The sequence below is a fragment of the Coffea eugenioides genome, chromosome 4, assembly GCF_003713205.1.
Source record: "Coffea eugenioides isolate CCC68of chromosome 4, Ceug_1.0, whole genome shotgun sequence".
Taxonomy (NCBI): domain Eukaryota; kingdom Viridiplantae; phylum Streptophyta; class Magnoliopsida; order Gentianales; family Rubiaceae; genus Coffea; species Coffea eugenioides.
Window position 1 is genome coordinate 23,424,692 of NC_040038.1, and position 66,062 is coordinate 23,490,753.

At 37.5% G+C, this 66,062-nt stretch overlaps 1 protein-coding gene across 3 annotated transcripts; it reads right to left on the reverse strand.

The window, feature by feature from the left end:
- Nucleotides 1-24,891: 24,891 nt before the first annotated feature.
- On the reverse strand, nt 24,892-37,275 carry LOC113768043. 3 transcript variants are annotated; one of them, XR_003468050.1, is made up of 8 exons: nt 37,035-37,275; nt 34,781-36,081; nt 32,478-32,681; nt 29,724-30,540; nt 28,164-29,611; nt 27,116-28,050; nt 26,126-26,249; nt 24,892-26,026 (listed from the first exon to the last, which is right to left on the reverse strand). XR_003468050.1 is itself a non-coding variant. In XM_027312270.1 (7 exons), exons 2-7 carry the CDS (start codon nt 35,991-35,993, stop codon nt 26,220-26,222), a joined length of 4,647 nt encoding a protein of 1,548 aa, XP_027168071.1. In that variant the 5' UTR covers nt 35,994-36,081; nt 37,035-37,275; the 3' UTR covers nt 24,892-26,219. The 3 variants fall into 3 exon arrangements, 1 of the variants encoding a protein (XP_027168071.1); XR_003468049.1 differs by having other exon boundaries at nt 24,892-26,047; XM_027312270.1 differs by having other exon boundaries at nt 24,892-26,249.
- Between the last annotated feature and the right edge of the window lie 28,787 nt (nt 37,276-66,062).

The window sequence follows — 66,062 nt, forward strand, 5'->3', positions numbered from 1 at the left end:
TTGTCAGAAGAACATGGTTTGTCCAAAGCTCACCTATGATGGTTTCAAAGTGTTCTATGGATTTTAAGGCCAACAAAGAAATATCGATTGCACCTGTTTGGGTGGTTTTCACCAAAGTGCCTATACTTTTTTTTTGGGTAAAAATCAGCTGAATAAGCTTGCTTTTATGCTGGGGAACTTACTTAAAATTGATGTAGCTAAAAGAGACATAAGACATCCTTTGGTTGCAAGGCTATTAATTAAGGTTGATGTTACGTAGCCTCCGGTGAAAAGGATTTGGACTGGAGATAATGAGTATGGCTTTTGGCAGAAAGTAGAATTCAAGAATTGGCCAGCTTTTTGTTCTTTTTGCAAAAGGTTTGGACATGAGGAAAGCAATTGCTTTAAGAAGAATCCATTTTTAAAACCTCAAAAGTAGGTACAGTCTCTTGAACAAGCTCCTATGGGGGATAAACAGGCTAAGGTATATGTTCCAAAAGCCCAAGTTGACAAAGTAAGGCTATGGTGGCGGAGGAGGGTAACGATGTGAGGGTTATGTCACAAGCAAGAAATCCTAGCATAGTAATTCGTCATCCTGAGGTTAGTGTTGATCAATTCCATCACAATGAGTTTGGTCATATCGTTATGTCGAGCAAAAATCCTAATGTACCTTTGCTACATCATTGGGTGCGAGTGCTTTAGTAGAGGTCCAGGGTGTAAAAATAGCTTCGAAGGATCTAGATTCTGCTAAGTTGGTTTTGGAAGAGAATTTAGTAGAGGGGATTCTCATGGATATTGATTTGGAGAGTGATGTTGGTGGAGTGGGGGTGAAGCCAAGTTCAAATGATAGGATAGCCGAACATGGTCGCATGGATTTGGTTGTGGTGTCGAAACAACAGCTACAAGTCTTTAATTCTTTTGGTATTCTTGCAGGGATTGAAGAGGATGAAGTTTTGCCAAAATCTAGGATTTGAAGAAGGGCTAGTTCGCTTAGTCTAATCTAGGATTTGAAGAAGGGCTGATTTGCTTAGTCTGTCGCGAGGTGGTGAAGATCAACATTTGTTGTATCAGGTTTTACATAAGGTGAAAGGTCAATTGTTAAGTAGAATGGAACAATCTGGTCAGATTGATAAGGAATTCATTTTTTTCTATTGTGATTGATGAAGTAGATATGCATGGTCAGAGAAACCATGCAGGCCTCCAAAGTCAAGTAAGAAACGCATGCAAGATGTTGAATCTCAAGTTCATTATGATCTTCATTCTTATGTTAAGTATAATTAATTTTCTTGTTTGGAATATATGGGGTGCATCTAGAATGGATTCACTTAGGTATTTTAAAAAAAATGGTCCATGGTTATAACGTTAAAATTCCTGTGTTATTGGAACCTATGTCAGATGATGTACAATTAGGCTTTGTTCAGCATTTTTTAAAGTTTCAGTCGGCTTCTTTGTTTGTTAAAGGAAGGATTTGGATTCTTTGGGATCTTGCTCTAAATATTTCATTTAATACACTAGCAAACCAATTGATATATATGGAAATTAGAGTCTCTTCTGGGTTGCAATTTTCTTTCTCGGGTATCTATGCTAGATGTACTAGAGTTGCTAGGAGACCGCTTTGGAATGCTTTAGAAAGCTTGGCAGGTTTAAGGCAAGGACCGTGGATGATTGCCGAAGACTTTAACGTCATTTCTAAAGCCTCAGAGATATTAGGAGTGTCATCACTAAATGTTTGAAACATGGAGGAATTTAACCTAGTAATGTTTAATTGTGGTTTAGCCTCAATGGATTTTGAGGGGCCTATATACACTTGGACAAATGGGATAGTTTGGCAACAATTGGATAGGGTGCTGATTAATCAGGATGTCAGGTGGCATCTTCATTTAGGTATTGAAATCTATGGTTGTGGGCATCCGAAATTCTCAAAGGTAGTTAAAAAAACATGGGAAGACTCTATTCAAGTGCATAGTATGCAAGATTTTTTCAAGAAATTAATCTATGTTCGAAGAAAGCTGCGGATGTGGAATAAAGAGGTCTTTGGACATATTACTCTAGGATGAACGAGTTGGAAGAGGTTATGAGTGACAAGGAGAAGGAATATGATACAAATAAGGATATGTCATCTAAAATAGCATATCATAAAGCCAAGGCAGCATATATGAACCAATTAGCTATTAGGAGAAAAGATGAAACCTGGAGGTTTTGTATTGATTATAGACAGTTAAATGAAATCACCATTAAGGACAAATTTCCCATCCCTATCATTGATGATCTCGTGGACGAGCTCCATGGTTCCAAAGTATTTTCCAAAATTGATCTCAGATCTGGTTATCACCAGATCAGAATGCATCCCCATGATATACCCAAAACAACCTTTCGAACTCACACTGGATTGTATGAATTCCTTGTTATGCCATTTGGGCTTACTAATGCCCCGGCAACCTTTCAAGCACTCATGAATTCAATTTTTAGCCCTTTCCTCAGAAAATTCGTATTAGTCTTCTTTGATGATATTTTAGTATATAGCCCAGATTTGACTACCCATCTTATTCACCTTAAACAAGTTCTGGATACTCTCAGATATCATAAACTTTATGCCAAACTCTCCAAATGCACTTTTGGTCAGCCACAGGTTGAGTACTTGGGACACATCGTCACCAAGGATGGAGTAGTAACTGATCCTGCAAAGGTAGAGAGCATGGTATCCTGGCCACGACCTGATTCTGTCAAAGCATTAAGGGGTTTTCTTGGGTTGACCGGGTATTATCGAAGGTTTGTTAAGGGCTATGGGTTGATAGCTAAACCTTTGACTGATTTGTTAAAGAAAGATTCCTTTGAGTGGGGTACCGAAGCTGAGAATGGTTTCCGCTAGTTGAAACGTGCCATGAGTTCTACCCCTGTATTAGCATTACCAAACTTTACTAAACCTTTCATCCTAGAGACTGATGCCAGCCAAAAAGCTCTAGGAGCTGTGTTGATGCAACAAGGAAGACCAATAGCATATATGAGTCAAGTACTAGCAAATAAAAATCTTGGGATGTCAATATATGAGAAGGAGTTACTGTCCCTAATTGTTGCAGTGACCAAGTGGAGGCATTATTTGATGGGAGCACATTTTATCATTAAGACGGACCATGAAAGTCTCAAATATCTGCTAGACCAGAGAATCACTACTCCTTTACAACAAAAATGGCTCTCTAAACTGATGGGAATGGATTATGAGATTCCATACAGGAGGGGAAGGGACAATATTGTTGCTGATGCCTTGTCAAGAAGGGGTGAAAATGAGCAAATTGAATTGAATGCAATATCAGTAGTGAGGCCTGCATGGCTCCAGGAAGTTACTCAGAGCTACAATGGAGATGCTAAAGCTAAGGAACTGTTGCTAAATCTGTCCACTAATGGAGTCTCTTCGACAGATTATACTTATGAGCATGGTATCATCAAGTTCAAGGGTAGAATTTTTGTGGGGAATGCTACTGATCTGAGGAGGAAGCTGATGGAATGCATGCATGATTCTCCAGTTGGTGGTCATTCCGGTAATAGTGGCATGTATCATAGAATGAAGCTGTATTTTTACTGGCCAGGAATGAAAAGAGATGTGGAACAAATGGTGCAGGCCTGTGATACTTGTAAAAGGAGTAAAACAGAGTCAGGAAAATATCCGGGACTACTACAACCCTTACTAATACCTGAACAAGCGTGGCAGCATATTTCCCTGGATTTTATAGAAGGACTTCCCAAATCTAAGGGGCATGATACCATTCTGGTGGTCATTGACAGATTCACCAAATATGGACATTTCATATCCCTTACTAGCAATTACACAGCTCAAGATGTAGCTCAGCTGTTCTTTGATCATGTTTACAGACTACATGGCCTACCTCTTAGCATAGTCTCAGATAGAGACAAGGTTTTTACCAGTGCTTTTTGGCAGGATTTATTCTCAAAAGTGGGTACCGAGTTATGCTTATCATCTGCTTACCATCCACAATCTGATGGACAGACAGAAAGATTGAATAGGTGCTTAGAGACCTATCTCAGATGCATGACCTTCCAGCAGCCCACCAAATGGAGACAATGGTTGACTGCAGCTGAGTGGTGGTATAACACCAATTACCACTCGGCTTTACAGATGACTCCTTTCATGGCTCTTTATGGTTATCCTCCCCCTCAAATTAGCTTGTTGCCATCTGCAGAAAACCCCTCAATTGCTGCAAATTGGGTGAAGGGATGACAAGATTGGGATAGACTGTTGAAGGAAAATCTGGAGGTAACTCTGAATAGGATGAAGCAGAATGCAGATAAGCATAGGGTGGAGAGAAGTTTTGAAGTAGGAGATGAGGTGTACTTGAAGCTTCAACCATACAGACAAAGCTCTATAGCACTTAGAAGAAATCTAAAGCTTTCATTCAAATACTATGGGCCTTTTAAAATTTTACAGAAGATTGGACCGGCAGCTTACAAACTGGAGTTACTAGCAGATGCTCTCATTCATCCGGTATTCCATGTATCTATGTTGAAAAGGACTGCTAAGGGTGTATCCGTGAGTGGTAGTTTGCCTCAAGTTACGGATGATGGCACTGCGAAGGTGGCCCCTCAAGCCATCTTGGATAGAAGAATGATAAAGAGGGGAAATTCTGCAGTCACTCAAGTACTGGTGCATTGGGTGAACATGTCTCCTGCAGAAGCAACGTGGGAAGATTGGACGGTGCTCAAGGGACAATTCCCAGATTTTAATCCTAGGGACTAGGATTCTTAAGGGGGGGCAATGTTATGCCTTGTATAATAAATCCATTAGTGCTATGTTTTGGCGGTAGTCTCATATTATAGCCACGTGCTAGAGATAGTTGGAGAAGTTACAGCTCAACCGACTAGAGTAGCAAGTAGTTATTCTGTTAGAGGAAGGGACTAGAAGCTTGATAAATAAGCTACTCCCGTGTACTACGGATTCAGTCTGGAAGATGAAATCAATAAGCCTTTCTCATTCTCCCTAATTTCTGACTTTTCTCTCTTCCCTAAACCCCAAATCAATTCTTTTCTTCATTCTGGAATCGGGTCATAACAGAACAAGTTGGATTGGTGTTGACTATACTTCATTTTCAATGTCAATTTTTTCCTTTTGTTTATCTTGATGGACTGATTACCGGAGAACGGCCTTCCTCAATCCTTTTTGATGAAATTCTTGCAAAGGTGCACGCGAGAGTCTTTCATTAGAGTACGAAGTTATTGTCCATGGGAGGTAAACTAATTCTTATAAGACATGTTTTGAATTCAATGCCAATGTATCTTTTACAAGTTCTAAAGCCTCCTAAGGCTATTCTTATTGCTTTGGGGTGTATGATGACTCGCAAAATTTACTTATTTAATCTCATATTTCTAACTTATTTAATTATTTATTTGGCCTTTTACCTCGAATATTATTTTCTAAGCTCTTGAGACCTAATTACATGGAAATATAGTTTCATTATATTTTTAAAGTGACTTGTTTCAAAAATTAATTTCCGGAAGCTCGTTTAGTGAAAATAGTGAACACGTCTTTGGAAATCTTGACCGATTGAGAGTACAATAAGTTTGGAATATTGGAGACATGTACAATGGACCTAAATTAGGTATTTTAATGGTTAAATACTCAAGTGATAGTTATTAGTACTATCGTTATAAGAATTTCTCGGAGGTTTCGCGTTATCGCGCTTAAATTGGAGATACGCGTTTTCACACGCGCGATTTAAATTGAGGAACGTTAGACCCTTATTTTGGGACAATTGAGAGTGAATAATATTTATATGAATATAAGTGCATTAGAGGTTTAGTGCACTAGTGAAACAAACGCGAGAGGAATCGAGCACGAAACGAGCGCGTGCGCGCGGGAAAAAGAGTTGACCTTTGAATCAATGAGAGCCACACATTTTAGTTTCACATGGGTGCATCACACTAGATCAAAACCCTTCAATTCATCATCTAAAGTGCCGTGCAACTCCTTCTTTTCTACTCCAAGAACAGCCGGCCAAGGAAACAAAAGAAACAACTCAAAGCTCTTCAAATTCCATCTTCATTTCTTCAACAAAACACCACCAAACTCCACCAAAATTTAACTACAACTTGCAAACAACTTGGAGATTCACTTAAGCTAGGAAGAAAGCTTCATTTCCACGGTTTTCTTGGGGCTCAAAGTGAACAAAAATTTCTGATCTTGATCATCTAAGGGGGTAATGATGATCAACCCCTTGAATCTTAGTTTATGGAAGTAGTATTGCACTTATAAGCTTGTATATTTACATGGGTAGCTTTATTTATGTTGGATTTTGGTGTGTGGGCTCTATGAACTCCCACAATGACTTGAGGACTGATTTCATGAGTTTTGATGTTATTAATGTTGGTTTAGTACTTAAATTAGTGGAAATAAGTTGTATTGATGAAAGGAAACTCAAAGGAGGTGAAGAGCAAAAATATTCCAATTCTGCCCTTATGAATTTCGTGCACTTTAGTGCAAATTTTTTAGGTTCTAATGACTTTTTTATGATGTATACATGTTATATGAGTTGTGTAGAAAGTTTCATTGAAAAATAACATGATTTGGTTGGTCAAATGAGTTGATTTCCAAAGTTAGCAAAACTGGAAAATGAATCCCGTATTGCCCAGGCAGTCATTTTGTATCGGCCATAACACTTTGCTCTGATGTTGAAATCAAGTGCCGTTTGTGGCACTGGAAACTAGACATTCCCAGCTTTCCATTGGAATAAAATACACGACCTAGTTCCACTCGAGTGAGCCACACCATTCGTTTGAAAATCACTGCCCTGTTTCGTTGCTCTCCAGGAGACAGGACAGAAATTACTTCTTGATGCTCAAAAACGAGCTGTTTGTGGATGGAATTTGAAAATGGTTTCTTCTAAGAAAATTCAGCTTTATGAGATATCTTTCCAACGCCATCAACCACGTCCAATTCCAAGTTGAATTGAGTGAGTTGTGGCCAAAGTTGAACAGATTTGTAACTAACAATGATTTGGGACTTGTTTTCCGAAGCTTCTTCGTATAAATCACCTATCAAATGCACCTTGGACATATTTTAGACATTTATTACTGGAATGGGCCATGTTTGAAATGTGCCCTGGCCAAACGTTTGAAAAACGGCAAAACGGAAGTTCAAAGGCAACTTAGCCTTGGAATTTCTTGTGGTTTCATTAACCGACTTCCCGTGCATATTTTTCTATGAAAAGTGGTAGAGGAATAACCCTTATATGGTCGTATATACATACCAAATTTTGTACTATTCCGAGGTCGTTTTGATGTTCAATCAAACTTCCAAAGTTCATGATTTAAGTTTGAAAACCCTTGTTTAACAAGGAAATTTTGGTAACTTTGGGTCACCATATTTTGGTGCTCGAAACTCCGTTTCTCATTCCGCTTGTTTTTTTTATACTCTTGGATTGCAACACTAATTGATTTCCAAATTTCAAAGGTTAGTTCAAAACAAGTGAATTTTTCCGAATTTCCAAAGTTGGCCAAAAACCAACTTAAATCTGTCTTGGTAGTTCAAGTTACCAACTTTGAGCCAAAATTTGAGTGTCTTCCACTTACATTCGTGGAAAAGTGTCTTCTAAGAACTTTTAGTACTTTCAAAGAGGTTTCCAATGGTACCAAGTTTTTCAATTTTTGACATGTAGAATGTGAGATACGATTTTTCAAAGTATCGTATCAAACCTGAAAATTTTCCGAATTTCCAAGGGAAGGGAGTTTCCAAATACTCCTTATTCTTTCGATATTACTCGAACATTTTATACTTGATTTCCAAAATGAAAACTTGATTGCTCATGTACTTTAAGAAACTCCTCTTGAATCTCGATTTACGAGTAATTGAGGTTCATTTTCATAAAATTTCCTTAGATTGCTCTAGCATACAATCTTCCTTGATAATTAGAGATTTGTAGTGATTTTGAGTGGTAGTTGATTATTGTTTGCTCAGGCACTCGAGGGAATCTTCAAGAGGATCTCGGAGCGGACACCTAAAACGCTTGTTTGAGAACTACTCGCTTGTTTTGACTAGGTGAGTGTTCCATATAGGGATACGTAATTGAATAAGTCTAGGACATGCTTATTTCATGATTATTATGTGTTAAATATTTACCATACTCATGCCTATTTAAGGAATGTATACTTGCATTGCATATCTACATGAATTGGTTAAATGATTAACCATATTAAATGACCATATGAACTCGATACATGCTTAACTTGCTAGATTGCTTGCTTAGCCTACTCGATTTTGAAAAATGGAGTCGAGTGTGTACTTTATCGCACTCGTTCTCTTTTGAGATGAATAACTCATGCTTGGAAATGCTCAAATAACATGACTTGGTATGCTATGGTTGCATACGTCGTTGGAGTGAATCTCCTCGACTCTCACATGGTAAAAATGGGATAACGGCCAATGATGGCCTATTAATATAACAAATGCCTGTCAATTAACCGTCACTACTCAACCGTTACCCGTCAACCATGAACCGTTTATCAAATCACATGACTACCTGATTACTTGATTATCTGTTTACTCGATTTCCAATTTACATGAATATGTGATATCCGTGAATTACATGCTCCCATGAAATCAACTCGTATTGCTTACGTGCTTACGTGCTAAGTATCCACTTGATCACTTGATTATCATGAATCGCACGTTATATGAAGCTGTCCATCATTGTTAGGCGAGTGTGTGCTTTACCTCACTCGACCTACTCAAATGATGAATTTTACCTTTTGCCGAATTACTTGATTACTTGTGCATGTTGTAAGCTCTAAGCTGAACTGGGCCCTGTGTAACGACCCCATTTTCCCCAAAGGCGAACCAGAGGGGTCAACGGGCCGTCTGCCCAGCTCTCGCCGGGACTCAGTCGATCACTACAGTCCTCAAACAAATACAGGATAAAATCTCAAATATATATCAAATATTCTAATATTTACATATCAAAAGCGAAGCGTCCACGCTTCCACTGCGCCACTCTGATCCTTGATCACAATTATTATACAGGAGGAAGTCCAAATCTTGACTATTACACATCCAATCAATTCTAAACGTTCAATACAATCCCATTATGAATGATTACACAAAAGGAAATACAAATTCAATCCATCAATTGAGATAATCCATGAATAAACACTACAAGCCCTTCCTTCGCCTTGAGCCCTGTGGAGGGGAATAAAACATTTTGGGGTGAGCTAGAAGCTCAGCGAGTAACCAATAAAATCAGTTATCAAATCAGGTTCACAATCATTCATTTCAATAATGCCATGCTTCAATAATCAATGCACTTTCATTTCTCTCGTGAGCCAGTGAAATCATGGTACTTAGACGGCCAACGCTCCACACAATCATTTATCATTGAACATTTAACATTAAACAGTGAGAATGAGCCCATTGGTGCTCTACAGGAACATTAAACGGTGGAGGAGACGTCGGGGTCCAGCACACGAATTCCAAGTACTCATTTGAGCCAAAACATGTCAAGAACTTATATGCCGGCACACAGGATATGCAATCAAAGAAACGATGCAAGAAACATTTTAAAGTACCGTTGGAAAGAGTTTAAGGTCACTCACCTCCATGGCTCACAATCCTTGTCCAATATAAACAATTTCATCATTCAAGTCCAAGCCTTTTAACTTAAACTCAAAGTCACCAACGCTATTCAAAATCGGACAGCATTTCCCCTTAATTCCTTTATTTTTCCAACCTACAAACAAACCCAATCACATGCAATTAACCACATTTGCTCATACAATTCGAAAACGATAAAACATATCCAATTAGGGCCTCAATTCCCCTCAATTGAGCCAATTAGAAGCTCATAAGCCAACCTTGGAAAAATTCCCCAATTGAAACCCTAAAACCAGAAATTTATACCATAAGCGTAAATTTCCCACAACCAATCACAATTAACGCACAATCACTTCATTTAACACCATTTCAAGCCATCATTTCAAGCCAACTAAGCATAATCATTTAAACTCAGAAAAATACCCAATAAATCAGAAATTCATCAATATTTCCTTAAACCCATAAAATACTCCATAATATAACACACATGGCCACCACAAATCATTAATTCACCAATACTAGAACAAAAGGAACTTGTATATCCAACTTACCTCAAATTCAAGAGAGTAATCAAACCAAAGCTTCCCCTTCAAAACCAATCCATCAAAAGCTTTAATCCACCATAGCAAACCCTTGTGTGAAATATTGTCCAAAACCATTGGTTAAAACTCAAGATTGAGTAAGAAATCAAAGCTAGAAAATTGAAGAGTTTTTTCTTTCTCTCAAGGCCTCGGTTGAGCAGGAACAAAAAATGGAAGAAAAGACAACAAAAACCAGATATTTATGAAGGAAACAGCCGGTCAAACCTTCTGACCGGCTGTGACACGTCACAATCCGGCCGGAATCTGGCCGGATTTCCGGCCGGATTCTTGGCCGGATTCAAGGCCGAGGCTGATCAAAATTTTTTCAAAACTGCAAGGCAATCCGGCCAGCTATCCGGCCAGAAACTGGCCGGATTCTCGGCCGGATTTGACCCCTGCATTTTTTTCCGAAAATTTTCTTTTTCCTTTCCGAGTTGAAAACCTTTGCTACTCCGCTCGAACAACAACGCTATGTATCAAATAAAAACCCTCCGTCATACAGCCCCACTTTCCCCTAAGGCGAACCAAAGAGGTTAGCGGACTGCCTGCCCAGCTCTCGCCAGGACTAACGGTGCAGTATAGAGCGATCTTTCACGTTCCGGAACTTATAACGCGCGCAAATAAGGCAAAAGGGCAAAATAACCCAAAATAAAAGAAACAAAATTCGGAGTCGGCCATGAATAGTAACCGACTCGTCCGAACCCAACCAAACATCGGATTACATAAACCACATAACATTTAGCCTTTACAAACCAAAATGACATTTAAAAGTGATACAAAAGTCGCTACATATATGGTTTGCCAAAACAAAAGTGAAAACGGCCCTAATGATACATTTAGGGTCCCATTTTATATACAATACAAAAGAGTCATTCATCTAGTTCATTCGGCAACCATTTATCAAAATTCATTCCAAAAGAGTCATATTCCTATAAGGAAAACAAAAGGAACGGGGTGAGCTAATTGCCCAGTGAGAATACAACTCAAGCAACCAAGTTCATGGATACCTCAAGCTTAACAGTCCAATTTACCAAAATAAATAAAGCCACACATTAATAATGAGGATAAAAGGATACGGGTGGCTCTCAAGAGCCCTTTTCCTCGTTTGAATTCTTGATCGGTCTCATTGACTCTCCGTCAATGTTTGAAAAGTAACCAACTGTAGACTCCTCTTCTCTCCCATTCCTTCCACCAAACATCCCCCTACCGGGCCCGCACTCCAAACACTTGCACTGTGGTATTACTCGAGTATACCGGAATCAAGAGTCTCTCATACTACAAGATTCCTTATAACTTTACCCAAGGCTCATTAATTGTCACGACCAAACCCTTGTCGGCTCGATTCAATCAACTACCAATGGGGTTGAGCTCAATGATAACATTTGTAGTCGTTGGATACTTGTCCAATCGATACCAAGTCATGTATGTCATTTCATATAACAGTTCATTTAACTTTCCAATAACTTTTCACTAACATGTGAAACAATAAGTGAGAGTGATAAAGTACACTCTCACATCAATCCATTAACATACAACATCTCAAGTTCAATATCAAAGCCATATAATAGCACATAAGTGAGTAGTACACTCACCATTCAATTAAGTGCTATTTCATGCACTTCCGTCAGGAGAATGTCGTGAGCTATCGTCACGCCCTAGAACATGTAAACAAATACCATAAGACTCGATAACGAGTCATAAAGTCAAACCAATTATCGCCCAATAGGGTTTCATGCATGGAAATTCAAGGGTTCAATACTTAACCTTTACTCAAGTCGAGAATATAGTTTTCTAAATCTCGAGTAAAAATGCGGGCAGCATGCCCTTTGTGTTTACCAAATTTTCCAGCCATAAGGCTTCATTATTTTTCTTCAATCACAACCCAACAACACACATATAAGCATTTCATGTCAAGAGCCGTTCCATAGCTCACAATATCATAAAACAAGAAACCATACCGAGTCATAAACAACACCAATTCACAACCCCAATAGGGTTTTATAAACATATACAAGCATGAAAGCAAACCAGAAATTAAGAAAGGCTTTAATGCTGGCCTTGATAAGAAAACCGGTTTTGACGTCATAATGCGGTAATGGCACAACTCTCACTACAATTATCGGTTGGGGGTGTAAGACCCACCGTTTCGAAGCTATGAAACAGAGCTACAACAATGTAGAAGGTCACTCAATCCAGATCCTAGCACAACTAGGTCAAAAGTGCCAAATACCAAACCAGAATTACCAAAACAGATTTGCAAAACACACAAAACTGTAATACGTCAATCTCAGCCTACACAGGTCCAAATGCCGAAATTCCAAAGGCATAAGTTAGCTAAGACATCCAGCTACATTTCATCAGAAGACACCAACTCCAAAATCCAAACCAATTCCAGTCAAAATGGCCAATTACTATCGCAGTTTTCGCATTCTGACCAAAGCAGAACAGCTACAGTAATTTCGTCATATCTCACTCTACACTAATCCAAATGACCTGAAATTTTGCAGGAACTTCAAACTCATCAATACCTACAACTTTCATGTTTTGAGAAAAGTCTAATTCGGCCTCTAACCCAGTGATCTAAAACCGGACAGAATTGGGATTTTAAGAACCCTAACTTTTCAAATTTCCAACCAAATCCAAAATTGATTGCATTTGCCTATCCAATACTCCTCATAGAGTCATTATCAACCATTACCATTCATCATACTTGGCCACATAGACAAAATCATATGCAAACAGAAAAATCATAATTAAATAGAAAACTTCACCATAATCAACCCAAATTAAGATATAACTCACCAAATAACATATCCAACCCTTACAATTCACAATATAACCATTAGCAATGCAAGAGAGAACTTTCTTAATCATCTTACCTCACAACTCAAGAAGACTAGCAATTCCAAGCTTCCCCTTTAAAAATTACTCCACCCAAAAGCTTTAACCTTCCAAGAAGCTTACTTGTACGGAGTGGTTTCAAAATCTATCGGTGGAATTTCAAGATTGAAGCAAAAATTAAAGATGAAGATTGAAGAGTTTTTTTTTTCTCTCTTAGCTCTCAAAGCTCACGGCTGAACAAGAAGAGAAAATGAAGATATTTTGGCCAACCAAAGAGATAAGAAGGAAAGAAACAGCCGGTCAAAGCTGCTGACCGGCTGTGCCACGTCAGAATCCGGCCGGAAGCTGGCCGGATTTCCGGCCGGATTCTTGGCCGGATTCAAGGCCGAGGCTGATCAAAATTTTTTCAAAACTGCAAGGCAATCCGGCCAGCTATCCGGCCAGAAACTGGCCGGATTCTCGGCCGGATTTGACCCCTGCATTTTTTTCCGAAAATTTTCTTTTTCCTTTCCGAGTGGAAAACCTTTGCTACTCCGCTCGAACAACAACGCTATGTATCAAATAAAAACCCTCCGTCATACGGGGCGTCACACCCTGCTCATGGTTACTAACCTACTCGAGATAGGACTGGGCTCGGTCGGGTAGGTTGGAACCTTGGGACACCGTTTCGGTTTACTTGAGTATTACCACTGGAGGGATAAGGTGATGACCAGTCAAACCGAGGGGATCCGGAAGTCATAAGGTGCAGATGACCGACAGAGTTTCACTGGAACACCGTATCCTACAGTATATGTTTACCTTGTATCATGATAATTGTTTCATGCTAAAATGCCAACATGAAATCCTGAGCTATGCCTGTGATATGCTTCATACCTGTTACCTGTCCAATGTACTCATATCATGATACCTGTTTCATGTTAATGCTCCATACCTGTAACATGCTTAATTACTCGCACCTGTAATAAGCTCCAATCACTCGTGAACTATACATGCCAATGTCTTGAACCATGATGACTGTCTCATGATAAATGTCTCATACCATGATAAATGTCTCAAATTACCCGTACAATGATTATAACCTCATGATAACATGCCATTATGTAACCTTGAACCATGCATATGATATGCCCAACTTACTTGATTTATTTGGACTGTTAGAGTGTCTTGGAACCTCACTGGGCTGTGTAGCTCATCCCACATTGTGATTTTCATTTACAGGGTTCGAGACCAAGGGTGCTCGTGAGTAGTACTAGATTGTTTTCTTTTGAAGACTTTAAATTATATTATAACGGATGGCTAGTGTACCCTTTTTCGTTGGGTTGTATTTAAGCTTGAAAGCTACATAATTGTAAGTGTGAGATATTTGAAGTACTTTAATTATGTATTGAAGTTACTTAAAGTATTTCGAGCTTTTGAATGATGGATTGTAGTGAGTCCTGGCGAGAGCTGGGCAGGCGACCCGCGGATACCCTTTGGTTCCCCTTAGGGAGAAGTGGGGCGTCACAGTTGGTATCAGAGCTTAGGCTTCAGATCTTTGTAGTGTATCCTAGGCTTAAATGTTTAGGATGTCGGACTGTGGGACTGGTTTGAAAGTTAAATTATTGCTTGTAGCGATGAAATTTAGAGCCACTTCACGTGGTCTCTACAAAGGAGTAAGATGGGGCCAAGTGGTGTTATGGTCCTTACTATGTGATTGAGTAAAGGCTTAAGTGCCCTTCTAGAAATGTAAGCTGTGAATCATGAATGTTATAGGTTGTAAAATCTTTATCTTGATATTTGGAGGGAATTTGATATGTATGTTGGGTAGGAATCTCGAATGTGGTGATTTACTCTTTGGACCGGCCGGCTCGAGTTGTGAATTACCTTATTTCGGATTCTTGTACCCGAGTACTTGAGGGTGGAAATCAACCATAAGGACTTTATATCTCCATTTGTGGGGAATAGGAATGAATTGATATTTCATGAGAATGGTTACAGGAAACCGGTAATTGTTTGGTTAAGATGGTACAATAATTAAGAGTGGAAGATGGAAAAAATCGTAACCCAAAAGATCCTTGTGTTGGGATTGAAATCGAGCATCTTAGGGAACGAGAATCGTCTAGTTTCAATTAATCTAGTGAATCTCTACTTGTGATCTTTCATAGTGAGACAATGGGAGTAGAACTTAAGAGTTTGCGCCTTGGAGATGAATGTACTTGTGATAATCACTTGTTTATTTTTGTTATTGACTTTGACTTGGCATGAACTTTACTTGGCCATAACTTGTTTTATGATTTAATGAACTCTAGTTTGTGTTTACTTGCATAGTGATAATGATATTTGTATATGTGATTTCTTTTCCTTCAAAGGTTGTTACTGGCATATGTGTGTAGTTCGACTATGGCTTAGTGTGAGATTTATACATATGTGTATAGATTAGCTGTGAACATGGAAACTAGAGGACAACAAAAGGGACGTCAACCTAGACAATCCCGAAATGAAAGAGTAGCTAATGGGTCCGATATTGATCAAAACGTTGAGCCAAGTGTTGGGAGAGAAAATGACCAAATGGGACAAGTTTTAACTCGCATGACGGATATCCTAGAGCTCTTAGTAGCTCAACAAGGTCAAAGTGTTGGTCAAGAAAACCAACGTGAAAACCAAGAAATAGGGGAGGATCGAGCTTTAGAGCGGTTTCAGAAATTCTCCCCGCCCAAGTTTGCTGGAGGACCTGATCCAAAGGTGGCTGAGAATTGGTTATAGAATATAAGAAATATATTCGATGCCTTGGATTACACAGAGGAGAGACAAGTCACCTTTGTTGTATTTCAACTTGAAGGAGCAGCCCGAGCATGGTGGAATGTTATAAGAAACAAGTGGGAAAGAGATCAAACCCTAAGGACTTGGATAAACTTTGTACGTGAATTTAATGAGAAATTTCTTCCTCCACTTGTCTAAGAAAGAAGAGAAGATGATTTTATAAAGCTTCGTCAAGGAACTTTGAGCGTAGCTGAGTATGAAACACGCTTTACGAAGTTATCTACATATGCCCCAGAATTGGTGGCTACTGAACGGAAGAGAATAAGACGGTTTATCCAAGCATTAGATTTGGAAATCCAAGATGCCCTTGCCGCAGCACAGGTTGAAACATTTAGTGACGCTCTCGAAAAAGAGCAAAGGGTAGAAAGCACAAAATCTGAACTAAGAGCTTTTCAAGCAAGAAAAAGAGATGCATCTGACAGTACACTAGGAAAAAATGGACCACCACCCAAAGTTAGAAAAGAAGTGGATGGAGTAGGACTGTTATTTCCTGCACCACTCATGATAAAGGAACCAAAAGGAACTATGTCGCGAGGGACTTCAGTAGGACAGACACGATCAAAGAAAACCTCGCAAGCAAGTCAGGTCACAACACCTCGTCCGACTTGTAGATATTGTGAAAGGACGAATCACACTAAAGAAAACTGTTGGCTAAAGGGACGAAGGTGTATGGGGTGTGGGAGTACCAACCATAAAGTTCATGACTGTCCAAGGAGATATCCACGAGAAACTACTGCTCAACAAGGAAATGGAACAGTCCCTCGACAAGTCAATGGAAGGAGAAACCGATCAGTGGCATCTGAAAGAACGCATGACATGAACACACCACACGGTTCAGAGTTGTCTGAGATTACAGAAGGTATGAATTTCGAGGACGAAATTCTTTTAAGGAGGGGAGTTGTGAGGACTCGCAAATTTACTTATTTAATCTCCTATTTCTAACTTATTTAATTATTTATTTGGCCTTTTACCCCGAATATTATTTTCTAAGCTCTTGAGACCTAATTACATGGAAATATAGTTTCATTATATTTTTAAAGTGACTTGCTTCAAAAATTAATTTCCGGAAGCTCGTTTAGTGAAAATAGTGAACATGTCTTTGGAAATCTTGACCGATTGAGAGTACAATAAGTTTGGAATATTGGAGACATGTACAATGGACCTAAATTAGGTATTTTAATGTTTAAATACTCAAGTGATAGTTATTAGTACTATGAATTTCTCGGAAGTTTCGCGTTATCGCGCTTAATTTGGAGATACGCGTTTTCACACGCGCGATTTAAATTGAGGAACGTTAGACCCTTATTTTGGGACAATTGAGAGTGAATAATATTTATATGAATATAAGTGCATTAGAGGTTTAGTGCACTAGTGAAACAAACGCGAGAGGAATCGAGCACGAAACGAGCGCGTGCGCGCGGGAAAAAGAGTTGACCTTTGAATCAATGAGAGCCACACATTTTAGTTTCACATGGGTGCATCACACTAGATCAAAACCCTTCAATTCATCATCTAAAGTGCCGTGCAACTCCTTCTTTTCTACTCCAAGAACAGCCGGCCAAGGAAACAAAAGAAACAACTCAAAGCTCTTCAAATTCCATCTTCATTTCTTCAACAAAACACCACCAAACTCCACCAAAATTTAACTACAACTTGCAAACAACTTGGAGATTCACTTAAGCTAGGAAGAAAGCTTCATTTCCACGGTTTTCTTGGGGCTCAAAGTGAACAAAAATTTCTGATCTTGATCATCTAAGGGGGTAATGATGATCAACCCCTTGAATCTTAGTTTATGGAAGTAGTATTGCACTTATAAGCTTGTATATTTACATGGGTAGCTTTATTTATGTTGGATTTTGGTGTGTGGGCTCTATGAACTCCCACAATGACTTGAGGACTGATTTCATGAGTTTTGATGTTATTAATGTTGGTTTAGTACTTAAATTAGTGGAAATAAGTTGTATTGATGAAAGGAAACTCAAAGGAGGTGAAGAGCAAAAATATTCCAATTCTGCCCTTATGAATTTCGTGCACTTTAGTGCAAATTTTTTAGGTTCTAATGACTTTTTTATGATGTATACATGTTATATGAGTTGTGTAGAAAGTTTCATTGAAAAATAACATGATTTGGTTGGTCAAATGAGTTGATTTCCAAAGTTAGCAAAACTGGAAAATGAATCCCGTATTGCCCAGGCAGTCATTTTGTATCGGCCATAACACTTTGCTCTGATGTTGAAATCAAGTGCCGTTTGTGGCACTGGAAACTAGACATTCCCAGCTTTCCATTGGAATAAAATACACGACCTAGTTCCACTCGAGTGAGCCACACCATTCGTTTGAAAATCACTGCCCTGTTTCGTTGCTCTCCAGGAGACAGGACAGAAATTACTTCTTGATGCTCAAAAACGAGCTGTTTGTGGATGGAATTTGAAAATGGTTTCTTCTAAGAAAATTCAGCTTTATGAGATATCTTTCCAACGCCATCAACCACGTCCAATTCCAAGTTGAATTGAGTGAGTTGTGGCCAAAGTTGAACAGATTTGTAACTAACAATGATTTGGGACTTGTTTTCCGAAGCTTCTTCGTATAAATCACCTATCAAATGCACCTTGGACATATTTTAGACATTTATTACTGGAATGGGCCATGTTTGAAATGTGCCCTGGCCAAACGTTTGAAAAACGGCAAAACGGAAGTTCAAAGGCAACTTAGCCTTGGAATTTCTTGTGGTTTCATTAACCGACTTCCCGTGCATATTTTTCTATGAAAAGTGGTAGAGGAATAACCCTTATATGGTCGTATATACATACCAAATTTTGTACTATTCCGAGGTCGTTTTGATGTTCAATCAAACTTCCAAAGTTCATGATTTAAGTTTGAAAACCCTTGTTTAACAAGGAAATTTTGGTAACTTTGGGTCACCATTTAAATTTCAAAGGTTAGTTCAAAACAAGTGAATTTTTCCGAATTTCCAAAGTTGGCCAAAAACCAACTTAAATCTGTCTTGGTAGTTCAAGTTACCAACTTTGAGCCAAAATTTGAGTGTCTTCCACTTACATTCGTGGAAAAGTGTCTTCTAAGAACTTTTAGTACTTTCAAAGAGGTTTCCAATGGTACCAAGTTTTTCAATTTTTGACATGTAGAATGTGAGATACGATTTTTCAAAGTATCGTATCAAACCTGAAAATTTTCCGAATTTCCAAGGGAAGGGAGTTTCCAAATACTCCTTATTCTTTCGATATTACTCGAACATTTTATACTTGATTTCCAAAATGAAAACTTGATTGCTCATGTACTTTAAGAAACTCCTCTTGAATCTCGATTTACGAGTAATTGAGGTTCATTTTCATAAAATTTCCTTAGATTGCTCTAGCATACAATCTTCCTTGATAATTAGAGATTTGTAGTGATTTTGAGTGGTAGTTGATTATTGTTTGCTCAGGCACTCGAGGGAATCTTCAAGAGGATCTCGGAGCGGACACCTAAAACGCTTGTTTGAGAACTACTCGCTTGTTTTGACTAGGTGAGTGTTCCATATAGGGATACGTAATTGAATAAGTCTAGGACATGCTTATTTCATGATTATTATGTGTTAAATATTTACCATACTCATGCCTATTTAAGGAATGTATACTTGCATTGCATATCTACATGAATTGGTTAAATGATTAACCATATTAAATGACCATATGAACTCGATACATGCTTAACTTGCTAGATTGCTTGCTTAGCCTACTCGATTTTGAAAAATGGAGTCGAGTGTGTACTTTATCGCACTCGTTCTCTTTTGAGATGAATAACTCATGCTTGGAAATGCTCAAATAACATGACTTGGTATGCTATGGTTGCATACGTCGTTGGAGTGAATTTCCTCGACTGTCACATGGTAAAAATGGGATAACGGCCAATGATGGCCTATTAATATGACAAATGCCTGTCAATTAACCGTCACTACTCAACTGTTATCCGTCAACCGTGAACCGTTTATCAAATCACATGACTACCTGATTACTTGATTATCTGTTTACTCGATTTCCAATTTACATGAATATGTGATATCCGTGAATTACATGCTCCCATGAAAGCAACTTGTATTGCTTACGTGCTTACGTGCTAAGTATCCACTTGATCACTTGATTATCATGAATCGCATGTTATATGAAGCTGTCCATCATTGTTAGGCGAGTGTGTACTTTACCTCACTCGACCTACTCAAATGATGAATTTTACCTTTTGCTGAATTACTTGATTACTTGTGCATGTTGTAAGCTCTAAGCTGAACTGGGCCCTGCTCATGGTTACTAACCTACTCAAGATAGGACTGGGCTTGGTCGGGTAGGTTGGAACCTTGGGACACCGTTTCGGTATACTCGAGTATTACCACTGGAGGGATAAGGTGATGGCCAGTCAAACCGAGGGGATCCGGAAGTCATAAGGTGCAGATGACCGACAGAGTTCCACTGGAACACCGTATCCTACAGTATATGTTTACCTTGTATCATGGTAATTGTTTCATGCTAAAATGCCAACATGAAATCCTGAGCTATGCCTGTGATATACTCCATACCTGTTACCTGTCCAATGTACTCATATCATGATACCTGTTTCATGTTAATGCTCCGTACCTGTAACATGCTTAATTACTCTCACCTGTAATAAGCTCTAATCACTCGTGAACTATACATGCCAATGTCTTGAACCATGATGACTGTCTCATGATAAATGTCTCATACCATGATAAATGTCTCAAATTACCCGTACAATGATTATCACCCCATGATAACATGCCATTGTGTAACCTTGAACCATGCATATGATATGCCCAACTTACTTGATTTATTTGAACTGTTAGAGTGTCTTGGAACCTCACTGGGCTGTGTAGCTCATCCCACGTTGTGGTTTTCATTTACAGGGTTCGAGACCAAGGGTGCTCGTGAGTAGTACTAGATTGTTTTCTTTTGAAGACTTTAAGTTATATTATAACGGATGGCTATTGTACCCTTTTCCGTTGGGTTGTATTTAAGCTTGAAAGCTACATAATTGTAAGTGTGAGATATTTGAAGTACTTTAATTATGTATTGAAGTTACTTAAAGTATTTCGAGCTTTTGAATGATGGATTGTAGTGAGTCCTGGCGAGAGCTGGGCAGGCGTCCCGCGGATACCCTTTGGTTCGCCTTAGGGAGAAGTGGGGGTGTCACAGGGTGGATTTTTAATTCTTTCCTTTGGGATAAAACACAAGAGGCTAAAAGGATACATTGGACAGCCTGGAAGAGGGATTGTTTTCCTACTAATGAGGGTGTTTTGGGGGTTAGATCATTGGGTGATGTGGTTAAAACCTTTTCTTGCAAGCTATGGTGGCTTTTGCATCAATGGTGTTCTATATTGTCGGATTTCATGTTTTTGAAATATATTGGAGATCAACACCCATTATTAGTTGAAACATACAAGCCTATGGGTACATGAGAAAGGTTGCTAGATGCTCAGGGGTAGTAGAGGCTCAGATTCGATGGAGTTTACGGGCTAGTATGGTGAATTTGTGGTTTGATATTTGATGTGGGGATGTTCCTTTAATTCAGGTGGTCCCGATGGATATGGAAACGCCCCATCTTTTGGTAGCAGAGTTTTATGGGCAGGAAGGATAATATGTTGACAGGTTGAAGCAATGGTTGCCAGATCAAGTGGTTTTTCATATTTTGTTGATAGCTTTTGATCCTCAAGTTAAGGATGAGATCATATGGGTTCCTTCGACAATGGGGAACTTTTCTTTGCATTCAACATGGGAGTTGATTGGACAAGGGAAAAGTAGTTCTTTGATAAATGAAGTTGTGTGGAATAATGCTATCCCTCTAAAAATTTCTGTTTTCACATGGAAGCTTTTACGCAACAATTTGTAGAAGGGGCTTACCTTTGGTGTCTAGATGTTCATGTTGTCTGGAAGAGGAGGAAACGCTGACATATCTTTTTGTTAGTGGTCTGATTGCAATGGAGGTTTGGAGTTACTTTGCTAATATGTTTGGCATTCTTTCATTGCCTTTTGAGGGCTTATCGATGCTATGGATGGCATGTATTTGTCTCTTGGTCGTATTCTAGTAAATCATATTAGATGTATAATTCCTTTAGTAGTGTGCTGGTTTCTTTGGAAAGGAAGGAATAAATCTAGGTTTGAAGGGATCAAATTTTTGGCTCAACAGGTGATTTTTGAGGTGGAACGGTTTTTGCACGAGTTAGGGCAAGCTAGATAGTTTTCTAAGGCGCAGTTTTATGGAGATTTGGATTGCTATTGGGCACAGTTTATCTCAGTTGTGCCTCATGAGGTGCAGATTTTTTCTGTTTCTTGGAAAAAGCCTCCTAGAATGCAATATAAATTAAACACAGATGCTAGTGTGGTGAATGGTATGGCATGTAGAGATGGGGTGCTACATGGTTCGGATGGTAGACTTATTTTTGCATTTTATAAGGAGTTTGGGGAGTTTGATGTCTTGCAGGTAGAGAGTTAGCTTTACTGGAAGGACTACAAATGTGTGCTGAAAGACATATTCAAGGGATCAAGGTGGAGATAGATTTTGCTGTGTTGGTATCGCTGATTAAGTCTGGAGGAATTGGAGAATGGTTGTTTTGTGATGTGTTGCGAAGGATTAGAGGATTTTTGGTTGCATTATCAATCTCTATTGAGCATGTATTTCGTGAAGCAAACATAGTTGTGAATAGGTTGGCGGTTCTGAGTGGTCATTCTAGTAAGGTTTTTGAGTCATATCAGTAGTTGCCTAGAGAGGTTGGAGCATGTTTAGCTCTAGATGCTAGGGAGTTCCCATCAGTTAGATATGTTATGTTTAGTTATTTGATTTTTGAAAATTGTAAGGCATATCTTAAAGTCATTGTAATTTTTTATTTTATGGAATAAATAAGGGAGTGCCGCCCCTCCCCGAGTTTCAGTTTTTGGCCAAAAAAAATCAAAACAATTAAAAATTGTTATGAAGAGAAATTCCATCTATGAAATTAGCCATCTTGGTCGCCCCTGATTTTATAAGGAATGAAATTAGCCCCCTGATTATTGTGATTTGGTCAAAGAATTTTGAACATGTATTACGTGACATGATGAGACCAAAAAAGGAGAGAAAATAAATACACACTTTAATTGAAATTAAACCAAAGGTAGTCAATTGAGTTTGCAATTTCTCTTAAGTGAAAGTGAAGAACCATATTATGATTATGGAAAATAGGTAAAAAGGGATCTATCAAATCTATCACTAATCTTGAGATTAATGAAGGAAGGCATTAAAGTAAGTGCACGGTTAAGTACAATTGGGAAGAAAGAAAGCTGATTTTCTATGCAACTCTGAAAAATGATTTATAGTACAACAAGAAAAGAGACATTAATTGATCATATAAAGGAGTTGTTTAAATGTAAGAGTTGAGTGAGGTACTAATTAAACATAATTAATCAATATCCAAGAACTAAAAGTTCTTCATTAATCTGTAAGACTTGATCCTATAGTCATAAATAAGACAACACATAAAAGCAGTAAAAATCCATATGGTTAAGCATATGATCTGTAGTGAAAATCTTCTGTCTTAACTCATACAGTAGATATTCTATCTTGACTCATCAAAGCAGAAGTGGGGAAATAAAAAATGAAAAAAAAATCACAACTTCCTCAAACAAGAGCTATGCCACGTGTTAAAAAATTGAGATGTTACAATAAACTCCCATGTCTTAGATAGAAAACCCAATGGCTTAAAAAAGAACGACATAAGGATTAGACTTGTTTGATTTGGCATGAACAAAGGAACAAAAAAAAAATATGCAAGGGAGTAAGAAATATTACCGTCATTCCACTTGTCAAGTTATTAGGAAGTCATGTGGCAAGAAAGAAGACAAAGAACTAAACCTCTCTTTCTTGTTAGGGTATTCGTAGTGGTTTACACTCTTTAAAATATAATTTACATGCCAGGTCAGCATTCTACTATTTCCACTTTTATTACACTTTCATTCACAATGGATTACACTCAATACAGTTTAATAACATAATCCCACAATCAAATCAAATATTTATTTTTATAATGCACATCTCTAATCTCTCATAAATAAATAAGATTAATTTTTTAAAATAATCACATTTTTTGAAAAATAAATTATTAACTTTCATTAATTTTTTACCTTTTAGATTTTTTATTTTCTAAAATATTATTAATTTATGATTTTCAATAATATATATTTTTCTGTCCCTCAAAAATATTAATATTTTTAGTAATTATTTTTGGTGGAATACCAAAAAATGAAAATTTGGGGTAATTTTGAAAATTTTGTTGGTTTTGATTTTGGGAAGATGATGAATTTTCTATGTTTGAAGCATTAAACATATTCCTAAAACTATTAAAATTTTCATCCATAATGAGAAAATAAGAACACTTTGAGGAATTGTTTAAGTGGTTGAAAGAAATGAGTCATAGAGTATGAGAAATGAAGAAATATGAGGGTGAGAAATGAAAAGAAAGTATCCCTTATTTATAGAAAAAATTTAGGACTTCAAGCAAATTTTTTTTAATAAAAAGGAAAAAAAGTGAGCAACGATCATCAAACAATGGTCTAATTGATTTGATAAAAAAAATAGAAAAAGCCCACAACTGGACCCAATCAACAAAGCATTACATGCATCATTAATATGATACGTGTAATGCTCATTAAACTTCTCCAATGGAGCAGCGTTGAATGGAGTGTAATACACATTCCACTCAATGCCGTTGGAGCCACCCTTATATAAAATGTGTGTATATATAATAACAACTGTAAACATTTTCTCAAGTATAGCCCAAACGTGAAGTACCCAAACACACCTTAAGTTTTTTGAACAAGACGTATGCACCATGCGTTACATAGTCCGAAATGTTGAACAAACGAAAGTCATCACTGAATTCATTTATCTTTTTTTTAATAAATAAGATTGAGGGAATCTGATCCTCAGTCATACAATGAGATCTTGATTCACACTACATTCCTCCAAGCTTCCTCCTCCCCACTAGCATCCACCAAAAAAAATAAAAAATAAAAATGTGTACCCTAACTCCAGCCATCCAAGAAAAGCATGCACAGAAACACAGGGAGAGAATAGAGAATCTCTAATATGTAATAAAGCATACACAGGACAGTTAGACCTTCTACAAACTCATAAACTCGAAAGAAAAGAAAAACAGAGACACCTGTAAGAAAAGAAAACTAATTGGGCTCTAGGAGTATAATTTATTGCAAAATCTTGCCCAAAGCCAACCACCAATTCTTACTCATTGCATTCTTTATGTTAACTGTACTCCTTCGCAGAGTAGGAAGGAAAAGGAAGGAAGGGATATGAACGGTCCCTAAACCTTTCTTTAAGTTGCAACTAGCAGCAACATAGCGCATATGTAAGTTGACAAACACTCCCATCCCGACTACCGCACCAACCATTCTTTCCAGACCAGTTCTTTTCAGCATATTTCGTGCAATTCCAGATCACACAGACACGACCCAGCTTTGATCAATTCCTGTTCCAGATATTTCCAGTAATTCATCCACCATCACCCTGGTTTCACATATGCAAAGTAACCATTAATTCTTCATTAGAAACTCTGGAAAGAGCACCAGGATCATCCAATTAGACAACTAGGTCATGCTCTCATCCGAAAGTAAATACAGCAGTAAATTTTCTTCTTTGAACAGGCACCCAGATACAAGTGCAAAAGTATGGCTCTTGATTGAACTGCTGGAATTATCTCTACTTCATTGTCAGCTATCTTCTTCTATCGCCTCGGCCATATGGATACACCTCGTAACCTTAAACGAAGCAAATTGACACACTACAAAAGCAGCATCTGATCAAATCTAATTGCAACAATCTCTATACCCGTTTATCAGTCTTCATAAAATAACAGATTCAGAGAAGTTAACAAACTTTTTACCTTTGTGAAACCTAATTTTCAACTAATGGAAACATCAAAGATGTACATGAGAAATACGTTTGGCTATACGCGAATCCTGGAGAGACTTTGTTTATAGATGTTTCATGTTAGGAATCAACCAGGCGTCCCAAGGCTACACACCTGACCAACTCAATTATTTGTACCACTGGCTCTGAAAGTTTTTTCAAACACCCCTCCATCACACTCACATGAAAGCAGAGATTCCGCATTCCACAAGCGACAACGATAATGGATACCACAGAAGATTTAGGCACATAGCTCCATCTCCCCAAAATGGCACTACAGGTTCCCACCAATAGTCTGTCACATTCATATCTACCCTAAAGCTCAAATCAAAGGTTTAACCGTAAAATTAAACTGATAAATCACAATTCTTACAGAGCAGGAGCAAAATTTCTGCCATTGCCAGTCCAGACCACACCTCACGGATCTATACCTTGACATACTTGTCCAAACCGCGTCTTATATGGATTTATACCTTGACATACTTGTCCACATAGCCCTACAGAATAAGATTAGACAAACAATGGCATGAATTAACACAAAAGAGACAAATTATCTGATTGAATAATGAAGGCCAAAGACAGAACATACACATGCACATATTAGATTTGAACAAAATATTGGAAATCCTAAATTCTTTAAACACCAATCATACATTTAACCACCTACACAACTCCACAGATATCAACACAAGGAGAACTATTATTGGTAAACTTTGTAACTTAATAATGTCCAAGAAAAGGTACAGATACAAATACTAACTCTTAGTCATAAGCATGTTACATCTTTTAACAAGAAAATAGATGCCAAAGAGACACACAGCATCTGAAATCCGTATATTCTGGAAGAAACAGCAAACTATAGAAAGGAAATAAGCTGATGTAAGCTGGAATATACTAATTTTCATGGTCAAGTGCCGAACAAATTGAATCAATGAACTCATGAACACAGCTTAGCATTGAAGAAAATGCATTACTTGCTTTAACATTTAACACAAGCATCAGTCCTAATTCGGATGCTCTAACCCAGTGAGATCTAAAAGTAAAAGGGTATACTAACATGGTCAAATCAATGTAGTATTTTTCACGACTTCACCTCCTAAAGGATAAAACCAAGCATAATTTTACTAACCTACAATACATTATTTCACTATCCATTTACTTCAATCCTGAGTTAATTCTTGTAAGTTTACCAACCTAAAAAGTAAACTATCCTCCCAACAATCAATTTGAAGAAAGAAAACTATTATTGGACTTTCCAGATGGCAATTCCTCCCCCAGTCCCCTTCAAACAAAAATAAAGATTCAATATTTGCCATTGACAGTACAAATATTCAATATCATCAAATAACAGCAAGGGACATACCATCACGAGCTTAGTCAATTTTCTTTGTGATGAGTCAATGTAGTGATCAATCTTTGCTTGAGATTTGGGGATATGGTGGCTTTTCATAGCTCCAGACACCCTGTCAACAGTTTTCTTGACAATAGTCTTAAATGCCTCTTTACTCATACTGCCCTGGCGCCACGACGGCTTCAGAACTTCCTTCACAAAATCTGCAAGGGCAACTTTGAACAGCTTCATTGATCTGGAATCCTTGCTCTTCTTGCTTTTCCCAGGTGCCTTCACCTGATCAATCTCAACCTCTCCTGCAGCAGTCTCTGCAGCATCATTCAAATTACTTGGGCTTCCATTTTCAACAGCACCCACTTCTCCATCTGCTGTCTCCCCGTACTCATCATTCTCTAAGGATCCAATTTCTTCATCACATACAGCCCCTTTAAGCTTGTGTTCTTTCTTATCCAATGACTTATTAGACCCACTGGACCTCACAATAACATCAGATTCATCTGTTATCTCATGCTTTTGACCATAATTGGATTTCCTGACTGAATTTAAAGATGGCTCAATACTATCATAGATAGGATCATACTGGCCATCACCAGGCCGTGGTGAAATCCCATCTAGAGGCTGAGCAGAATTTTGTGAAGACATCAAATTTCCTGAGCCACGATTTGCAATATCTCTCCCACCAACTGGGACTTGGCTGAAGCTGTGCGCAGCACCCAACTGATTACCAAATGGCCTGTCCCTTTCCTGGAGTAAACTACTGCAGCTAAATTTCGAGCTCAGTGGCTGGTCAAAAGTGGATGCATAAGGATTAAATCGGTCTGATATTCTTGATATACCAAAGTCAGACAAAACAGATGGCTGATTCCTGTCAAGAAAATCAGTTGTGTAGCTTGGCATAGTAGAACTGAGATTTCCATGCTCATGATGAATAGAAGAAACACCGTCAACTGCAGGGTACCGACACATAAGAATGCTTCCCCAATTTAAAATAAAATAAAAAAAAAATGTTTCCCCAATATATTGTTAAAAAAAATTGGCAGAATAATGGTAGGAATTTCACCTGGTGGCAAAGTGTCACTAGGAAATGCTTGGGCCCTCTTCAGTGGTGATTCCCTTGAAAAGGGCATGGTCTGAGAGTGCTTCTTGTCCTTATCAAATGAGTTCGAAGAATATAAACCAGGAACAGGCTGTCCAGTAAATTGACCTTCCCCAACCAGGCCAGTACGTCCATGTGACTGACTTGGCTGGCTTACAGGAAATGTCCTCGGATGGAGGTCATTCAACTGATCTGGAGGTCGATTTGGCTCCTGCATTGGAGGATATACCTGATTCTTTCCAACACTAGAAATAGGGAATTCAGTTAAGAAAGGCCTGGCAGAGGTCTGAGAAGAGAAATCATTTGTTCGAGGCAGCATATTCTGCATCGTGTGTGCTGAAGAAGCTGTATATGGTCCAGGTGTTAAATTCCTATCACTGACAAATGCAGAAGGTGGTGGAGGATGATGATACAGTGCTGATGGTGGTGGAACAGAACTCCAGGTTGGGTTTGGTGGAAAAGGAAATTGAGAATGAGAGTGACAAACCGAAGGCTGATAAAGATGATGACTGTCAACGGATGAAGAATGAGAGGGAAATACCCCAGCAGGTGAAATCAGATTATAGTCTCTCGGCATCTCTTGATTGAATGAGGAACTTGTATCCTGAGAGACCAAGGCAAAGGACGGTGGCAAATGGGAACGATGATCTGATGAAATTGACTCCTTATGTACCATAGGTTGAGATGAAACACTCTGACATGGCAAAGTTTCATTCATAGTACTCAAAGTAACACGTGATTCATTGGCACCCTCCTCATTCACACAACTTTTGTCCATCAGATGGGGGCTTGGGTCAGAAGCTGATGCGTGGACAGGTGAACATTTGGGATGACAAGAAGTATCCCTCTGTTGATGCTGGTAATCAGCATTCCGTAAAAACTGATCAGAAGAATTACCTTGAGATTGATGGACATCCAAATTCTTGGACGGAGAGAGCCTGCAATGGGCAGCAATGTCAGGGATCTTTTCGATGTTAGCCTCCAGAATTGGGTTGACCAGAGGCTCCACAGGACCACTTTTATCAGGAAAACATGTCACAGCTTCATTCATCTCCTTATTCGTATGCTTTTTTCCATCAGTATTAGCTTTAACTTTTTGAGGCTTCAACTGTTGAATCCTGCCTCCATCATGCTCCCGAGATAACTTCTTGTAAGGAATTTCAGTTTTTTCATGGAGATCAGAACTCCTTGAACTATATGGCAGATCTTGAAATTGTTCCTTCCTCTTATAAGATCTTGATCTATCACTCTTGTCCTCACAGTGCAGATATCGACAGGATGCTCCACGGTAACACTTGCCTCTAATGAAGTCAAAGCATTCTGAACGGTGACTCTTGTCCCTTCTCATTTTATCCTCACCATGTTGAAATAAAGGTGATCTGCTCCTACTCCGTCGTCTCTTTGGAGACAAGCTACAGAGCAATCAGCAGCAGATATTGAAATTTCATACATCCCATAATTCATGATACAATAGAGGAAAAACATTACCTAGATATAAGTCGGACAAGTAAAATTTATGCATACCTACGAGACCGGCCACGCTTTTCCCTTCTTCTCCATGGACTTCTCCTCCACCTGGTATCATGAGGAGATCGACTTCTGCTCCTATTTCTACTTCTTTTACCTTGGCGACGACTAAAGCAAGGTGAACCATCAGATTCACTGTCACTAGCACCTGCTTTAATCAACCTTCCAAATTTATCAAGCTTTGATGTAGAAGAAAAGCTCTTTGCAACTTTTTGCTTTTCGAAATAAGCATCATCTATCAGAAAAACTTTTTGTTGGTATTCCCTCTGTGGAATACCACCTTTAGGAGATTCTTGATTCCCATAAGTATTATCAACAAAATCCTCTGGTTTTCCAGTTGTATATGGCATCTCAGCCTCCACTACAACACTTTCTGGTTTCAAAATAGATGATTGAGGCAGCTGCTCAAGCCCCTTGTGAGACTCCAAAGCACTCTTAGCCCCAAGATCTGCGCCCCAGTCAACCTTGAAATCTGTATCAAGAGGTACAGAGTCCTTTTTAACAGATAGGGCAGCTGTGGTAGGTACCAGATGAGCCTCATCATCAGAACTTTCGTTGGAGGCATAATCCTGCAAGAGTGTGAAAGGACTATCACCTTGGGTGACCAGCTGAGTGGGAAGCTTTTCCAACCTAACCTCCGCCAGATGGGCTGATGTATTAGTTTGGCTTATGACTTCAAGCAGTTCAGAAGTCTTTGTCACATTAGAGGTTGACAAGTTTTCAACATCTCCAGAGGAACTTGCAATCAAGCCACCAAGTTTGGTAACAGACTTTCTTATTATGGATCGATTTTGGTCGGGAGAAATTCCAGCACCTGTGCATTGAAGGGAAAAAGTTTGAGAATAAAACTCTTCATTCAAGCGAAAGCCCATCCTCATATTACATTGACAACAAAAGAAGAGTGGATGACCACTCCATTCTGAGCAAGCTATGAATCAAAGTTTAGAGTTTGATAATTGAGATCAGATTGGAATAAATCCATCATCTAATGGAGGTAATAAGAGGCCTGAAAAAAGATTAAAAAAAATAATGTGGAAAAATTTAACCTTCATTCTAAAATTTTTGTACATCTCAGAATTTGTTTCAAGTAATATATAGGATTTGGTTGTTTTAGGATCCATATTTCATTTTAAGAGAATGAAATCTTAACAATTTCATATTGTCCTCTAATTAATAGGCAAGGCACATACGTCCTCTAATAAGTTGTTTATTCACTCATTGACAAACCCAGCATATATTGCCTCCCATTACCTCATCTCTCTACTCACTCCCTTTCTACCCACATTTCCTCTCTTCCCCTACCTTGTTTTCCATCACTTTATCAGTAAAATTATGCAAACTAGAATATCATATCTGATGCAGCACCAAAACTTGGCAGGCCAAGCACTTATAAATAGCTCTTTTCGAGGGCTTAGAACTCTGAGAAAGTCACAGTGTTGTAGGAAAATATAGCGAGAACAAAAAATAAATAAAATCAGAACACGAAATAAAAGGAAGTTACAGAAACATGCAATGAAGGAGGTAACATTAGAAAACTCTAGGAACCACTCATTGAAGCCTCTAGGCATCACACCCAGCACAAGATTGCATTACACAATCTCAAGAAGTTAATCAGTCTGCACAATTTTGTTAACGTAAGAATTGCTGTCTTCTCTTTATGCAGAAGTACAATATTTATGGACTCGTGGATCAAATCCTATTCCAATTTACAGTACATTACTCAAACTAGGATAGAAACAATAATATTTTCCAACTACGAAAACTACCACCAAATCAGAAAGATTCCTCATTCACTCTAAGACTGAAAATAAAATACCAATACAAACATACCAAAAGAGAATTCCTGCAAGAATACCCCTAAAATACTAGACCAGAAAACATTAAACAAACAAATGAACAATGAAATAAACTTTTATAAAAGACTCTAAAGCCTCAATCCAACTCCCAAGTACGCTCCTAGTCCTCTAAAACATGCCAAATCAAATGGGCTTCGGAAACATCCTTGCCATGCCTCTTATAAACTTCAGTTGACTTCTGCCATTGTCTCTATCAATATCCCAAAATGTCCAACTAGCTAGATAGACTTGTTACAAAACAATCCATCACTCCTATGAATGTGAGCAAGAGATTCAACCATATGAATTAAGGTAACAACAATGTAGCTCAACTTCACACAAATGCCAAATGGATAAGTAGCCCATTTTCCCAACTGGCACTTCCAACCAAAATATTAAAGGGAAAAGGTTAACATATTCAAATTAATCAGTTTTAAGTAAAAACACTGAAAAGTCGAGTGTATAAGATGGAACCACCCAGCTGTAAGCTAATGAGAGGAGGACCAACAAAGATATAATAATGTCTTATGTGAAATCTTAAAGAAGATAATCAGTATACTAAAAAAATATGCACATATACATCTGCTTGCTCAAATTTCTTGGATAGAAAGCACTTCAGCACAGCTCTTGGGTATGGAGTGAATTTTAACCAGAGATTCATCAATGATTTTAATCAATCTCAAGCTCAAATGCAAAATTAAATCTTCAAACACATTGGACCTTAGTAAACATCATTAAGTACAATGGATTATCACACAGACACGAGGTACACGTGAAAGAATAATAGAGTATAATAATAAATTCAAAACCAAACAAATTGACTAGCAAAATATGCATATATATGAACGAGTGAGAAAAGATAGATCTAAAGTCAAATCAAGGATAAAACAAAGATCCAGACACAAGATATGTATACCTTGTATTAGTTCCTCTGATACTTGCCATCCAGAATATGTTAATGTCTCATCTAATGCATCCTTAGCAAGGCTATGTTCTGCAATACCCGGTAAAGGCTGTAATTCTTGCCACTTATCAAGTCTATTAGATACTGGAATAGTCTCATGGCTTATTTCATTAGGCGCGCAATTTTGTGGTTCTTCATCTGGATGTGTGATGTCATCTACGAACATTGCACAGAAGCTTCAGTATCCCAAAAGAAGATCCCTCAATTGATTAATAATGCAAGGAATATTGACATGAAGCCAGCAAGTAGACCAATCAAGTAATATAAACAAATTTCTAGGGATAGTGGGAGTCAGTTCTGAATAGTCCACACTCAGCCCACACCTTAAGAAGTAAACCTTGCTAACATCAATTAGGACATTTCTACACCACATGAACCCCACCTGCAACTGTTTCGACCCCTAGCTTACTTTGTCTTTCTATCCTTATACAGAAACAATGCATGCTAAAGTGCATGGAATCAAAATACAAAACAAAAAGGTATCACACTAAAATGTAGCTGAATAAATAGATTCGATAAAAAGAATAAATATCAAAGATATCATAAAGCAGGGATTTATAACCACTGCATTTTCCAATGCATGACTGCATCTAACAACCTTTTTTTGTGTTTTTATTTATTTTTAAAATTTACTTTTGATCCACCACCAGATTCCAGTCCCAAGTGGGACAGCAGGAACCCTTCATCCCTGAAAACTATCTCCAGACGATAGCCATCCAAACCATCAAAAAGGACAATATAACCAGTATACAATGCTACCTTCAAGAGAAAACATAATACCTACCACTCTGATCCTGATGCTCAATACCAAGCTGAAGTAGACAACTACAGGTCCTCTCCAAATCATCAGCTTAGCCATTAGTTTTCTTCCTTGTTGGGTTTATACATCATATTCTCCTCTAGTTCTCTTTCTCCAGTGCAAGTATCATATTGCTGGATTTTAACTCCATTTACTCTAGAGTAACAGTTTCACGACTTAATAGACTATTTCCCTCACAGTTGCCCCAAGCTATATTAAAGTACATTTCATATTTGTCAAGAAAACTCGAAATTAAGCAAAACACTGTTAATGACTGCAGAGGTCCTTTTTAAGTCATCAGATTCGCCATTAGTTTTTGCCCTTATATGGATTTGTCCATCTCAGCGTCCTCTAGTTTCTTTTTAATGTGCAAGTATCACATTCCTTGGTTTAACTGCCATCTAGACTAGAACAACAGTTTCATGACTTAGAATATCAAGTCCCTCAAACTTCCTCCTTGCTAGACAAATTTATAGTTAATAGTTGTTGCAAATACTTCATTTTTTGTTTTTGTGAATCCTTGAAATAAGGTAGCATGGAAATTGCAGCTCTTTCTTCCATCTCAAGACAGGGCGAATAATAAAAAACTCTGAGCTATCGTCAGTTCTATCAAGTACCTCAAACCTCCTCCTTGCTAGAAAAATTTCGGGTAAATAGTTGTTGCAAATACTTTTCTTTTTGTTTTTGTGAATCTTTGAAAGTAGCAAGGAAATTGCAGCTCCTGCTTCCATCTCAGGACAAGGGGGAAAAAAAACTCAGAGATATTATCAGTTCTATTTTCCATACTGTGTTTCGAAATGACAGAAAGTGTTGTAAAGCAATTTTCTCTATATAATTGTATTCAAGACATGCAACCTTTGACAGAAATATACATACACATGTACATATCCAAGTGACAGATTGCTCACATAATTTGGTACCAGTACAAGGTAATTTTTTACTGGTGAATATGATAAGTCTGCAACAACATATAAATAAACATCAATATACAGCTAACCAAAAGGTGTTATTGAGCACGTGAATTTGCAATAAATTAAAGTGTATACCCTCAATTATCCCTAAACTCAGTAGTTCAGTAACAACTAGACAAGCAGAAGAAATTCTGGATGATCCTCACCATTTACATGTCTACTCAGCAAGAAAAAAAGTGCCAAGTATGCAGTTTACAACTAGACAAAATTTCCCAGTACAAGTAAGATTGAGGAACATGAAGATCTGTTAGCATAGACACCAATTAAAGTATTCTCTTATAACATAAGCCATCATAACTATCAGCAGAAGCAACTAAAACTAGCAAAAGTACACTCTACAGTGCAACTTAAAGAGAGAAATAGTTAAAAAAGGAGAAGAATACACTGGTGAAGGGCATAAATAGCCAGTTTGGTCACAAAATATCCAACAAAATAAAGGATGAAATATATATGTATATAAAGTGACCAAAACTAGTTGCACTAACCTTCCATGTCCATATCTGAATCCACAGGTGAGTAAGAGGGACTCACATTTTTTGCATTTTTCAGTTGAGATGCAGACCGTCCTGAAGGTCTCAATAACAGATCATGGTCCCCCTGATTTTCAACTGATCCAGATCCCAAAAGATATTTCCTTTTTGTCCATAAAAAATACTCATGAGCAACTGCAGTTTCACTCCCTGGCTCTCCACCAAACAAAAATTTGAACTCTGGATTACCAGACTCTTTTTGACGAGTCAAAATTTCAAATTCAGGGCCATTCTTGGCAATGTACTGACACAGAACCTCAATACTATGGACAGTTCTGTCATCTGCAGGCTTAGGTGGAGGTGACGGAAGATCTGAGATCAAGTTCTTCCTTAAAGCAGAAACCGACTTACCACCAGCCTCTCCATCATGGACAGCATCACCAACCTGATCTGATGTTTCAAGGGACGAACTTTTATTGTCTCTCGATCCAATTTCATGATGATAAGCAGGCTTAGATGCTGCTGGGACAGCTATCAATGTACAACTCTTTGAGAAAGTAGACAAAGAAGTGGGAGGTGGTGAAGATGATCGAGTGGGTGGAGATCCAGGAGGAGAAGGAAGAGGAGGTGGTGGTGGTAGTGCCGGGGGCCCAGCAGGAGCAGTGGTGGAAAGTTGTGGCATTGAGTGTTTAAAGGATCCAACCGGAGGAGATGTACACAAACTAGAGGCTGGTGGATTAGGTTGTACTTGTGGCTGCATGCTACCTGCTTGGGCTTGATGAACTTGACTGCTAAATTGTGTTTGTCCTTGTGAAGGAGGTTGTGGTAGCACTCTAGAAACTGACGGAGGTCCAGTGGGTGAAAAAAAAGTAGTATGAGTCCACTGCAAAGGTAGCTGCACTCGGGAGCTTCCAGGCACTTGCAGTGGTTGAGGTGCAGGTGGAGGAGGTAAAGCAAAGAAAGGTTGACTATTTATTCCACTTGACAAAACTGGACTAAGTGGTCCTTGCTGAGGTGTCCCAGAAGGAGTATACTGATACACAGGGTGCCCTAGATGACCAACGTGAAGTGGAATCTGCAAACGGCTCTGCTGAATCGCTGTTGGTAGAGGCAGATGAGAGCTTCGCGAGAATGCAGGTGGGGGAGCAGGAGGACAATGTTGCAATGGAGGATTAGAAGTATAAGGACCTTGATCCGCTGGAGTTGCATAGTTCCTTGAACCATACATTTCAGATAGACAACAAGATTTAAATATATGAATCAAAGAGTTTTCATTAAAGGATTCTTCCCGTGGGAAACAGCTTACAAGATCCACACTGAAAAGCAAATAAGAGCAATTCATTAACAATTAAAAGTTTTATGAGAGTGACTTTCAAATTTTTTGCCAAAAAAAAATTCTAAAATAAGAAAATAAATTTAAAACCCAACCCTAATTGTGATCCACAAAATAGGAAAAAACACATAACTCTCCATGTTACAAAGCACCTCAAGCTTTAACCTGTACACAAGCACAAAAGGTCATTCCTAGATCCATTGGTTGAACCAGAGATGCTTAGTCTTCACTTAACAAGCCATAGTTTTACCAACCAACTACCAGAAATATACCTCCTTTTCCTCCAAATGCCAGAAGGCTCATTCTCATACTTTTCATAAATGACAAAAATTTCCTAATCTAGTCTTAGACAAATGTACCAACCAAGTAGAGGAAAAAGACCTACTTTCCTTCGAATGCCAGCAGGCCCGTTCTCCCTTTTCATAAGTGGCAAAATTTTACTAATCCAGTCTTGGACAATTGAAGAGCAAGAACAGAACCATCGTAGCAAGGAAAATTCAAAAAATGTAATTCCGAGTGCCAACTTAAAATCAATAGAAATGGTCAAGAACTTAAAAACAAGGACGAAAAAAAAAGAATGTTCTATCAGATGGACATTAGTCCTCGCAGCATTTTCTAACAAATTCCTAGAAAAGCACCTTTATCAGAGTAACCGTATCTGTAAACAAAACCCCATTCAAATGCATAAAGCATAAAAAATTGAGAATTGAAAACAAAATCGACCCCAGCAAACACTTCTACCATTAAATTACGCATTGCAAATCCATACAATGCTTCCATAGTATATCAACTGAATCCAGAAAAAGTAGTCAAGTACATCAGACCAAAAAAAAAAAAGCAACAACCATTACAAAATTATACGTTGAAAAGTCCGCGGCAGCAAGAAAACGAGTTCAGGAAATGTTTCGCGAGTGTGAATGAAGTTAAAAAGCTTACCAAAACTTGAAAGGATTCCGAAGATTGCGAAGTGAAATAAGCTTGACAACCAGAACTGAAACCCTCGATTTTCAGAACCCAATTTCTTTATTTCTAATCGCAATCGGGTATATCCAAGTTCAGGAATATTGTTCAAACCCTAGTACGTGTAGTAGGGTGTAGGGTGTGTATGTAGATGTGGGATGTTGGCGTTATTCTATATTTCTACTCCGATGCTCAAACAGAGAGAAACGTTCCGGAAAATACACGAGAGCCTACGGCTACCGTTCCGATGAAACATGGCAACGGTAGTAATTAAAAATAGGAAAAATCGTTCGAGACACATCTCATATTTTATTAATAAAATTTTTCTTAGTTTCACTTTCAAAATAAAAATTTTACGTGTCTTATAAAATCAAGTAAAAAAATTTAAAGTGTATTTAATAAAATTAAAATCTAACATTTAAAATTTGAATCTATTAAATTATTGAATTATAAATATTAAAATCTTAACATTTGATAGCATTTTGTGTTAACTAATAAGTGAATAGTTTTGTTAACTGGTATTTTGGAAGGAAAACATCTAGTCACTGTATTATGAGTGACCAACTAGTATTTATAGAAGTACAAACCTAACAAACTATTTACAAGAATACCCTTACTAATTTATTATCTACAAGAATACTTATATTCTCTAAACACTCCCCCTCAAGTTGGAGCATATATATCATAAGCACCCAACTTGTTACAAATGTATTTCACCCTAGAGCCCCTTAAACTCTTGGTAAACACATCAGCCAATTGATCTACAGACGATACATGAGATGTCTTGATGACCCCGTCAAGCAATTTCTCTCGAATGAAATGACAATCAACTTCAATATGTTTTGTCCTTTCATGAAACACTGGATTAGACGCAATATGAACAGCCGCCTGATTATCACACACTAAATTCATAGACTGTTTATACTCAAACCCAAGTTCAAGTAACATGCTCTTCAACCAAACCAACTCACACACAGTGTGAGTCATAGCGCGGTATTCAGATTCTGCACTTGATCTGGATACAACTGTTTGCTTCTTACTCTTCCACGACACTAAATTACCACCAACAAACACACAATATCCTGAAGTCGATCTTCGATCTGAGGCAGAACCAGCCCAATCTGCATCACTATATCCTTCAATGTCACTGTGTCCATGATTTTGATACAGCAACCCTTTTCCAGGAGCACTCTTAAGATACCTGAGAATCCGTATAACAGCATCCCAATGACTAGTACGAGGGGTATCAAGAAATTGACTCACAACACTCACTGCAAACGAAATGTCAGGTCTCGTTACAGTGAGATAATTTAATTTACCCACAAGTCTTCGATATTGCTTAGGATCATCAAGTAATGCACCTTGATTTCCTGCTAATTTCACATTGGGATCCATAGGAGTATCTACAGGTCGGCAACCTAACATTCCAACTTCACTCAACATATCGAGTACATATTTCCTTTGACATAAATAAATCCCATATTTAGACCGAGCTACCTCAATACCCAGAAAATACTGTAGATGACCTAAATCTTTTGTCTGAAAGTTTGCCTGCAGATTGGATTTAAGTTTCTGGATCCCCACAACATCATCACCTGTAATCACAATATCATCCACATAAACAACTAATAAAATTTTACCAGCATTAGAATGTCGATAAAATACAGAGTGATCTACTCCACATCTCGTTAGACCGAACTCTATGACAACACTACTAAACCGGCCAAACCAAGCCCTCGGAGACTGTTTCAATCCATATAAGGATTTTTTCAAACGACAAACCAACCGCGGATTCTCCCCCTGAACAACAAATCCAGGAGGTTGTTCCATATATACCTCTTCTTCCAAATCTCCATGCAGAAATGCATTTTTCACATCCAACTGATGCAATGACCAATTATAAGTTGCTGCCAAAGAGATAAGAAGACGAACAGAGGTAATCTTTGCAACAGGAGAAAATGTTTCTAAGTAGTCTACTCCATACACCTGAGTAAATCCTCTAGCTACCAGACGAGCCTTCAATCTATCAATAGAACCATTAGGCTGCACTTTTATAGTGTACACCCATTTACAACCAACAACAGGCTTACCTGAAGGACGAGGGACAAGATCCCAAGTACTATTTTGTTCCAAAGCAGACATCTCTTCTTGCATAGCTAATCTCCAACCAGGATGATTAAGAGCATAGGTAATAGACTTAGGAATGGAGATAGAATCAAGGGAAGCAACAAAAGAAGAATATGACATAGAGAGACGAGAATAAGAAACAAAATTAGAAATAGGATGGGAAGTACAATGTCTCTTACCTTTGCGTAAAGCAATAGGAAGATCTAACTCACAGGAGGGCGTCATACCTGGATTTGAAGATTGAGAGTTAATTGGTGAAGTGCGTGGCATATCAGAAACTTTCTCAACCATGGAACGACGAGAGTAAACTTGAAAATGAGGACGAGATAATCGAGCTATGGAATCTGGTGGACTAGATGACTCAGGTAATAAAGGGGAAGGGACTGCTAAAACAGGAGAGGAAAAAGAGGGACACTGGTCTAACTCACAAGACATACTTTGCTTGTTAAAATATGGAGTGGATTCAAAGAAAGTAACATCAGCACAAGTAAAAAATCGATTTAAAACTGGACTGTAACATCTATACCCTTTTTGAGCTCGTGCGTATCCTAAGAAAATACATTTAATGGCACGAGAATCTAATTTATCCACCCCGGGAGTAAGCTGATGAACAAAGCACACACATCCAAAAATACGAGGAGGTAATTTAAACTCAGGTTCATGAGGAAAAAGAATGGAGTGAGGTAATTGACCTCCAAGAATATTAGATGGCATGCGATTAATTAAATAACATGCAGTTAGAACTGCATCACTCCAAAATTGTTTGGGCACATTCATGTGCAACAACACTGTTCGAGCAATTTCGATTAAATGTCCAATTTTTCTTTCAGCAACTCTATTCTGTTGTGGAGTGTGAGGACAAGAGGACTGATGAATAATACCAGAAAGGTATTAAAAGGAGTGGAAAAATATTCTTTCGCATTATCACTGCGAAGTATACGTACCGGCACACCAAATTGATTCTTTATTTCTGCAACAAATGCACAAAAAATGGAATATAGTTCTGAACGATCTTTCATTAAATAAAGCCATGTAACTCTTGAAAAATCATCAACAAAGATTACAAAATATTTAAAACCTAACTTTGAAGTGACTCGACTAGGATCCCAAACATCAGAATGAACTAACAAAAACGGTTCAGAAACCCGTTTATTGACTCTAGGAGCAAAAGAAACACGATGATGCTTTCCTAACTGACAAGACTCACATTCTAACGAAGATAATTGACTCAAAGTAGGAACCAACTTTTTCAAATTTTGTAAAGACGGATGACCTAAACGACAGTGAATTTCAAGAGGAGAAACAGTAGCAGGACATGCTATTGGACCATTGAAGTTGAGAAAGTAAAGACCATTATGCTCATGCCCTCCACCAATCGTCCTCTTTGTCTTCAAATCCTGAATGACAACAGAATCAGGAGAAAAAGTAACTGTACACTATAGAAATTTAGTGAGCTTACTAACAGACATTAGATTAAAGGGCAAATTGGGTACGTAACGAACAGAAGACAGCGGAAGTGATGGATTAATTTCTACAGTGCCTAATCCTTTAACTTTAGTGGTAGATCCATCAGCTAAAGTAACATGAGGAAAAGGGAGTAGACTCTTGAAAATTAGAAAAAATTTTAGAGATACCTGACATATGATCAGTAGCCCCGGAGTCAATAATCCATGAATCATTACCTTTTTGTGCTAAAGAAGCAGAGGGAAGAGATGCGTGATTTATAGCTTGGTACTGTAGGAATTTAACATAATCTTCCTCAGATATAGTAACAGTCTTCTGGGACCCATGTGCTGAAAAACTCGATTCAATGCGGTCATTGGTGACCGCATTAACAAACCTTTCAACCATGGCGAATGGTTGACGTGTGAACAGTATGCCGTGAACAGTGTTGCACAGTGAACAGTGCCGCGCCGTGAATAGTGCGGCGTGAACAGTGCCGCGATGAATAGTACGGCTGAACAGTACTTTTGACTAGATGTTTAACCCTAACCCTAGGACTTTTGCTCTGATACCATGTTAACTGGTATTTTGGGAGGAAAACATCTAGTCACTGTATTATGAGTGACCAACTAGTATTTATAGAAGTACAAACCTAACAAACTATTTACAAGAATACCCTTACTAATTTATTATCTACAAGAATACTTATATTCTCTAAACAAGTTTATTACTTATTTTTTGAACTAAAATTTACGTGCACAATTCAGATCCACTTAATTAATTATAATGTTCTATTTTTTATTATCAAACACGTTTCAATGTGTTAAGATTTTGATCCATTAATTTTAAGCACTGAATTGGGTTAAGATTTTGAAATATCAAGGCCCCGTTTGGTAAATAAATTTTGTAGATGTTTACATAAAACTTTACTATAATTTATTGTAAAATTTGTAGAAAAAGTTTTAAGATAGAAATTTTTTTCTTTTTTTTTTCTTTCCTCTTCTCTCCTCTTCCTTCACCTCACCACTCACTGCTTGCCAGCGTTGGAACCTCCACCAGCGACAGGCTCCCTCTCTTCTTTTTTTTTCTTTTTCTCTCTTTCTTTCTCTTCTCCCTCTCCCTTTCCTTCTCCTCCTTCCTCCTCCCCTCCCCTCCCCTCCCCTCCACTCTCACTTGCTGCCTCTCTCCCCGCCCTATCCCTCCCCCACAACTAGTTCGTGCAGGATCAGAGGGGAAAAGAGGCAGCAAGTGAGAGTGGAGGAGAAGAAGAGAGTGAGGGAGCAGGAAGAAGAAGAGGGAAAAGGAGAGGGGGAGGCAGGGAAAGAGGGAAAAAAAAAACCCTCTACCTGCTGCCGACAGTTGAGGTAGGGGACGAAAAAGAAGAAAAGAAAAAGGGAAATTTTTTTGTATTTTTTGATATTTTGTGTAAGGATCGAAAACAAGGGGGGTGAATTAGCTATATTAAAAAGCTAATCAAGTTATGAGCACTTTTTGCTCAATATGAAATTTATCCTCTTTTTTAAGTGAACACACAATAAATCAATCAATTAATGAACAATATCACTTGAGAGAAATAGAAGAGATAAGCAATTTAAGGATTACAACATAACAATAAGTAAATGAGAAGAAAAGAATTGCAAACCAATTGACTACCAAACTCCTCTTGAATTTGAAGATCAACTCAAACAAACTTCTTCAAGATGATGAAATACAACCAATCTTGTGTATAAAGGAAAACTCACTTCCTCCTTGCCCTAAACTCCATTCGGTCAAGTTAGAAAGTTTTACTATCCCTCAGGACAACTTTCACAGAGTTACACTATTGAACTATTCACTCATAAATGAAAAGTTTAAATGAACTTCATACCATCAAAACTACAAATCTTTTTTGGAGAGTGTTTTCTCACTAAACTTACTCTATATCTTTTGTATGTACAAAAGTTATTTGAAGTTTCTGACCATACTCTATTTATATGAGATCAAGAAAGTGCTTCATTAATATTTCCAACAGATATAAGGCAGCTGAAGAATCAACTAGTTGTTGGAAGTATCGGACGTGCGGTACAGCTGATACTTGTGTCAGACAGCAGACAGTGAGTTTGAGAAATCATCTTAATTCTTTCGCACATCTGGTACCTCTAATGTTTTGCGTCTGAAGTGCTGCATTGTTTATCGGACATCCGATGTTGTTTTTTCGAGCGTCCGACAGCTTTCAACTTCCTTTATCACTTTCAAATGCTCTTGTTCTTTGAATCAGATTTGTTTCATAAGTGAAAGTATTTCTTGAAGAGATATTAGTATCATCCATTGTTTTATAAACATAAAAAACTAGGGACCAAGGTCGACATTCTCCCCTTTTTTGATGATAACAAAACAATGAATGGAAGAAAGAAAAAAATTGAGCATAAGCTCCCCCTCACTTATTGCAACAAAAATTTTAAATGCCAAACTTATAGTTTCAGAATAACTCCCCCTTTCACATAGCATCCATTTTTTCCCCATTTTGTCATCATAAGATAAAAGTAAAATCCAACAACCATAATGTATAATGTAGTTGTCATAACAGAAAATCCAAAATACCAATCAAAAATAGAGAAATGATACCAGAATTCAGCAATCACCAACATACCAACATCAATCATCAGCCAAAAATGGAGAATTAATACCAAAAGAAGTATCAAACAGAGAAATATCAACCAAAATACATTAGCAATTCAACTAGAAACCATCAATGTTAACCAAGATCCATTAGTACGGAGTACTTGAAACATCAAAAGAGAAAATACAAAATGTTACAGCCCCACCTCCCCCTAAGGCGAACCAGAGGGTTTGGCGGGCCGCCTGCCCAGCTCTCGCCGGGACTCAGTCGTTCACTACATTCCTCAAACAGATTACAAGATAAATCTCAAACATTACATCACATTCTCCAATAATTACATGTCATAAGTGAAGCGGAAACGATTCCCAACTATACATAAAATGATTCCCAAATCCAAACTGTACAAGATATAGGCCATCCAGACATGTGAATAAGCACAACAAGTCCTTCCTTCGCTTTGAGTCCTGTGGAGGGGAATAAAATATTTTTGGGGTGAGCTAGAAGCTCAGCGAGAAACCAGTAAAATCATTAAACAAATATATTTCACAATGTTGCATTTCGATCATTTCGATGATGTCATGATTCAGAGATCAAATGTTCGTTTAGTGCTCTCGTGAGCCAGGGAAATCATAGCACTTGAACACCCAACGCTCAAATAGATCATTTAACATTAACATTAACATTAAGAGGGAGCCCCTTCTTGAGCTCCAGATAAACATGAACATGAACCATAAACAGAGTGGAGACGTTGGTGTCCAGCACAAGACTTTCCCAGAACTCATTGAAGCCAAATCATGTCATGAACTCACATGCAAGCACGCATGAGATGCAATCGAGTACATAATGTAAGAAACATTTCACAAGTACTTTGGAAATAGTTTAGGATCACTCACCTCCATGGCTCAGAAATCATCCATCAAATATCATTGCCTTGCTCAATTCCAAGTCTTAAATCACAAACTCAATGCAAACAAGTTCCTTCAAAGTTCGGACAGCACTTCCCCTGAATTTGCTAACTTTTCCAGCCATCATGGCTTCATTATTTCCTCATCCAGTCCCAAAGGTACACACACAACAACAAGTTCATCCAATAGCCATTCAGCAAGCTCCAAGTAGTACTAGTACAAGTCAAGCTAGGGAAAAGTCCGGAAATGAAAGTTAAGCTCAAAACCAGAAAAACAGTTTTGACGTCATTTTGCGGTAATGGTACCAAAGGCGCTACAATTGTTGGATGAAGGTGCAAGATACACCGTTTCGAAGCTAAGAGACAGGGCTACAACATTGCAGAAGGTCACTCAACCCAGTTTCGAGTGTAACCAGGTCAAAAATGCAAGATACCATACCAGAATCACAAAAACAGATTCACAGAACGCATTCTAGCGGAAACATCATAAAGCAGGCTATGCAAGTCCAAATCCAGAAATTCGAAAACCAGCTGAAAGCTAAGAAACAGGGCTAAATTTCATCAGAAGACCTCAACAACCAATTCGGAAGCAATTCCAGCCAAAACAACCAATTACAGGCACAATTCTTACATTCGGGTAAAACCAGAACAGCAATAGTAATTTCGACTTTTCTCATTCTACACTACTCCAATTGACCTGAAATTTTGTAGGCACCTCTAAAATGACATTCCCTACAACTTTCATGTTTTAATACAAGGCCAATTCGGCCTCTATCTATGAGCTATAAATTCGGGCAGAATGCACAATCATAAACCCTAACTTTCCAAAATTTCTTCCAAAACAGAAATTGTTTGCAATTATCCACTTTTTCCACCTTCTAGAATCATTATATACCATTTCCAATCATCATAGATAGCCACACAATCATGCTCATATTAAAACAGAAAAATCCCCAATAATTATAAAACTTCACCAATTCAACCAAAAATCAAGATATAATCCATAAAAGTGCATCTTATACCACCACCAATCATGAATTGAACATCATTAGAGGAAGGAGAGGGGTCCTTCACAACTCACCTTAGCAATACAAGAGATAGAGCAACTAGTCAGCTTAACTTTCCAAACAACTTCACAACCAAGCGCAACTCCACCAAACTAATAGGTTTTATGGAGTAATTGGAAGATTAATCAGTTTAATTGAAAGATTGGGCAAGATTGGAGACTAGAAAATTGAGAGCTTTTCTTCTTTCTTTGAGCAAGAAAGTCGGCCAAGAGAGGTAAGAAATGAAGAGATTTTTGGCCAATTTTACTTAAATGGTAAAGTTATGAATAGTAGTGAAACTCAAGACTAAATCTTATGGTGACACTTGTCACCTTTAGGTTTAAAACTTATCTTTTTGTCTCTCCAATACAAATATCTTAACACCTTGTAAAATAATATCACTTAATACAAAATTTCAACAAGTTGTCAAAAATATAATGCATTTACCGCACTAGCGGGTCCCACGTCCAAAATACGCTCTTAATTTCGCAAAAACTAACCGATACTAGAAAAATCATTTTAAAACTATCTTTGCTCATAAACTTTATCTGGGGAATTTTTCTAATAAAGAAAATGTAGAAAAGGCGGGCGATTAAATAAAATAAACCCTAGAAATTTAGAAAATTTCCGGGTTCTCAAACTCATTTTTTTTTTCGGGGCGTCACAAACTCCCCTCCTTAAAAGAATGTCGTCCTCGACATTTCATCTTGTACTAATCAAGTCAAGACATCCCGCAAGAATCACTAATATTTCAAACCAAACCCACAGTCCGGCATCCTAAACTTCAAACCTAGGATACACTACAGAGATCTGAAGCCTAAGCTCTGATACCAACTGTGACAGCCCCACCTCCCCCTAAGGCGAACCAGAGGGTTCGGCGGGCCACCTGCCCAGCTCTCGCCGGGACTCTGTCGTTCACTACATTCCTCAAACAGATTACAAGATAAAACTCAAATATTACATCAAATTCTCCAATAATTACATGTCATAAGTGAAGCGGAAACAATTCTCAACTCTACATAAAATGATTTCCAAAACCAAATTGTACAAAACATAGGCCATCCAGTCACGTGCACAAGGATTACAAGTCCTTCCTTCGCCTTGAGCCCTGTGGAGGGGAATAAAATATTTTTGGGGTGAGCTAGAAGCTCAGCGAGTAACCAGTAAAATCATTAAACAAATATATTTCACAATGTTGCATTTCGATCATTTCGATGATGTCATGATTCAGAGATCAAATGTTCGTTTAGTGCTCTCGTGAGCCAGGGAAATCATAGCACTTGAATACCCAACGCTCAAATAGATCATTTAACATTAACATTAACATTAAGAGGGAGCCCCTTCTTGAGCGCCGGAGCCATTTGCTCCGTCATGTCACGAACTCACGAAAATGGTGGAGACGTTGGTGTCCAGCACAAGACTTTCCCAGAACTCATTGAAGCCAAATCATGTCATGAACTCACATGCAAGCACGCATGAGATGCAATCGAGTACATAATGCAAGAAACATTTCACAAGTACTTTGGAAATAGTTTAGGATCACTCACCTCCATGGCTCAGAAATCATCCATCAAATATCATTGCCTTGCTCAATTCCAAGTCTTAAATCACAAACTCAATGCAAACAAGTTCCTTCAAAGTTCGGACAGCACTTCCCCTGAATTTACTAACTTTTCCAGCCATCATGGCTTCATTATTTCCTCATCCAGTCCCAAAGGTACACACACAACAACAAGTTCATCCAATAGCCATTCAGCAAGCTCCAAGTAGTACTAGTACAAGTCAAGCTAGGGAAAAGTCCGGAAATGAAAGTTAAGCTCAAAACCAGAAAAAACAGTTTTGACGTCATTTTGCGGTAATGGTACCAAAGGCGCTACGATTGTCGGATGAAGGTGCAAGATACACCGTTTCGAAGCTAAAAGACAGGGATACAACATTGCAGAAGGTCACTCAACCCAGCTTCGAGTGTAACCAGGTCAAAAATGCAAGATACCATACCAGAATCACAAAAACAGATTCACAGAACGCATTCTAGCGGAAACATCATAAAGCAGGCTATCCAAGTCCAAATCCAGAAATTCAAAAACCAGCTGAAAGCTAAGAAACAGGGATAAATTTCATCAGAAGACCTCAACAACCAATTCGGAAGCAATTCCAGCCAAAACAACCAATTACAGGCACAATTCTTACATTCGGGTAAAACCAGAACAGAAATAGTAATTTCGACTTTTCTCATTCTACACTACTCCAATTGACCTGAAATTTTGTAGGCACCTCTAAAATGACATTCCCTACAACTTTCATGTTTTAAGACAAGGCCAATTCGGCCTCTATCTATGAGCTATAAATTCGGGCAGAATGCACAATCATAAACCCTAACTTTCCAAAATTTCTTCCAAAACAGAAATTGTTTGCAATTATCCACTTTTTCCACCTTCTAGAATCATTATATACCATTTCCAATCATCATAGATAGCCACACAATCATGCTCATATTAAAACAGAAAAATCCCCAATAATTATAAAACTTCACCAATTCAACCAAAAATCAAGATATAATCCATAAAAGTGCATCTTATACCACCACCAATCATGAATTGAACATCATTAGAGGAAGGAGAGGGGTCCTTCACAACTCACCTTAGCAATACAAGAGATAGAGCAACTAGTCACCTTAACTTTCCAAACAACTTCACAACCAAGCTCAACTCCACCAAACTAAGAGGTTTTATGGAGTAATTGGAAGATTAATCAGTTTAATTGAAAGATTGGGCAAGATTGGAGACTAGAAAATTGAGAGCTTTTCTTTCTTTCTTTGAGCAAGAAAGTCGGCCAAGAGAGGTAAGAAATGAAGAGATTTTTGGCCAATTTTACTTAAATGGTAAAGTTATGAATAGTAGTCAAACTCAAGACTAAATCTTATGGTGACACTTGTCACCTTTAGGTTTAAAACTTATCTTTTTGTCTCTCCAATACAAATATCTTAACATCTTGTAAAATAATATCACTTAATACAAAATTCCAACAAGTTGTCAAAAATATAATGCATTTACCGCACTAGCGGGTCCCACGTCCAAAATACGCTCTTAATTTCGTAACCGATACTAGAAAAATCATTTTAAAACTATCTTTGCTCATAAACTTTATCTGGGGAATTTTTCTAATAAAGAAAATGTAGAAAATGCGGGCGATTAAATAAAATAAACCCTAGAAATTTAGAAAATTTCCGGGTTCTCAAACTCATTTTTTTTTTCGGGGCGTCACACAAAAGTTGCATTTTAATATGAAGTACAAATGATCCTAGAGTGCCACTACAACAAAAATGGTCTTTCCTGACACGCCTATAAGGACATTTGCTGGTTTCTGTCATTATAACATTTCTATCATGACACTTATTATCAACTCAATAATATATACTTTAATTTTTTTATTTTATCTGATATAAAAATAATGATGTGTCTTTAGATCCCTTATCATGACACTTAATAAAATGTGCGATACACCAAAAAAATTAAAACATTAAACGATGTCGTTTGATTTTGGCGGAAGATTTCTATGCCAAAACACTTAGTGAAATCTCAAAATTTTCATTTTGCTGGCCAATAAAATTTTGGTTCCTCTCGTCTCTCTCACAAACTCTCTCTCTCTGCAAGCTATCTCTCAAAACTCTCGGCCAAAATTTTCCTTTCTACACAAAGTTTTTTCTGCTGAATCTCTCTGCAATCAAACTACCGTTGCTTTCCTATTGAAGGTATGTACGGTCTCTCATGGTTTTTTTTGTTTGTTTTGAAGTTGAGGTGGTCTACAGTCCGGGGCAGCCTCTGGTGATACAAGATGTTTTAGTGGATCCCCCAAAGAAAATGGAGGTCCGTATCCAGATCCTCTGCACTTCAATTTGCCACACCGATCTTGGCGCTTGGCTAGGCACGGTATGAGACAAACCATCCTATAACGACAACTTCGCTTCGCTGAATTGATTCACAGATAGATTTGTGATTGCTTAAATGGTAAATTGAATTGAATTGACTCTTAGGTATTGGCCGCTATCTGATCTGACATGTACGTTTCCATCGTCAATCTTGGGAATCAAAAAAGAATGAAGCTCAAAGAGTGTATCCTCGAATTCTGGGACATGAAGCTTCTGGGTAAGGTTAAAATTTCCCCTGTTAAATTACTTTGCTCTTTTTGTCCTTCTTCCTGCTACTGTAAATATTGCTGATATCAGGTCATCGTCCTCCAAGCCAAGGTAATAATACACACAGCTACACGATTTTTCTCGTCTTTCGTACGTGTTCAGCTTTATGGATTTGTTGTCCATAACCTGTTCGATAAAATGTCAACTTTCTTTCCTTTGGTACTGATATTAATTTACTCAATAATATATACACTAATAGAAATTTAGTGAAAAGAAACTCATTTTCTAGTATTGATACTACACTAATTTGTAGCTTTGACAATAACACAAGAAGTAAATCCCTATTTAGAAGCCAGTATTCTCATTCTACTGGCTACTTTGGCATGGAGATCATTTTGATTTTGTGCAACAATGAATGTTTACTGCTATGTTCTACTGTAGCTTGAAATAACTCATATAGTCGTCAATTTAATCAATCTAGGATGGGTAAATGAATTGTGTCAATATATATACTCACATAAGACTCTGTTGCTGATAAGTGTATGGTTCCTTGTTAACTTGAAGGTGATAAGTTGAGCTGAACTTGTAATTTTTTTTAATGTGCAAGTATTATGATCATTGCTTTATAAGTTGGTAGATACACATGTTCCGTTGTTTTTGACCGTATTTTAAATTTTGTTATCTTCTGATTAATCTATGAAAAAATGCAGTCTCCTTGTTGGAATATGATTATGGTTATGTTGTTGGTTTAGTGACAGAACAAGTGAAGGACTCAGATTAAGTTGTTCTGTCCTAGAAATATCTCATCTTAGTTTCTTGAACATTTTGGGTTTAACTATTTTGTCTTTACACCAAAACAGAAATCTGTAATTCTGTTTGGATACCTTAGTTAATGAGACAGAAGAAGTGCACTTTTCTCTAGAATGAAATATCTTTTCTAGTGTTTTATTAGTATGAATTCCTTGCAAGTAGTGCCTAATCAGTCTAACCTATATCCAATCTGGGAAAATAAGGAGCTTTAGTTTGGGACGTAAATGCTGAAGTCTCATTATAGTCATGGAAAGTACGAGTAATAGCTTCATATGTGACTACATTAGTAGCCAGTTTAATAAGACCTTAACACTTGTTAGTTAGGCTTTTATCTTGACGATCAGCTGATTTCAAAAGTAGACTGCCAAAGCAGCAATTTGACATTCTACTTAGGCAATGGGACAAACTTTTGAACTCTAGACTGACGTGAAAGACTTCCACAAATTCTCAGGTCTCACATTGAAAAGAGAAAGCCATCCACTTGTTTTTCTGAACATAATGAATCTATTATCTTCTTTCTGCATTAACTAAACTCTTCCGTGATAGCTGCAGGAAGATAAAAGAAGAATAGTTGAGAGTTCATTGCTGACAACATCGTAAAAAAAAATGGCAATGCCACTCTTATTCACTCTTTTTGTGAGCTGTAGATTATTTATCTTTGAAAGCAACCTTAAAATCACCTGATCGCAGAAATATTTTGCTTGGATATGGTTCATAGGTTACGTCATAGTATAAGGACATTCAAAATTGCTTTTTCCGTATTAGAAGTATTTCAGCTGAGAAATAAAAGGTGGGTAGAAAATTTCTATTTACCTCCTTGTTTTATGTGATGTATCTCAGTACCAAAGATAGAATAAAGAGCCAAGAATCCTTATCTTACCCTTGAAGGAGGCCCTGCTGAATCTTCGTACAGTATCTGCTTGTCAAATCAACCTTCATTTTTTTAGGTCCCTTCTAATCTAGACAATCATTTTTTTTAGGTCCCTTCTAATCTAGACAATTCCTGGATCTATCCCTGATGCATGGGATGTTAGGTTCTCTCTATTCATTTCGGGCTGGAAAATTCTGCACTTTTTATCACATTCCTAGCTGACAGACGAGTAGAACTTGTAAGTACTTGATTACTGCACTGAGTCCAAGTGAGCAATTGATTAGACCGTATGATTTGCAACAAACAATTCAAGATGCACTTGGTGCACCAATTGCTTGGCCTTGTCATTTGGTAATATATGCACTTACTTATATTGTGGCCTTGTCAATTGCTTGGCCTTGTCAATTCAATATATGATCTAATGATCCCAACAAACTTTGTACATAGGTGGAACCAGCTGAAGATTGATGGGGTATTCGTGATTATGACTGAATGCTCTCATTTCATTGGAAAGTTTGGAAGCTACTGCAAGTTCTTTCTACTTGTTAGGGATGAGAATCTTTTAATTTGTGCACAAGAGAATCTTTCAAGTTTGTACTTGTTAGGGATTTGCTATGTTAGTACTTGTTACTGACTTTTAATTCAATAAATTATATTTAACTATTGACTTTTGCTTTTAGATTACTATATGCATTCTGTTCTTTGGGATAATTTTACAAGTCCTTTGGATTTCTGATTGACGGAATGTATAGCAAGGAACACAACCTGTAGGTTGCTTCTATATCAAAAAAAAAAAAGAAAAAAAAACTCCTGGCAGTTAAAAGTGTCAGTATAACTTAGTTAAAAAAACTCCTACTTGTTACTGATTACGGCTATCTTGACACTTTCGATTATTAGAAAAAGAATTTTTGTTGACAAATGGGATGCTATAACAACATAGTTTTCCTGACACATTTGAATAGTATGAACCTATCCCCACATTGGAAGGGACGACACTTATCCGAGGTGTGAGGAGAGGTAAAATGTCGGGTTAGATTATCTATACTGATACTTTTAAATGCCGTTAAATGTCATTTTTGTTGTAGTATGCCTAAAGTGTAATCACAAAATTTTGAAAAGTCACAACATTTAAATTCCGAACAATTGACACTTCTAATTTTAACAATATTCAAACCAATAAGATTTTGTACTTTTACAAATAGGGAAACGAAATTTTTTGAAAGTATCATCTTTGTGAGCAAGAAAAATCACTCAAATGTATCTGGAATAATCATCAATACTGACTAAACAATATCTCTCACCACCTAAACTAGCAGTTTGTGTAGGACCAAACAAATCAAGATGTAAAAGCTCCAATGGTCTTGAGGTAGAAACACGTCATCTCCAAATGTCACTATGCCACTAAATTTTGACTTAAATTTGATGAATTGTGATGGATCACCGGTCATGTGTTTTGAACATTCACTGTTTATGAACCACTTTGATTCTTTAATAATGTTCACCATGGTCACCTATTCAAGAGTTAAAGAACTAATATATGGTAATACCCACTAATTTTTGGGTTCTTGAGAGTTAGTATCATGTCTAACTATCTACATGCATTTCATGTCTCTTCTCATGTTCTTTGTTACATAGCAATTTCTTTTTATGTGACCTTTTTGACAACAAAAATTACACATAACCAATGAGTTATTTACATAAACAGGTTTAATAAATCTTACTTGTCTTCTCTTATAAACATCAAAATCATTTGCACCAGAATTTATCTTCTTCTCATAAGTGCTAAGGTGAGACTTTGTTCCATTTTCTTGAAAGCAATTTTGTTTCTTATATTGGAGAAATTCATTTAGATTATCCATTTTTCTTTTCAAATCACCTTGTTCCTTTTTGAACATTTCACAAATTCTTGTTTTTCTATCAAACTTATTTTGTAAATCAATCTCATTCTTTTTCAGGAAATCATTTTCAGTTTTCAGCTTATTGTTTTCTTGAAAAAGGCGTGCATTATCCTGAAGAAGAAAACTAATTTTCTATTTTAATTCCTTGTTTCAAACATAAGATTCTTTCAAACTATCATGCAATTTTTCAATGAAAGATTCAAGATCATCATCAGTTTTATCATCATTTTCAAATTGAGGGTTACAAGTTGTTACCTCATTATCTCCAATGGCCATAAAAGCCAATTGAGTAGATTCTTCTTCCTCTTCAATTTCACTATCGGAGTTGCACTCATTCCATGTAAATTGGAAGTTGTTAAATCTTGATTTTCTTCCTTCTTTCTTCTTTTTCATTGGACACTCACTCATGTAGTGTCCAAATTGGCCGCATTCATAGCATTTGTTATCTTATTTTTTGTTGGCCTCTAACTTTCCATTGTTTCTTGCATTGTTGAATTGATTGGGATTTGGATTGCTAGGTTCTCCTTTTCTGAATCTCCTTTTGTTATGGATTCTCTTGAACTTTTTGTGATAAGAGTTAGATCATTGTCATCCACATCAATATCTTTTTCATCCAAGGAAACCGAGTCATCTTCATCTTGAGATGCTTTTAGAGTAATGCTCCTTCTTACCTTTGCATCTTCTTCTTCATATACGTTAGTCTTAAGTTTCAACTCATAAAAAGTTAGAAAATTAATAAGAGATTCAATAGGCATAGAATTCAAATCTTTAATCTCTTCAATAGCAGTTACCTTACTCTCCCAATTCTTGGACAAAGCATTCAAGATTTTTCTGTTTTTCTCTCATAAGAAGTATTTTTTTTCTAGCACCTCTAAATCCTTAATAACATTATTAAATCTACAATACATTTTATCAATATTTTCATGAGATTCCATCTGAAACGACTCATACTTAGTAACCAAGATAGATTTCTTTTGTTCTCTAACATTTTCAATACCTTCATGAATTTCTCTCAGTTTATCCCAAATTTTCTTAGCTGACTTACAATCTTTGACTCTAATAGATTCATTTGAATCTAAAGCACTATATAATACATTCATAACTTTTGCATTTAAGGTACAATGATTTCTATCCTCTACTATCAATTCATTTCTTATTTTTGGTATAGGTCTATGAGTGTTTTCATCTACTATACAGGTATCATATGGACATTCATTAACAATAAATCACAATTCAATATCAATCGATTGCAAGAAGATAATCATTCTTTCTTTCTAACTCACATAATTTGATCCATTAAATATTGGAGGTCTAATCACAGATTGTCTTTCAAAAAATATGGCATTGTTAGTTGTCATCTTTACTCCTAAATCGCTTGAGCTTAATCTCAAGAAGACCAAGCTCTGATACCAATTGTAAGGATCGAAAATAACCTAAGAGGAGGGGTGAATTAGGTTTATTTAAAAGCTAATCAAGTTATGGGCACTTTTTGCTCAATATGAAATTTACCCTCTTTTCTAAGTGATCATACAATAAATCAATCAATGAATGAACAATATCACTTGAGAGAAGTAGAAGAGATAAGCAATTTAAGGATCACAGTATAGCAATAAGTAAATGAGAAGAAAGGAATTACAAACCAATTGACTACCAAACTTGTGAGAACTCGCAAAATTCTTCTTATTTTCTTAAAATTCCCTTTTATTTTGAATAAATTACTTTATAATAGCTTTACTACTCATTTACCTTCTCCATAGTTGCAATAAATCATAGAATTAAGAGTTTTCCCCTTTACTTTCATCGTTAAGGTAAATTAGGGTTTCCGCGTATTTTGGTAGTGTAATTAATTGGTGAGGAGTGTGTACTCAATTTGGTGATTAAGAATGAGTTTTAGATAAGAGAAAGTATGTGATTAGAAGTAATAATAATAAGCTAGTGAATCATACATTAAAACACCAGTACACGCGATTTAACGAAAATCGGGTTGAATCGATGTGTACCGTTCGCTACCGATTGTGTGACAGCCCCACCTCACCGTAAGACGAACCAAAGGATTCGGCGGGCTGCCTGCCCAGCTCTCGCCAGGACTACGGAGTCGATTCAGACAAACCCTACATAGTACGCGTGAGAACTCAACGAAAACAAACAATGGGAGACCACCAAGGGTTAAACAGAGCTTACCAAACCATACGGAAGTACGGGACGTCGATTAAACACTTATACATATATTTACATCGGAGTCTTGAACCAATGAAATAAATACACGCCAGAGTATTCACGCTACACAAAATACAATTAGGGTTTCAGTTACAGAGGAGCATAAACAAAAGAAGTCCTACAACTAGCTCAACTCTTTTCTTCCAAAAATCTTGGTTTCAAAACATGGAACCCTGTAAGGAAAACAAAGGTAACAAAAAGGGGTGAGGTTGCGCTCAATGAGGTACCAGACATATAGCAGTAAAATCATGGCATTTCACGTTTAACAAATCAGGTACACATACCAGATGTAAAGTAAAGTAGTTAGACACAATGATTCAAATAGGAAGGATACAGGTGGCTCTCAGGAGCCAGATTTCCATTTGCAGTACTTGATCTGAACCCGTTGACTCTCCGTCAACGTACATAGAACCAACATATCCGTAGACCCCACTTTACACCAATTTTCGTCCACCAAACATACCCCTACCGGGCCCGAACGCCGAACAGAACAGAAGTGGTAATACTCGAGTATACCGGAATTAAGGGTCTCAATACCCAAAGATTCCTGAAACAGACTACCGTGGTTCGTTATCTAATCGACCAGGCCCTTGCCGGCCCGACTTGAGTAACTAGCCACAGGTGTTGAGGTCAGAGGTCACAGAAAGGTCGTTGGATACCAGTCTCCAAACGACGTCCGAACAGACTCAGATACAGATAACAGATTCAGATACAAATAACAGATTACATATAGTCAAGAGGCATACAGACAGACAAGAGAACGAGTGTGATAAAGTACACCCTCGTCTCAAACAGATTAAACATATAGTACAATAATTCAGATCACAGATTGCAAGTGCAGAAATCAAGTTGAGCAACAAGTGAGAGGAGTGGTACACTCACCAGTTCAAGTACAGGTACTTCCAAAAATTTCTACCCAAAGTGGCCTAATCACCGTGAAACCCTAAGAATAACAAAGGTAAAACAGTTGATATTTTTTCATCCAAAACCGAGTAAATAGGATGCACAAATGAGGTTCGATTACTAGTTAGATACCTCTCCAAAGTTATATACTAGTATGAAAAATAAAAGATGGCTTAAGAATAAAAGAAAATGGTTGGTCCTAAGGACATACATGACCCCAAAACCCCTCACTCCTCTCAAAATCATACTTACAATGATGTACTAGCTCATATCTCAAGGTGAAATTGAAAGTGAGAATAATTCCAAGAAAACAGTTTTGCACACCCCTGATTGAAAAATCATATCTTAGGATTCTTAAGTCCGAAATTGGTAAAATTTACACTGTTGGAAAATAGACTCAAAGGGGTAAAATTTCTCAAAAGACATATTTAGAAGATTCAGATCACAAGCCAATCAAATTCGAGCCTCAAATTGCTGTCTTAACCAGAAAAAGGCGGAGCAGGTATACAATTTCGATTAACTTTGAAAAATCACCATAAATCCCACAGACCAAATCAGAAACTAAAATTTACGCAGTTCATAGCCCTATGAATCTAGTTTAAAACACAACAAACAGAACTCATTTCTAATATTTCGACATCCAGATATTGTAGATTTCCCAGAACTGCTCCGGGGTTCCTGCAAAAATTTTAACAGCATTTCCCCTTGTTTTTTCTTACTTTTCATCCTACGATTCAACACCAAATTCAACCCAAATCAACCACAACCTCAAATATAATTCACAAGCTATTAAAAACATCTAATGAGGGTCACAATACCCTTCATATATAGTCAATTACAACACCAGGTTAATAATGCAACCGAAAACCAATTTGAAAGACAATAGGCCTAAAAGCAGGTTTGACGTGTCTCGGTGTTTCGATCGGAACTTAAGTTACGCTTTTTGGATTAAGACAAATCTTATGGAATTTCGAAGCTGAGACAGGGATCTGTAACTTTGATGAAGACTACTTAGTCCAGTTCTCATCCTAACTAGGTCAAATTTATCAAAACAACCCCCGATTTTCCAGTTCAAAGTTTACTGTGGCAGTCCTGATTCATTCAGTCATATCTCAGCACATACAACTCCAATTCAAGTGATTCAAAAGCCATTTGAAAGCTAAGATACAAGGTTATAGTTCTTAAGAAGATATCAACAACCAAATCAGTAGTATTCCCAGTCAAAATAACCAATTACAGAAGCTGATTATCAGTTTTGGATAGAAACAGGGTAGTAGGGGTATTTCAGTCTTTTCATTGGTTACATTACTCCGATTGAGCTGAAATTTTTCAGACAACTCTAAAATATCATTCTCTAAAACTTTCATGTTTTAATCTAAGGCTAATTGAGCCTCTAACATGCTCAAAAAAATTCAGACACAACAGGCTTCTTTGGAGCCCTAATCTGGAATTTTAGTTTCAAACCAACAATTTTTCACAAACAATCATTTCCAACTCATACCAACTCCATCTTACACTATAACAAACCATTAATCCATGACTAAACAATCATTTATATATTAAACCAGAAAATCCTCAATGATTAGAAAATTTTGCACATCTCAACCATAAGTCATGAAATAACCCCTAAAACCATCTCTTTAACTCACATAAGCCACTAATTAAACATGATTGAGAAGAAAAGAGAGGTTCCTTAGCTACTCACCTTACCAACTCAAGAAAGGAAGCAACTTAGCACCTTAGTCTTCCAAACCACTTCACAACCAACCTTAATACCACTAAACTAAGAGGTTTTACGGAGGAAATCCAAGTTTAATCGGTTAAATTATTTGATTGGAGCAAGAAATGAAGAAGCAAGATGAAAGCTTTCCTTTCTTTTCTCCTTGTGAAACTCAGCCAAGATGATGAAGAATGAAGGTAATTTTGGATCAATTTGGTACTTATTTGGTAAAGGTAGTAAGATGGTCAAATGTCAAAGTCCAACCTTCAATCACAAGGTGACACTTGTCACCCTTTAAACTTGAGATTATCTTCTTGTCTCTCCAAGACCAATCCATTTAAGTAACCTCTAATTATCTCTTAGCACCTAGTAACTAAAACCCGGTATACTAAACTTAATCTAATTGGCCGAATTTTACCAAACTTTCCGCACTAGCGGGTCCCACGTCCGATATACGCTCTTAATTTCTCTAAAACTAACCGATACTAGAAAATCATTTAAAAAACTATATTTACTAATAAAAATTATGTTTTAAAATATTTCGAATAAAGAAAATGTGGAAAAACGTGCAATTCAAAGAAAATTAAGAAAATTACGGGTCCTCACACTCTCTCCCCCTTAAAGAAATTTCGTCCTCGAAATTTTCTTATCAACGGAATCTATCCAAAAGTACTATAGACAGACTATGTCACAAGTATAAAAATAACTAACGAAAAGCTTTTCCCCCTCTAAGGCTCCATCCATAATCTACGAGAACAACACCATTTATATCTTAATCAAGGTTGATCACGCTTAACCACACCCGAACAAACCACACGAAATTCCATAGAATCGCATTTCAAGTTCGCCCAAGTCCTTTCTAACCAAGGCTTTCATCTCTTTCCTATCCGGGTGCAAAAATCTCATCTAAGATAATTCGCAACTCGAGCCGGCCGGTCCCAAGTGTGACGCCCCGAAAGAATGAGTGTGAGAACCCTAAAATTTTTATATATTTTCTAGACATTATTTTGTTTTCTTGTCTATAATTTTGTACCTTTCTTCAATATATTAATTTCCTATACATTTTTATAAGTAAATATAATTTTCAAATCATTTCCTTGATACAAGTTAGTCCACGTTAATTTTGAAGTGTATTTTGGACGTGGGACCCGCTAGTGCGGTAAATGCAATATATTGTTGACAACTTGTTGGAGTTTTGTATTAAGTGATATTATTTTACAAGATGCTAAGAGATTTGTATTAGAGAGACAAAAAGATAAGCTTTAAGTTTAAAGGTGACAAGTGTCACCATTCCATTAATCCTTGGACTTTTGACCAAGATATTTTTACTTTCTTAAAGCTAATATTAGCCAATTTATTTCTTCATTTTTAGCTCCTTTGGCCAGCCCTCTCAACAAGAAAAGAAAAGAAAGCTCTCAACTTGTTTCTTCCATTTCTTGCCTTGATCTCACAAACCAACCGTTAAAATTCCAAATTCCTCCATAAAAGTCACTTGCTTAGGAAGATTGAAGGTAGTGGTGGAGTGATTAGAGAAGGGAAAGGACTAAGCCATCACCTTTCTTGAGATTTCAATTTGTTCTTAATAATGGTTTAGTAGTGACTTGTGTTGGCTTAAGAGGTGATTTTATGGAAGATTTCATGGATTAAAATGAAGTTAGTTAAATTTCTGATTTTTTTGGGATTTTTCTGTTTTCATATGATGATTATGGTTGGCTTTGAATTGATGGCTCTAAAAGTGTGTTAAATGGATCCCTTGTGCATCAATTGCGGTTATTTGCGGAAAATTTCTGGTTTGATACGAAATTCCAGGTTTAGGGTTTGAATCTGCCCTGTTCTGACCGGATTTATTTGGGCATGTTAGAGGCCGAATCAGGCTTAGGTTAAAAAATAAAAGTTGTAGAAAATGGTGCTAACTAGTTGCCTACAAAATTTTAGCTCAATCCGAGCACTGTAGCCTGTAAAATGATTGAAATACCCTTGGCTGCCCATGAGCTTGTTTCGCGCCCAGATTTCTGTTTTCGTGGAGTTTTCCATTTTTGACCATGAAAATGCATGATTTGGCTTTGGAGGTCTTAATAAGAAATGTAGGGTTATGTCTTGGCTTCGGAACGCCATAAGATTCGTTTCAATCTGATAAGTGTAGCTTCAGGTATGGATATTGTGCCGAAAGGTGTATTTGGTAGTCTATGATGTGTATGTGATTGATTTGAGATGAATTGGTGTTGCTTGTAGGATGAAAAAGTAAGGAAATTAAGGGGATATGCTGTCCGATCTTTGAAAGCATTTGATTGCTTTGAGTTTGAGTTGAAAGCCTTGGACTTGATCGAGGAAACTGTATATGATGGATGGTTCCTGAGCCGTGGAGGTGAGTGACCCCAAACTATTTCCAAAGCAACTTATGAACTGTTTCTTGCATTATTTATTCAATTGCATATCATGCGTGCTTGCATGTGAGTCCATAACATGATTTGACTTCAATGAGTTCTTGGGAATTCGTGTGCTTAGATCCAACGTCTCCACTATCTGTTTACTAGTTATTTGGAGCACGATGGCTCCTCATTCCTGTTTATCTGTTATCTAATCTATTTGAGCGTTGGACGTTTAAGTGCAATGATTTCACTGGCTCACGAGAGCAAAAATACGTACATTTGATCTTGGAATCATGACATCATCAAAATGCATTATTGTGAAATATATTTGATGACTGCTTTTATTGGTTACTCACTGAGCTTCTAGCTCACCCCAAAAATATTTTATTCCCCTCCACAGGGCTCGTGGCGAAGGAAGGCTTGTAGTACTTATTCACGTGACTGGATGCCTTATATCTTGTTAGTTTGGATTTGGAATCATTTTATGTATAGTTGGGAAATGTTTCCGCTTTGCTTATGACATGTAATTATTGGAGAATTTGATGTATATATGAGACTTATATTGTAATCTATTTGAGGACTGTAGTGAACGACTGAGTCCCGGCGAGAGTTGGGCAGGCGGCCCGCCGAACCCTCTGGTTCGCCTTAGGGTGAGGTGGGGCTGTCACACCAAGCGTAAATCATCCATATTAAAGATTCCTACCCGACACACATACCTAAATTTCTCAAGTCCCATGATAAAGATCTTTACACTTATGACATGCACAGTTCATAACTTATGCTCAAAAGAGCACTTGTACCTTTCGACGCATTTACGAAAGCAGGACCATAACACCACTTGGCCCAAGCTCACTCCGCGCAGAGACCACGTAAAGTAGCACTGATACCACCTGTGACAGCCCCACCTCACCGTAAGACGAACCAAAGGATTCGGCGGGCTGCCTGCCCAGCTCTCGCCAGGACTACGGAGTCGATTCAGACAAACCCTACATAGTACGCGTGAGAACTCAACGAAAACAAACAATGGGAGACCACCAAGGGTTAAACAGAGCTTACCAAACCATACGGAAGTACGGGACGTCGATTAAACACTTATACATATATTTACATCGGAGTCTTGAACCAATGAAATAAATACACGCCAGAGTATTCACGCTACACAAAATACAATTAGGGTTTCAGTTACAGAGGAGCATAAACAAAAGAAGTCCTACAACTAGCTCAACTCTTTTCTTCCAAAAATCTTGGTTTCAAAACATGGAACCCTGTAAGGAAAACAAAGGTAACAAAAAGGGGTGAGGTTGCGCTCAATGAGGTACCAGACATATAGCAGTAAAATCATGGCATTTCACGTTTAACAAATCAGGTACACATACCAGATGTAAAGTAAAGTAGTTAGACACAATGATTCAAATAGGAAGGATACAGGTGGCTCTCAGGAGCCAGATTTCCATTTGCAGTACTTGATCTGAACCCGTTGACTCTCCGTCAACGTACATAGAACCAACATATCCGTAGACCCCACTTTACACCAATTTTCGTCCACCAAACATACCCCTACCGGGCCCGAACGCCGAACAGAACAGAAGTGGTAATACTCGAGTATACCGGAATTAAGGGTCTCAATACCCAAAGATTCCTGAAACAGACTACCGTGGTTCGTTATCTAATCGACCAGGCCCTTGCCGGCCCGACTTGAGTAACTAGCCACAGGTGTTGAGGTCAGAGGTCACAGAAAGGTCGTTGGATACCAGTCTCCAAACGACGTCCGAACAGACTCAGATACAGATAACAGATTCAGATACAAATAACAGATTACATATAGTCAAGAGGCATACAGACAGACAAGAGAACGAGTGTGATAAAGTACACCCTCGTCTCAAACAGATTAAACATATAGTACAATAATTCAGATCACAGATTGCAAGTGCAGAAATCAAGTTGAGCAACAAGTGAGAGGAGTGGTACACTCACCAGTTCAAGTACAGGTACTTCCAAAAATTTCTACCCAAAGTGGCCTAATCACCGTGAAACCCTAAGAATAACAAAGGTAAAACAGTTGATATTTTTTCATCCAAAACCGAGTAAATAGGATGCACAAATGAGGTTCGATTACTAGTTAGATACCTCTCCAAAGTTATATACTAGTATGAAAAATAAAAGATGGCTTAAGAATAAAAGAAAATGGTTGGTCCTAAGGACATACATGACCCCAAAACCCCTCACTCCTCTCAAAATCATACTTACAATGATGTACTAGCTCATATCTCAAGGTGAAATTGAAAGTGAGAATAATTCCAAGAAAACAGTTTTGCACACCCCTGATTGAAAAATCATATCTTAGGATTCTTAAGTCCGAAATTGGTAAAATTTACACTGTTGGAAAATAGACTCAAAGGGGTAAAATTTCTCAAAAGACATATTTAGAAGATTCAGATCACAAGCCAATCAAATTCGAGCCTCAAATTGCTGTCTTAACCAGAAAAAGGCGGAGCAGGTATACAATTTCGATTAACTTTGAAAAATCACCATAAATCCCACAGACCAAATCAGAAACTAAAATTTACGCAGTTCATAGCCCTATGAATCTAGTTTAAAACACAACAAACAGAACTCATTTCTAATATTTCGACATCCAGATATTGTAGATTTCCCAGAACTGCTCCGGGGTTCCTGCAAAAATTTTAACAGCATTTCCCCTTGTTTTTTCTTACTTTTCATCCTACGATTCAACACCAAATTCAACCCAAATCAACCACAACCTCAAATATAATTCACAAGCTATTAAAAACATCTAATGAGGGTCACAATACCCTTCATATATAGTCAATTACAACACCAGGTTAATAATGCAACCGAAAACCAATTTGAAAGACAATAGGCCTAAAAGCAGGTTTGACGTGTCTCGGTGTTTCGATCGGAACTTAAGTTACGATTTTTGGATTAAGACAAATCTTATGGAATTTCGAACCTGAGACAGGGATCTGTAACTTTGATGAAGACTACTTAGTCCAGTTCTCATCCTAACTAGGTCAAATTTATCAAAACAACCCCCGATTTTCCAGTTCAAAGTTTACTGTGGCAGTCCTGATTCATTCAGTCATATCTCAGCACATACAACTCCAATTCAAGTGATTCAAAAGCCATTTGAAAGCTAAGATACAAGGTTATAGTTCTTAAGAAGATATCAACAACCAAATCAGTAGTATTCCCAGTCAAAATAACCAATTACAGAAGCTGATTATCAGTTTTGGATAGAAACAGGGTAGTAGGGGTATTTCAGTCTTTTCATTGGTTACATTACTCCGATTGAGCTGAAATTTTTCAGACAACTCTAAAATATCATTCTCTAAAACTTTCATGTTTTAATCTAAGGCTAATTGAGCCTCTAACATGCTCAAAAAAATTCAGACACAACAGGCTTCTTTGGAGCCCTAATCTGGAATTTTAGTTTCAAACCAACAATTTTTCACAAACAATCATTTCCAACTCATACCAACTCCATCTTACACTATAACAAACCATTAATCCATGACTAAACAATCATTTATATATTAAACCAGAAAATCCTCAATGATTAGAAAATTTTGCACATCTCAACCATAAGTCATGAAATAACCCCTAAAACCATCTCTTTAACTCACATAAGCCACTAATTAAACATGATTGAGAAGAAAAGAGAGGTTCCTTAGCTACTCAGCTTACCAACTCAAGAAAGGAAGCAACTTAGCACCTTGGTCTTCCAAACCACTTCACAACCAACCTTAATACCACTAAACTAAGAGGTTTTATGGAGGAAATCCAAGTTTAATCGGTTAAATTGTTTGATTGGAGCAAGAAATGAAGAAGCAAGATGAAAGCTTTCCTTTCTTTTCTCCTTGTGAAGCTCAGCCAAGATGATGAAGAATGAAGGTAATTTTGGATCAATTTGGTACTTATTTGGTAAAGGTAGTAAGATGGTCAAATGTCAAAGTCCAACCTTCAATCACAAGGTGACACTTGTCACCCTTTAAGCTTGAGATTATCTTCTTGTCTCTCTAAGACCAATCCATTTAAGTAACCTCTAATTATCTCTTAGCACCTAGTAACTAAAACCCGGTATACTAAACTTAACCTAATTAGCCGAATTTTACCGAACTTTCCGCACTAGCGGGTCCCACGTCCGATATACGCTCTTAATTTCTCAAAAACTAATCGATACTAGAAAATCATTTTAAAACTATATTTACTAATAAAAATTATGTTTTAAAATATTTCGAATAAAGAAAATGTGGAAAAACGTGCAATTCAAAGAAAATTAAGAAAATTACGGGTCCTCACAGCTAGGTTATCCTTTTGTCTCTCCACTCTTATCCATACAACAACCTCTAATTATCTCATAACACCCGGTAAATTAAACCCAATATCCAAAACCTAACCTAACGGCCGAATTTTTCCGAACTTTTCGCACTAGCGGGTCCCACGTCCAGTATACGCTCTTAATTTCTCAAAAACTAATCGATACTAGAAAAATCATTTAAAAACTATATTTACTCATAAAAATTATTTTTAAAATTTTTCCGAATAAAGAAAATGTGGAAAAACGTGCAATTAAAAGAAAATAAAATCTAGAAATTCAAAAAATTACGGGTCCTCACACTTTAGCTCCACTACTCAACAATTTCCTAACTCGAATCTCCGAAATTAAAGCAGACGATACTAGTCTACCGCTTACATCTAACTTCAAAGTTGTTTCCCCAAGAATGTGTAACTTTACTAACTTCATCTTACAATCCAATTAAGCATGGTACTGAACTAACCAATCCATCCCAAGTATCATATAATACCCCTTAATTTCTAAACTCATTAAATCTGCTACCAACCTTCTCTCACCAACCCAAATTTCACAATTCCTATAAACTTTATTAACAATCAAGCATTGATTCCCCGTAGGAGTCTTAACTTCCAAATCAAAAAGCAATAAATCATACTTTATATCTATACCCTTCATAAAGTTAGGATCTACAAAAGAATGGGTTGCCCCAGGATCAATTAAAACTCTATCTAAGCGATGAAAAGCAGGGATCGTACCTTCCACCACTTCAGTTGGATTAGGGATTTGCTGATTGTCTAAGGCGTAAACCCTAACCGGCACTTTTGGTCGGCTCCCTCCAGTATTTGACTGCTTTGAAGCAGACCTAGCAGGTTGTTGGGTATTTCCTCCTTTCTTAGAGGCACTAGGGCAATTCGAAATTTGGTGTTCGGCGCTCCCACAGATCAGACACTTCCCTTGCTTTCTCCAGCACTTGGCCTCAGTATGGTTAGTGTCACGACCCCACCTCCCCCTAAGGCGAACCAGAGGGTTCGGCGGGCCGCCTGCCCAGCTCTCGCCGGGACTCAGTCGTTCACTAAAGTCCTCAATTGAATTTCAAGATATATATATCAAATATACATCAAAGGTTTCCAAACTTTACATATCAACAGCGAAGCGTCCACGCTTCCACTGCGCCACTCTGATCCTTGATCACAATTATTATACAGGAGGAAGTCCAAAACTAGACTATTACACATCCAATCAATTCTAAACGTTCAATACAATCCCAATATGAATGATCACACAAAAGGAAATCCAAGTTCAAGCCACACATGAGATAATCCATGAATAAACACTACAAGCCACTCCTTCGCCTTGAGCCCTGTGGAGGGAAATAAAATAGTTTTGGGGTGAGCTAGAAGCTCAGCGAGTAACCAGTAAAATCAGTAATCAAATATGTTTAACAATAGTTCATTTCAATGATGTCATTTCAATATGGAGTATCAATAATTCAAGAAACATTTACAATGGAAAGCGATAGTAACATTCATGAAAAGGATACGTTCGTTCTCCTGTCATTTCATTGCATTTGGTTTCATTCATGCATTCATTCACCCCGTCCCTGGCTTTTGGCCAGGCTCCACCAACCTACAAGGTATATACTCGAGT

What these genes read in the sequence shown, in the direction of transcription:
- LOC113768043 (XM_027312270.1), bottom strand. Translation starts at nt 35,993, where the DNA reads ATGTATGGTTCAAGGAACTATGCAACTCCAGCGGATCAAGGTCCTTAT. An exon ending in TTCAGATATGGACATGGAAG is followed by an intron (nt 32,682 to 34,780) that starts GTTAGTGCAACT and finishes CAATGTTCGTAG; the next exon opens with ATGACATCACACATCCAGAT. An exon ending in AATTGACTAAGCTCGTGATG is followed by an intron (nt 26,250 to 27,115) that starts GTATGTCCCTTG and finishes CTTATTCTGTAG; the next exon opens with GGCTATGTGGACAAGTATGT.